Genomic DNA, 70,440 nt, shown 5'->3' on the forward strand with positions numbered 1-70,440 from the left:
ATGGAAATGAAGAATGAGGTATAAACTGAAAGGACCCACCACCCCATAAGAATTCACCTTGTAGCCCCGGCAACGCGTGCTTCCACTCCACGTCCATTTCCCTCCATCTTTTTTATTAATATATATTATTACTTCAACATAGGCCTCACAAGCATGTGTGTGGTCATCTTCAGAAGGACCAGGGTACACATGGATCAACGTTATTACATGGATTAGCGTACATATATACCCGTAACGTATGCACATCCATTTGTAAACAAAAATGTATAAAGTTAGCACAACCATGCATTGAATTAGCAAAACACATACCACCCACATGGCCACTTCACCTCTATAATCATTGCCACGGGTCTTCATGCTCATCAAAATACCATATTGCATCTATTTTTCGCATAGTACAGGTACGAAACATCCATAATTCATCCTTCACTCTTTGCTCGCCCCTTCAATGCCATATAACCAACAAAACCAATTAAGTAAGGGATAAACCCATGATTTTTTGTCCCCTTTGCTTTTTTTAATGACTCTAAACTTAACACCAATGCTTCGATTTGAGATCCTGAGGTCAGTTCCTAGCCTCGACAACTACCAGAGATACCCTTTCATCGTACGGTCAGGATCCAACTGTCGGCGGCACACAAGATGCCACCTTAAGCCCCTTCACAATCACATAGGCACGCTTCAATTATACAATATTAATGCTAACTTACATATACATACATTCATCATACATACATAATACTATAATGTTTGTTTTCAGACAACTATTTTATGATGAAGAAATTTTAGGTGCATGTGATTCACCTCAGCAGGCTATGCTGTTCTGTTCATGATTTGTCTTGAGCAAACCAATGCCTTGTGATCCTCAACAATTATATAGTTTTAAAATACTGCTAATAATACCTGTATTTCTTTATTTCTTCTCCTTTCTTTACTCTTTGTTTAATATATCTGCATTGCTGGACCTGTCTCAGGCATCTCCTCCACAAAACTTCAATCACATTGGTCAAGGCACTGGGATTTCTTTCGCATGCCTCTAACCTCATGCAATAGCACCTTGGTTTCCGTGTCCTCAAGAGAGAATCTTAAATTCCACAACAGTTCTGTTACATTGTAGTGTTCTATTTAATCCCCAACAGTATGCACTGACGACCCTGATGGGGAATGTGAGAGCAGGTTAGCAGAGTCTTCATCAAATTAACACAGGGTTGTGTCTTGTCGCTTAAGTTGGGTTGAAATTGAAAGGAAGAGTGTCTTTCTTTCTTTTCCTTCTGAGATCTCCTTCTGTTCTCTCGTCTTCTTGTTCCGAACATATTTTTGGTGCCCTCGGCTAATAAAATTCTAGCAGGTTAGAAGCTACAATATTCCATTTCTCATCATCTTTTGCGTTGGAAATTCAGTTATTTCTTTTCTGAACATGTGTTTTGTTATAGGAAGGAAGACTCTCAAAACCAAAATCAGTTCAGTATTTATGATAGGCATATTCTTGGTTAAGTTTACAAACTGATTTTTAAACTGTGGCATGCCCCTCTTCTTCCCTTTCTGCAAGCAAATTTTGTGCATATTCTGTTGTTATGTAATTTAGCTGTGGGACTTGGTTTGTATAACTTTAATGAGGGTGCTACGAAGTTTTTCTATTGTCGAGAATTGAAGATGATATATTAGTATGTGTTTAAATTTATAGTGTGTCAATAGTGAAATAATTTAATGTCAGATTGTGATATTATATTGTAGAGAACAAAACAAACAAATGTTGAATCCTGAAGAAATTGAGAGATGAGGAATATGCTTTGCATCTTGGCGGGCCAATGTGGAGAAGTATAGTACATTCTAAAAGATTACACAAACAAAAGCGTAGCCTAAATCATTCACGCCTTTAAATCTCTAGAGTAATAGGGATGGATGGATGTCTGCAGATAGTTTAACAAGGGAAAAAATTAATTATGACAAACAAAATTATGCCATGAATGAGAGAGAGAGAGAAACTAAGGAAGGAAAGTTCAAGGGTTAAAAAACAAGTAAATGGGCTTCCTTATGGCCCTGACTATAATGATATTGCTTCTTCAAGCATTCTTTTTAATCTAGGCATATGAAAAGAAGAGAAAATGTCTCCCTGGTCGTTAATTTAAATATTGCAATAATTGAAAGGATAACATGAATAATGACATCATGCGTGTGTATGTGTGAGAAGTTGTAATTATGGTAGGAAAATTCAACTGATAAAGATGTCGGGAGATATTTTTTTTGCTGGGGTTCAGTCGAATGTGGTCCAAAGTTTTGAAAGGAAGGGAACAGACAAATTATACTAAAAGGAAGTTGATGCTATCATTTTGTATTAGTGTCTCATGGCCACATTGTAACCATGCTTTTGATGAACTATTCTGTTTTCTATATAAAAGCTTTTCATCTATCAACTACATCACTTAAAGCTCATCAGTGATATATAACTTATATGAAGGCATATGAAGCTACAAGTCTAGTACAAATTTTCTACAAAGAAGACTTAACTGTGTAGCACTAGTTCAAAGTTCATTTTCTCAAGAAGCTAAGTAGACCACCGATGGAGAAGCTTGTGAGGTCCTGCGACAAAGAATACATGAGGATGGCAATGTTAAAACACGAAGAAACCTTCAAAGAGCAGGTACTTCTCTTTCTGTTCCTTCAGGATATCTTCTTCAATCATGAATCCTAGAGCCTTAAAATCCCGACAATGTTTTTAACAGGTATATGAACTACATCGTTTGTACCGAATTCAGAAGATACTGATGCAAAATATGGAAGCCAGAAGAGGTGTTGAAGTAAGCCAAGAAGAGTGGTACTTCAAGAATGCGATTAGTTTAACTCATAAAGGAGAACAAGAAAATCCTCAAATGAAATTTGACCTTGAACGGCCAGCAGAAGAGCACATTGCAGAATCAGAAGATGGGGTGCTAGAGGCCATAGATGAGACTGAGATTGAGCTAACATTAGGCCCCTCAAGTTACAACCGTAGGAAGAAAGTTGAGACACCACTAACATCAGATTCAGGACACAGCTTGTCTTCTTCTTCTAGTGGATCAAGCCGTGTAAACAAGACAAGATGTCATGGCAGTCATACCACAAGAGAAGAATCAAGTGGAAGCATAATTCGCCTTGTCCAGATGCCTGGTTCAACCCCAGGGTGCCAAAGTGGAATTAGAAACAGTTTTGATGTAGAAGAACAATTGAGACAAGAGAGATTAAAACAGTCACCTTGGCTTTTTCAAGTGTTGAATCTGAACATGACTTGAAAAGAAAAATCTATGGTCAATGTGATATATTTTATGTTTATGTTTTAAGAGTTGAGACTAACTTTGTGGATGATGTTTGTGTTGAATGTTCAGCCGAATTATTGAGAGTGGTAGGATTTGATGTGTCTATCGTAAGATCATTTTTTTCCCTGATGCCCAAACCCGTTACTATTCACAAGTCACATGCAACCACTCGCATTCCTTCACACTAAACGCCATGAATCATCCTTTCATATATTACGGAGGACAACTATATGAATCAAATACCACTTTCTCAGAAACGCTGAGATATTTCATTTTAATTAGATTCCCACCTCCACATTCAGTCTTTTAACAAAGAACTTTTAGATACCAATTTTCCTTAAAATGACAAAAAACTGTCTATCCTAATAGATCTCTCTCAAGCAACTGAACCCAGTAGTGTTTTACTACAGTATCAGGTTGCTGTAGTTCGTTCCCGCTACCACTCACAATGAAAATGGATGGTTCTTTGCAGCTAGCGCAAACACTGTTCACCACCAATTCTCATGAACAAAATATTCAAACGGAATCTCAAAATAAGTCACTTCGGAAATTGGCCTTGTCAATGTCTCATGGTGTATCTGCAAATGTTCAAATGTTCAAGTGAAGAAAACGAATGGAGGATAGAAGTTAGAAATTAGATAGCAAATACACCAAGCCCTACTAGGCCTATTTATGTCATTTTGGCATTTCCTATACAAGTTTCTCACCAATCTTACAAGAATTGATATCTTTAACCGACTTTTGCCTTTAAGTCAGTGTAATTGTACCGCTAGAAGGTTGTGGTTGCATATCTCAAGTCTTAGTTATTGGATAAGTGAATTGAATTAATTGGCCAAACTACCTCAAACTAGTACTCCAAGGAGGGGTCCAGAACAAAAACAATTCAAGTTTTGGGTAAGAGTAGAAAGCAATTGTTTACTTCCCTCAACGCATTAAGTAGGCAAAATATTTTTTTTCTCTCCCCAGTGTGATTCATTTTCCACTTATCCATCACACACCGCACACAACTTAGAAGCCAACACGAAGTTGGAGATCTAATTCCTGTCTGCCATGGGATGGACATCAGATTCTCCAGCTAATATTTAAACATATATTAACATACTTACGTTAGCTCTGTCCCGAAATATGTATAACTTATAACTATGTTTGATGCCTTTAGAATATGCATGAATCGAACCCAAACCATTATCTTCTTTCTTTACATGATTAGGCTCAGACATCAGCACGGACATTGCTAGGCTGTCACTTGAACCATATTACCAAGTTTTTATCCCAAAGGACTCAATAATTCAAAGACAGACCGACCCCACTAACTGCTGTTACCAGAAGTTGTATTCTTCCAGGGATCTTGAGGTCGTTGGAAAGATGTAGTGTCTATGTCGCTGTACTGTTCCAAGTTGACCCGCCTAATATTCATTTTTCTTTATACCATTAACTCGTTCAGAACTTTTATAAAATTGTACTTTCCTCATGTTTACACCAATAACCCTTTCCTCCATTTTTTTTCCTGGAATGTTGAATTTGTGCCCAAAACAAAGATAATTTCCGTTCCTCCCTTTCTCCTTGATCACAGACACAGAGTTATTAACATTTGGATCTTCAGCAAGAAGCTATGCCCTTTTAAACGGAACAGAACAAATTTACAACTTCGTTTGGCATTTGCGAATGAATAAAAGAATATTTTTTTCTGGGTATTCAACATAATACATCACTCTATGTGAATTGATTCATACAAACTGCAAAAAGTGAACATGATGGTATGTAAGATTTTATATTTGCTAGATTCTCGGGAGGCGAACACTAGATGCGGGGAGATTCAGCATCAATTAGTGATGACATATTAACCTCAATGAACTTGACTGAAGAGACTTTGAATAACTTCAATATTATCTTAATAAACAGATTTCTATCTAAATTAATCTAAAAAAATCAGCTTATAAAGTGTAGATTTAACTCTGTTTATATATTATAATTTGGCCGTGACATCTCCATCATTGTTGATTAGAACAGAGGTTTATTTTTCTGAAAATAACAGATGATAAATTATTGAATTTTTTTTTTTTTTGAATCATAGAGCATTCATGTAGTCACTGGGCTGAAATGCAAGCAATCAATAAGAAATTCTGTATTAGTTTTCACCACCCTTTACAAGTTACACATTAAAGTTCTTGGAAGTAAGGATCGTGAAAATTTAATCTTCACGAGTATGACAGTGAAGTAAAACTAGCCCTGTGTACAATAAGCCTCTGAAAGCAAAGATAGAACTTGTACCCTGCACATTAGGATATAGAATGGCGTCGATTTTTGTCAGGTTTTACGCGACCTTTGACAGGGTTGGTGGCAGCACCGGCACGTGAAAAAGGAGATAGGCGTCCAAGTTTTTTAGAAACTGAGTTCATGAACGATTTCCTAGGGAGAGGAGGCTTATCAGCGGAGGGTGAAGCATATATTACAGGACTGCTTGATGCTGATATAAGGGAAGATCTTTCGATCTCTTTTAGTTTCATTTTCAACTTCACTATCTCTAGTTTCAGCTCTTCGTTTTCTCTTCGTAAGTTGGAGAACTCATTTGACACTGGATTAAGCCCGTTGGGGGATAGATTCGCCTTGTCGCGAAAATTATTAGGAGAATCCCAACCGACACTACCATCCACGGAATCGCGAAGACGTTGTTGTTCATAGTAGAGAACTTGAACCACAGTTTGAACGGGAAGCCTGTCGTTTTGAGCAGCGTGTGCACACGCATCTCGTGATAACTTCTGGCAATCCATCACGCTGCACACTTTCTTTTTCTCCGTGTCGCTTAGAATTGGATGAGCCTGAGATTTGTAAATTTTTTACTTTATCACCAGCAATTTATGATGCTTTTATAAAATTGATAGAACATTAGAGTGAGTGTCGTAAGTTTAATATTGATACGAGGTGACATCAAAATCCAAAGCCAATTCAAATGTGGTAAACCTGAGTGTATGTGCTTTCTAGAAGTGAAATCTGATGTAGGCTTTGCAAAATAGTAGAAGTACAAAAATGTGATCGTGAGTGCGTGTTCTACCAAAAGGAAATGAAGTAACCTGTCTCTGATTTCGATCTCCTTCCATGTCTCTCCCAGTAAAATAACATCATTATGCAAATAAAGTTTTAATAAGAGACCCGAAGAGAGACAGGTAATCTGAGTACAACATAAAAGTTGCATTTGACTCCTTAAACTGAGTAAGAAAAAAACATGTGTTTTTGGAAATACATTTTCTACGTTTAGTTTGTAAGAATTCACGTCATAAGAGACACAAAAGCTACCATAGAGAGCTTTTATCATGACGCAAAAATGTACTAGTTGTTTGATTAAAAAATCATTGTGACCTTAAAGCTACTAAGAGATATGGTGGGAAAACGAAATATCCCCATGGTTTCACTGTGCATCCAGGCATACTATAGATCACTGACTCATGACCAAACACGCACTGAATGATTAATATTTCAACACATCCATGACTTGTTATGTATGTACACTTAAGGAATCCAATTTATATAAGTTATACCAATAGGAGGAAAGAAGTTTCTAATAGCACTGATGACTAATTTAATATACAGTACTAGTTGCAGCCAAAAAGTTACCCCAAAAGAAGTTACAGCCACACGGGTTTAGAAGCTTACCTTAAGATAGATGTCTATGGCCCTATACATCCCATCCTCTGTTGATCTATATAGTTGAGGAATTAGTTCAGCTAGAGTGATGAATTTTGAAACAGGTAAATTTCTGTCGGTGGCTACTTCAGCGAGGTAGTTCTCCATTAGCTTTCCAATCCCATAGATATCACTTTGGGGAGGAGAAAAATATTCATCGTCTGCATTATAGGCTGAATGTTTTTCATTTTCAGATTGTAGGTAATTCATCATGATTCTCTGCACTGTATCTACATCAAACAGTGTGTCCCCAGTGAAGGAATAAGAAGGAATGAGAAGATCATCTAAAACAGCCTGTCCTAGCTGCAGGGCTATCCTCTTTTCCAAATCAAGCCTGCAGGCAACCGTAGTCTCGAGATATATGGCTGCCCGAAGCAACATAGAAAGAAAGCTCACTGACATTGCATTCTTCTCCCTTGGCAGAAGGCTCACTAATGTCTCTAAAACAACCCTCTTCTCGTGTTCCTCTTGTGCCTCAATTTCTATCTTCTTCCTACCCTTTCCGAATATCTCCTGCTCCACAACAAGAATTTTTCATGAATCAGAGTGCATTTTGGTTACTTGTGATAATCAATCACTGTTATTTCTTTTAATCAATCATACAAACTACGTTTTTGCTTTATGTATATCATTTTAGGCTATGCAACATCTAACCTTAGACCATCATATATGGTAATTAGTTGATTCTTATAATAATTACCATAAAGGTCACATCAACACTAATTTCTGATTGTTTGACACTGTAAAATTTTGTATACTGAGCATGCATGAATGTTGAACTCCTTGTACTGTCAATGATATTAATCAATCAGAATTTATTTTAAATGTAACTTTGGAAAATGGTGGTCATAAAATTTAATAAACTTGTTATTAGTGATAATATGTGACTGAATGAAAATTGATTTCGTATTTGAAACAAATATTTATTAGAAGAAATCACAAAATGAATCTTTTCATGGCACACAGTCAATACATAAAACCATGTTTATTTGTATTTCCATGTTTTGGGTAAAGGGTCATAGTCTTACCAAACCTCGTAGAGATTTCTGTGCATACAGCATGATGATGGGACCAAGAGCAAACTGTTTAAACCCTCTTGCCATCATTGCAATGACCACTCTTTGAAAAATGTCAATTCTGAGAACTGTGAAATCTTCAGCCCACCATTGAACTACTGGCCTTTGGTGAGATGCTATGCCATCACTGCTAATGTCACCTCTCATAGATGAAAAAAGTTGGGTCTCCTTTGAGGCTATGAACGCAATAGCATCTATGCATCGACTCACCAATTTTGCTTTTTCTGCAATTGGAAGGAACCGTGCAGACACGTGTAGGATAGAAACAGCCCCTGAAATAGTCTTCAGTGCCATTTCATTCAAGTAAGAATCAGCCCTTCCCACCAAATTTCCAACTGAATAATCCTCTGTCATCTCAAGATACTCTGCCACGCATCGAAGCATAGCAATGTTTTCAACACTAATCTCGAAGTTTACCCCGTAGCAGAATTTTGTTGCCAGTTCGAATGCTTCTGCTCCACCAGGCACATCATAAAGTTCAATGAATGAAACATCTTCGCCACTGGATTCTGAGACCAGTTTCTCTATGTAGCCACACTTGGAAACTAATGGAAACTGCAAATTATATTACAATTCATGAATTCAAACTTAAATATTTTCTTTTGTAAAAGGTTTGTGTTTGAGTTGGTTCACTTACCTTATGTAAGGAAAACGAAACTTCGCCAACTTGTACGGTGACATCACTCGGAATCTCATGAGAAAAAGCCCTGCAATCAAATAGTTCAAGTCAGAGGTTTCAAGTAATTTTCTTTATATCCAAAAAAAAAGGTCAAGGTTAGCAATCAGCAAATGTATGTTACATATGAAAGTAGGGAACGTTTGTTACAAGAGCCAGCAAAGAACGAGTTTTAGAAGATGAGAAACACACCATCCGCTTGTTCTCTTCATGGTGCTAGAAATAAGCTTCTAATTCTGGGAGACAAAATCAGAAGCAGCTAACAGTAGTAGATTTCTCTTGTCACCATCGACCAATGTCAGAGACAGAATTGTAGGTCGTTATGGTTTCTTTACCGTACGGTAGACGATGAAGCAGAAAGAAAAGTAGCAAAAACATGAAGACAGTTGAAAGCTCTTAAACTATATATAATATATAAGATCAGGGAAAAAGGGTAAGGGGGAAAAGAACTTACTTCATATTATATATATCCCTTTGTAATATTACTGAAATGAATGAGAAGCTTGACGGTGAACAAAAGAAGAACAAGTATTGGGCAATAATAAGAGGAGTTAAGTTTTATGAAATCCCAAGGTAGGGTCTTGTTGCATGCAAGAAAATGAAGCTTGTTGAGAGTAAGAAGAGGGGCAAAATATAAGCATGGAGATTGTGATTGTGTTTGTAATGTGTGGTGTGAGCTTTAAGTGAGTTAGAGTGTGAAGGATGAGATAGTTGGATGTTGGTTGGCGTCTTCCGAGGTCAGCACTTTTTCCACATGGAAACTGTCAAGCCACAAACCTTACCTATCAGACCAAACCAACTCATATATTATAGCTCAATCCTTCAAATGTTTACTTCTTCACAGAGATTACTCTTCCTTCAATTCAGGAGATCATACAGGGAAAACTTTATGAACATAAACATATATGTTGATACAAAGTTTTCATAATGGCCAAAGGAGAAAATGGTTGAAGTTGAACCACCACCATGGATAAATCTCACATCCTAGGCCAAAGATTTTTTCTTTTCTATCCGAGGTTGACCAAAAGCATAAAAATTAGAGGTTGAAATAGATAAAAATCCAAATCCATAAAATTATAATACAATAAAAATCCTACTCTTTTGTTATAATTATTAACCTCAGCTCACATATTACACAATTGTAAAAACAATTAATAGGTTTGATCTATTCGATCAACCAATTTCATCCACGTTTTAGACTCGTTAGATTAAGTGTAAAAAAAAAATACTTAAACAAAAATGGGACAAGCCAAGTTGTTAAGTTAGATATCTTTTTTTTTTTTTCAAAAGTTAGGTAAAAGGCAGTAAAATTTAACCCTATGGTTTAAGCTTCCATCTCATTTATTTATTGTGTTGAGAATATTTCTTTAATATTTTTATTTAAATTAGTTTTTTTTTAAATTAAATATTATTTAGATAAAATTAAAATATAATTAATTATTATTTAGATTTAGAAAGTTAAGATTAAAATATTGTTACTATTTTATATTTATTACATTTTTTTTCAATATATAGAGTACATGTACAAAGTAAAGTAAATGAAAACTTCCTCAACCTAAATATATCTCTTATATTTAAAACACAAAATCCAACAATAGGAATCATAGTGACGTGTACAATGGAAAGAGAAAAAATTTCTCACAAGTGATTATTCCTCTCTTCCAAGACGAAAGTTATGATTTGTGGGTGAACTTGCAAACTATCTAGAAGGGCTATATTTATGGGAAGTTCTGGAAGAGCATTATATTGTTAATTCGTTATCTAAAAATCTGATTATAGCTCAAATTGAAATTCAAAAGAAAAGAAAAACAAAAAAAAGGCAAGTAAGGTGTGATCATGTTTGTTAGTTGGTGTTTCATAAATGATTCTTACTAAAATCACGACTTTAACGACATCCAAATAAATTTGAGACAATTTGAAAGTAAAATACAAAGAAAACGAATATTTTTGGCATGAAAATGTTAAATTTGATAAGAAATTTAAATTGCAAAGAATGAAAGAGTTTAAGACAATTAAGGAATATTCAAACAAATTGTTGGGTATTGTTAACAAGATAAAACTAATTGGGTAGGAAGTTTCCTAATTCCAAATTAATTATACAAAATATCAATTATTTTGTTGGAAAATACAAAGGACTTGTCTAAAATTACTTTGAAAAAAATTATATATGTCTTGCAAGTACAAAAGCAAGAGAGATTAGTGAGAGAAGAATGTGTTCTTGGAGGTACTTTATTTCATATTGTTGAAAGTTTTTTCATGTCAAGAACTACAAATACAACCAAAACAATGATATGCATGTTATTTTGTTTTGTCCCTATTGCAAGAAAAAATCATGAACACAACAAGTGTAATGGAAGCCAAATGTCACAAATATGGTCAATTGGGACATGTAGTAAAGATATAAAAATCTCAACATCTCAAGAAGCTATGGAGATTATAAAGTGTGAACACGAGAAGAAAACATAAAAAGGGAGAGTTGAATTGTATTTTTATCAAAATCTTATCCAATTGGAAATACTCAAGCGATATATTAGTTATCAAGTGATCAAACTGTAAGTCTTTCGTCGGATAGATTTGATCATATGTAATCCAGTAACTTATCTTAATTACTTGACTTTAATCATTTTTCTAGTTTATTTCTAACAAATCATCATAGAGTATTTATAGTGTTTTATGGATCATGAAAGTTGTAGTTTAAAATCTTAGCTGAGAATTAAATAAGATTGGTTTCTAAATAACTATTTTTCACAAATTATTATAAATTTTTGCAAATATTGTTAGTATGTAAATATATAGACAATGTCTTCAATTTGATGGGTCTATCAACTAGTGATTTGAGTTTGTTGATTTGAGACAAACACAAGTCCAGAGGTAGAATAATTTGCTAGATTAGGCGAGATTTTAAGGAAAGTTTTCTAATAAAGATTTTTATATACTAAGACACATTTGATTAAGTTCAAAAGACCTAACTCAAACATTTAATAATTTTTTTGGTTAAAGAAATGTATTTTGAAAACAAGTCTTTAACGTAGTTGTTTTGTCTGATAGGTCACATCAGACACAAGTTTATACTTTGCGTCTGATCGTTATAGATGTAGATAGAAAACTCAATTCAAAAGGCTCTTTAGGTAAAATTGTTTTCTTTGCATAATCTCACAAATCTTTCTGATCCTGTCGTCAACTCAAGCATGGAGGAATTGCTTTCTCGCTTCCTTACCCCGCCTATGCAATTGTGCTATCCGCAAGAATGCTCTTAGAACCTTCTCCGGGAACTTCAAACGCAACCTGCAAAACACACAGACGGCGCCTCTAGCGGCCGTTTGCACTCCGACGCTCAAGTTAGGTCACAGAACCACCAACAAAAATGTCACCGAATCTCTCTCTGATTCTCTTTTCTCTCTCTCTCTGTGTCTGTGCCTAACAGAATTCTGTTACGCTATCCTCTGCGTGTGTCAGGATTCTATTACGCTATTGTGCGAAAACGTACCAAAATGAGTAAAAACGTGGGTGTGTACCTTTCACGACACGGAGTGCACTTTTATCTTGGTCGCGCCTCTCTCAGATGGTGACACGTGGAGGCATGCAACTCACATCTAACCGTACACGTGCCACTACCTGAAGGGCTCTAGCGCATCTCTTTGTGCGCCTAAGTTATTCCCTTGCGGAGTAACTTAGCGCGTTTCTTCCATCTGGGTGAATCGCACACTTATAGGAGAACTCCAGGTGTGGCTGGACTAGGCACACTCACCAAGCATTGTTCTCTGCATAAATGATTTCCCCTTCATGATGTCATGCACGTAATGGGTTAAGAGAGTCACCAATCACTGACCGGTTTACTAACTCCCTCAGGCCACTCTCGTGCACGATTCTACCGGCGAGCAGCTCCTCTTTCTCTGAGATATGATCATGCGAGGTCCATGCGTAACGCTCTCGCTGGGAATCTCAGTCCCAGTTTAACTGCGTGTAACACGAAACCCCGATGACCATGCACCCGATGACTGATCGGTGCTCTATTGCTTCTCGCGTTCTCCCCCAGGTGTTTATCTTGGAATTGATCTGTCGGTGGCCACTCGGTTACTACCCACCGATCACCGTTCTGGGTGATCTCCTTCCTGATTTCTCTGCCACCTGATCCACGTGTCACCCTGCGAGTGATCCACGTGGTTATCTGCTGCTGACGTCATCGACTACCGATGACCGACCGGATCACTTTCATTCTTGAGAAATCAGACCATAATAACATATAATGTAAAGAAGATATGGAAGATAAATATGCTCAACAATTTATATTGATTCATCTATCTCAACAAACTACATCCAATTCTCAATTAACTAATTGAGTTACGCTATAGACCGACTATTGTTATGAAATACATTTCAAGTATTATTTAAACTCATAGTCATTCTTAAAATCCCTTAATTATTTTTTTTCAAGACTTCTTGCTCCATCGAATATATTTGTTCCCAAGCCAATATATCAAGTTAATTATCTCTACTCGTCTAGCAAAGTTATCATGATATATTATATAATGTTATTATTAGTATGAAATATTTATTAACTTTATCAATACCTAATATTTATTGAAATTGGTCCTCTGTAGTAGAATTTCTTCTCTTAATTAATTTATAAAAGATCTTAATTATAAAAATCAAATTCAGTAGTAGTGAAAATGCATTAATAATGTATTGAGTGGGTAACGTGCATGTGAAGTGTATGAAAGAAGTGAAGTGAGTTATAGATATATAGTAAAAGAAAATCTAAGCATTGACACCTGGGTGTTGTTGATAAGATATGGTGATGGTGAGGAACAATTGGTGGTAGCTGAAAGATCCTAATATAATGAACACCCAGCACACGTAGCCATCAAGGGCATATTCATGATCTTGCTCCCTCATCATGCATATTAGGTCAATAACGGTCCCTTTTAGAATGCAGACTGATCATGGGACAGAAAGATCATTCATAGAAATCCATGTCAGAATCGAATGAGTTTTTCTCTGGACCTTTTCCTTGGATTATTGCCTATCCAAATAATAATGCTTAATTAAAACATGCCCTACAACACCTCACTATACCATTATTTCCATTTCGATCAATCCATTACCTCTCATACTTCGTTAACCACAAAGCAACAAACCAAAAACGAAAAGCATAAACAACCTGACTGCAATCCCTAAAGTAGCTACCCATGCTTGTCGGGATTCCTTGCATGGAGTACTGTGTCTCTCAGATCCAAGTTAATATATATGCTTCACTCATCTACATACTATCACACAAATCAATAAGCATGTATATACTATTTACCATCATCAAATAACTCCACAAATATCCATGCCAAACTGTACTTTAGTTCCTTTTGCCTCAGTTTTTTTTGTAACAAACACTCTTCTTTCTTACTAGTGTAAACAAGGAAAATTTACTATAAAATGGTGTAATCCATTTTAAAAATTACATAAATGAGAAAATGCAAAAAATTTATAAACATTGACATTTTTTAGTTAAAGTTGGCAACATGAATTAAATCTATTAATCTGTCACTTATTTTAATTTTTTTAATTAAAGTTGTTAACCGGATTGATAACTTCGGTTTAAATAAAATGTTAAAAAATTGTACACTAGATTGACAACTTTAGTATATTTTATCTAAATTGAAGTTCTCAATTCGATTCACAAGTTCAATTGAAATTTTCTTCAAAATGAATGATAATTAATATTTTTTAAAATAAAAATATATATATTTGAATATTTTTATTTTATAGATAATATCAAAAATTTAATTTTGTTTTATTTAAAAAAATCATATATAAAGTTGAAGAATTAAAATTATTTTTTACAATAATTTTAAATAAATTGGGTTAAAAATGATTTGTGTGATTTTTTTTATCAGTAATAAAATAAATAAATAAATAGAAACCACTTCATGGGTGGTCCAACCCTTATAAATAAATACCTGACAATAACTCCTATTAGAACGCCTGCCTACCAGTTTGTCAAATGGGCTACTAGACCAACACTACCCAACATTACATAATCAACCTCATACAATCCAAAGGATTTAAAACCCAACTAGAATACGAGAAATAAGAAAAACGAGATTTTGCATGAATCCAAGACCATACCTTAACGTGCACCGAAGCGAACACCTCAGACACATCTGCCACTCCACTATTAAAGATGACCGAGTTCCTAATATTCCAAATTTCGCTCACAATGCCAACCCAAATTGAACCCCAAACGTCGTTAACCGAAACAGAAGTCTGACTCATCCTGAATTGTGCAAAATTTGACTTAGGGTCCTTGTGAAAAACAAACTACACTCCAAGCCACTCAAAGCACAGACACCAGATACGCCAAGCAAACCTGCAAACAAAGAACAAGTGACACGACTCCTCCTCCTCCTCCCCGCACAAACAACACAAGGAATTTTCCACCGCCACTCCACTCCTTACCAAATTAACCCTTGAGGTAATCCTATTCTCCACCACCCTCCAAGCAGTGAACAAAGCAGAAGGCAAGGCTTTACACCTCCACAACTTACTATGCTTAGGAGAAAATTCCCCTCCTCTACCCCGCCTTACCTGAACATAGGCAGAGTTGACTGAGAAAGTTTGCCTTTCCCCAACCTTCCAAACCCAACAGTTTGCCTCCCCCAAAGTCAACTTCGCCTCTTGCAATAACTGAACTAGTTGTTCCACCAAAGACTTCTCCCAGTCGAAAAAGGATATGCGCCATTCCAGATTCCACACCCGCACACCATTATACCAATATCCAAGCTTAACCACTTTTGCGTCTTTGGCCGAACTTATAGAGAAAAGTCCTGGAAAAACTCCCTTCAAATTACCGCAACCCAACCAATTGTCCTCCCAGAAAGATATCTTCTTACCGTCCCCCACTTTCCACTTAACCCATCTTCAAAACTTCTGCCCCAACCCTATGAATTCCACACCTCCTTCAGATCTTTCCACCAGAGAGAACCCCTATTAGACTTGTTGTCTTCTCTCAGGCTTCTCCAACCTCCGTACTTAGAATCGAGAATCTCTTTCCACAAACCTCCTCTATCTGTCCCCAAATCCACTTTTCTAACAATGCTAAGTTAAAAATCCTAAGATCAATGATTCCATGACCTCCAAAATCCCGAGGCTCACACACCTTATCCCAATAAGAAAAATGATTTGTGTGATAAATTAAAAATATTGACATTTTTTAAATATTGTTAAAGTTAAAAGTATTTTTGTTGTTTTTTTTATAAAAAAAATATGCTTGTGAATTACATTTTAGGGTTGATACAATTATAAAAAAATGGATATGGTTTATGCATAAATTTTTAGATTATATATTATATGAAGTTATAGATTATATAATATGTAAAGAGTAATAATATACATCTATTTATGCTAAAATAAATGTATTTATAAAAAATTAAATTATATAAGTCATTAAAAGAAGATAATATTAAAATATTTTATGAAAACAACATTAAGGATAATTTTATTGTCTAAATGGACAATTTTCTCTGTGGTGACTTTTATTGTGACAGTTAGAACATTTTTTTTTGTGCTTGTTTTAAATTGGTTGATCCATTTCATTACTCAAACGAGTTGTAATTAGTCATCCCGAGTTTTTACATTGCATGTGGGGGTTAGGTATGAAATTTGATCTGGTATAAGTAGACCAGTAATCCTCGTTTTGAACGGGATGAAATTCAACTTGATATGCTTTTTTTAATTTTGTGGAGACAATAAATTGGATCAATAGATGTCGTCATTTGTAAATGTGTGTGTGTCTTGCCTGAATAGGAGGAAACAAGATGGTAGACAAGAATGTTATGAAAAATTTAAATTGCCTTTACGATTTTGTTTGAACTTTACAATAGAAAGAGAAAATAATGTATCTCACAAACCTTCTTCTCAATTTTTTTTTATGTGGATACAACAATTGAGAGATATTGAAGTAAAACAAATGATGGGTACAAGGCTCCATTGCTCTCTTATTATATAACAAAATTGTGTCTGAATTGAATATAACAACATAATTATTTCAAATTTTATTCATTATTAAGTCAAATCCCTCAAACGAATGTGCCATTTTTTTCCAGTGTATAGAAAATTCTCACAAACGGTACACTTTGTTTCATTTATTTTTTCTCAGTTTCATAATAAAGAAGTTGTCTTCACCATTAATAACCTTGCATGGTCACCGAATGAAGAAGTTTCACACACTGTTGTCAACTTCTATTGAAACAGCGTGCACCCCCTTTATTTTCTCACATGACATCCTTTCTCACATCACATGCCTACAACAATTGCTACTTTGCTAAGATTTCTTTTCTCACATGTCTACAACAATTCTTACTTTGGTGATATGGGTACAATAATTGAATAAGAATGCTTTGAGATTCTCTGTCACACTCAATTTGAATTCAAACTTAATATTCATTAGTATGGATGAAGGATGCACATTTAGCATTCACAATGTATTCACAATTCCTATTTAAATGGACTCGTACTCTCCTCACATTCCACTACGCTTAGTTGAAATGTTTCTTAATTGTGTCAATTTTTTTTAAGTGCTTAACTATACCAATTTACCTTCAAAGATCATCTCTCTTTACATATTTAGTATGATATTGTCATTTAACTTTATATTATATTATCTATGAATATATTTTAACATCTTAGGTATATTTTTCTATTATAATTTTTTAGTCTTATAAATATTTTGGTATAATATTATATATGAATATTTTTATATTATATTATTATATATCAATATTTTTTTTCTGTCTTACCAGTATTTTTACATTATACATATTTTTCTATTTTTCTATTGTTATGAATATTTTTTTTTGTTATGAATATTTTGGTATGATATTATATATAAATATTTTTAAAACGTTCTTATTTTCTTTTACTTGTGTGAGTAATCAATAGTTTTTCATTTTATAATCATGTTTTCCATCAAATTCATTACTCCAACTAAACAAACTCACAATTTCCATCACCAACTACAAAATTACAGCAGTATAAAGTTAATCAGAAAATTCAAAATAAAAAAAATAAAAACGGATTTTAAATCTTATCAAATTAAAAATAAAAAATCTAGTTTTAAAAAATAAAGAGAAGAAATATGAATAGAAAAAAAAATACTTATTTTCTTTCTTCCTTATATATAGAAAAAACAATATTTTTAAATAGTTATAGTGAATAAATGTAATAACTAAAATGGACTTGTAATCGTGGAATCCCAAAACCCTGCATCAACCAGAACCCACCCAAAACCCCTTTAATCAACCTTACAATCCATGTTATCGAAACCCACACTTTCACTCTAATGTTCATATCTCACCATCGCCCACCACCGAATTTCATTTCACCACACCAATGGAGCTTTCTTCTTCCTTCACACTCTCCCGCACCTTCTCCTTCACATCTTCACTCAATCCCATTGCCCTGCAAATCCAAATCTTCCCCAAAACCCCCACCCCGCAACCTCTCCCCCTCCGCATTTCGGCGGTTGCCATAGACCCGCCGCAGGAGGAGCTTCCCAAGAACAGTCCCCAGCGCCTTCTCAAAGAGCTCGAGGAGCGCAAGCGACCCTACCGCCGAACCCCACGCGCGCCCCCGCGGGGTCTCATACTCACGCCCCCACTAGACAACAAAAGATTGGCTAACAGGTTCCTCAACAGCCCCCAACTTTCCCTTAAATCCTTCCCCTTGTTGAGCTCGTGCCTACCCTTCACTGAGCTCAACTACGGAGACAGGGCGTGGATGGAGCAGCACCTGCTCGAAGTGAAGCAAGCGCTGGGGTACCCGCTGGAGCCCTCCCACACGCTCGGCGACGATAGCAACCCCGCCAGAGAGCTTGACACGCTTTTGTATCTGGCGTTCCAGCACGAGTCGAGTCAGAGGAGCAAGGCGCGGCACGTGAGGTACGGCCACTCCAGACTCTTCTTTCTGGGGCAGTACGTGCTGGAGCTGGCTTTCGCCGAGTTTTTCTTGCAGAGGTATCCGAGGGAGTCGCCTGCCCCCATGAGGGAGCGTGTTTTTGGGCTGATAGGGAAGGGGAGCATGCCCAAGTGGATTAAAGCTTCGAGCTTGCACAATTTGGTGTTCCCGTATCATGATATGGATAAGTTGGTCCGGAAGGAAAGGGAGGCAACTGTAAAGTAAGAACCTCTTTTTTGTTTTGTTTGTTACTCTTTTACAATCAACGTGCTTCCTTTTTGTGATGATTGTGATGATGCTAGCTGTTTCTGTTTACTGTCGTTTTTCTTGCATCTGAAGTTGCTTCATGGTGTTACATTGGAATGAACATCAATTCGATTTCTCAAGTATATCACTCTCTCTCCTAAATAAACAAAGTTATGAATTATGTAGACAGTGCTTAAAGTATTGAATATCCATCGGTTTGGTTCTTATGTTGACATATTTCACTAATGTTTTAAGGACTAATTTGAAGATTTTTTCATTACTTGAGGACTACTTAACATAATTTCTGATACTTGAGTGATTATCTATATAATTCATTACTTTATTACTAATTACGCATCTTTAATCTCATGATTCGTATGAAAATAGTTTAAATGTCTTAACCTATTATCGAAATTCACCTATTAAACATATTTAATTGTTGCATCTTACTCTTTATGGGTCGGCCAACAGCCTACCAAGAATGTTACTGAGATCGAGTCTAAGGAGATTAGGCCTAGGCCATAACACTACACAACTCCCAACCTCGGGCTTTGAGCTCGAAGGCTAAAAGAAGTGGTAAACCAATCACACATTCCTTTAGCTCGGCTATCTACCAAGAATATTTGTGAGATCGACCCTAAGGAGATTGGACTTGGACCATAACATTACACAGGCCCCCAACCTCGAGCTTTTGTGGTGACCAATACCAAGTGTACAAGCTTTGGCAACGACATCAAGCGAAGATTGCCAAACATAAATAAGCTTTGCTGATGATCTCATGGAAGATTCTCAAGCGTAAATAAGCTTTGGCGACGACCCCTCATTGTCATCACAGGCATTTATTATTTTACTTCCCTTTAAGTTCTTCCTACATCCTTCTTGACTCCTTCGTCCTTTTTTCATTTTGCTTGGGCATCTTTTCCATTACTTTGCCATCATTTTGTAAGGTTTGGGATACCTCCTCTTCCTCCTTTTATGACATAGTCCTTCTTATTGTTCGCATTTTTGAAAATAGCACAAGATTGATTTACTTACCTCAGGGTGAACGCTAAAATGTTCTAGTCAGCATAAAGTATAGAGATCCCAAGCTAAAACATTCAATCTGTCCTTTTTTTCTCTCCTAATTATGTCTCTTTATTCTCATGATTCCTATCAAAATAGTTTAAATGTCTTAACTTAACGGTTTTATCGAAATTCACCTATTAAATATATTTAGTTATCATAATCATATCATACTCTTATGGGTTAGCCAATGACCTACCAGGAATATTACTGAGATCATGTCTAAGAAAATAAAAAATCAGGAATTACTGTGCCATAGCACTACAAAATTGATGGTAGTTGATGTTAGGAATTGTTGCTGTAGCTTCTTTACAATACAATATGCTCACTTTCAAGTAATATTCTTTTTAGAAAATGTAAGGACGACGTCAGAGGTCCGCAATTATGTGTTACTGTTAGGGAAGGTTTTAGAATGCAGTCATGGTTTTCTCTCAATCCTTGTATATTGTGGGAAATTGTGGATAAATACGGCTGATGCACCAGCCGTAGTTGTGATAGTGTTAGGGATGTGGACAGCCGAAAAACCTTGACATCGGGGAGCTGTTGGCATATTCAATATGTTTGGTTGGAGTAACCTGACTGGCCAAACTGGATTTCTTAATTAGATTAACACTGAATTTTCAGTTGTTATTAAGTTTGTAATGCCCCCACCTTTCCCTCTCATAGTATAAAGTTATTATTTGGTTTTTTTAGTTATACAAACTTTCTCATTATTCCATAAGCTAAAAAATTCTTCTTTTAATCCTTATATAATATATATAATTTTTAATCCTTGTCGTAGGGATTAAACTGATACATGCAGAGACTAAAAGGGTCTACAACTCGTATGTGTAAGGACTTGAAGATAATATTTCAACTATAGGTACTATTTGGGGAAATTTTCTGTAATTGTAGTGATCAAATGAGTACTTAAACCTTATTCTTTAAAACAGTAAGAGATTTGGATTTGAAAATTTCGTTGGTGTTATTTTTGCTTCTAACTGAAAACCTGCCTGCAAAATTTGGACAAATATGTTTGTTTCGTGCTCTGTAGCTCAACATTGTGTTTCTCCATCTGCCTAATCCTCATAATATGGGCCATGAGTTTGTGAGATCAATGACCTTTTCTTTTGATGCTAGCTTCCTTTGGAGACCAAGCTGTTAACTCTTAAATTGCTACAATTAAATGAGTTGAATACTATTAAAGGGAAATATATGAAAGAGAAGACAAATTTCATTAGCCTCTCTTGATGATATTTTTGTTGTTGTTGTTTTAATCATTAATTGTAGAATGACCTTGATCAATTAAATGGGTGTCTGCCAATAATCTGTTTCTTGAATGTATGGCTTTTGTTATTTGCTACTATCATTGCAGGTCTGTGTTTTGGGCTTTGTTTGGGGCAATCTATCTCTGTTTTGGTATGCCAGAAGTATATCGTGTTCTTTTTGAAGTCTTTGGAATGGATCCAGATGCTGAGGAATGCCAGCCCAAATTGCGTAGGCAACTTGAAGATATAGATCATGTATCTGCGGAGTTTGAAGGCAAGATAAGCTGGCAAGATATGGTTGCGTACAAGGCATGTTCTACAGTCTTCTGTCTCAGTATTTATTTATTTCGAAAGAGCTACCACATAAAAAACTAAATATTGTGAACTATGGTTGCCAAACCTAATCTTGCTTCATTATAAATTCAAAATTGTTTCTCTGCTCTTTTGTCAGTTGTGCATGCAAAACCCTGATGCTCAATATAATTGGCATATGTTATTATTTGAAGAACAGCAATGATGTTTACTGCTCTGCATTCAGCCTCCTGCAGATGCCTTGTTTGCACATCCACGGCTGTTCAGAGCTTGTGTTCCTCCAGGAATGCATCGGTTTAGAGGAAATGTATGGGATTATGATTGCAAACCTCAGATTATGCGAGTCCTTAGATATCCACTAAAAATGACAGATAGAATTCCAGAAATTACTAAAGCCAGGAACATAGAGCTTGATCTTGGGTTGCAGGTATCTCTATTATTGCCTCTCAGTGTGATTTTCATTTGCCAGATCTGACTATTACATACACTTTGACTTGACTTCTGAGGGTTGGGGATATCTTTTGATGCACCTCTGAATAAATATATAACCATGCATGCTTCCATTGTCCCATCCTTGGGTTCAATATTCATGCTACATTGGCCAGGTTTAATGACAAATGAAGTTGTCTGGGGTGGTGGGGGCTCTTCTTTAACCTGTCTTCCTAGGAAAATGTGATCAGCTTGAAGGTTCCCCAACTACCGTTAATACTGTTGAATTTCTTGTTGAATCACAGCTATGTTTCTTGCACCCATCAAAGTACAAATTCGATCATCCTCGATTTTGCTACGAGCGATTAGAATACCTTGGCCAAAAGATTCAGGTACTAATCTTTCTGTTCACTGTATTAATATTTGATTGAAAAGAAACTCTTTATATCATACACTAAAATTTTCTCGTGTCTTTGCACTGCATACCATATAATTTGTCTTTTTGGCATTTTTACAGGATTTGGTAATGGCTGAAAGATTGTTGATCAAGCATTTAGATGCTCCAGGGTCCTGGTTACAAAATAGACACCGCAGGTTTCTTATGAACAAGTATTGTGGAAGATATTTGAGGAACAAAAATCTCCACCACTTTATTATATATTCCGAAGAGGTTCAAGACGCATATCAGCGCAGCTATAAACTGAAGTACCCAGTCAATACGGCTGTTCAACAGGCCCTTCACGGGCTTTCATATGCTGTTTATGGTAAACGTGATGTGAGACGTCTGATGTTTGAGGTTTTTGACTTTGAGCAAATCCAGTCTGAGGCAATGTAAATATGAAGAGACAGAACAATAGTGACAAGGATAGAAGAATTACATATTATGATTTGGTCCACCTTGCTTTAATTGATTTGCAAATTCTTTTGAAGTTGCCCTTGTATATATATTCACTGTATTCTATTAATTTTGAAGACTGAGCTCTACATTCTTAAAATTGCATGGAGATGAGGATGCGTTATGTGGATGTGTCTGGCTATCTGTTCTTCTCCAATCACCATAGCCAGACTTTGTTGGTCAAGTAGGTGATTTTAGGATGAATATTACCTCATACTTGTCCATTGTAACAAAATTATGGGGCTAAATTTTGAATCTAACTAATGATTATGAACTACCCTCCCCCAAAAAAATCTCTTGAAAGATGTAGTTATAGAATAATTATGTCATAGTCTTGTACTCTTCGCATAGTGATCGTCCTGCTACAATTTCATCTCATGGTTTGAGAAACAGTGGTCTTTTTCAAAATTTTCTGTTTGGACAAAACTCTGCAGGTTGCTTTGGTTGGTTGAAAAGGTTGCCCTTTTTTCCAATGATGAAATCTGGTGCACCTTCGGTTGACTTATGCATGTATGTATCCATTTACTACAGGATTTCCATAAGCTGAGTACTCTACTTTCCAAATTTTCTTATTCGTGTCACTTTTGTAATATACAATTCGTATTGTTACAATCCCTAGCATGCACCGAAAGAATGTCGTGGTGCTGGAAGAACCTGCTTCGGCCAGGCTGGAACGTAGTGAATGCCATTCATTGAATGGCAAATGCTTTTGGAGTCCAAAAATTTTCCTAGTCAAGTTTTGAGGAAGGGTTAAAATCCCAAACTGGCATGCAGAACTGCTATATATCCTCTCCCCCTTGTATAGGCAGATCCATCTGGCTCAGTCTTTCATCTCTAAATAAGTTTTTATCGTGCTTGTGAAGCTACTAACAATGTTTATTTGTTCATTCATACCAAATGGTAATAACTAGTTCAATCATTTTCTTGAACGTCTAGCAAAATCTTAATTCCTACATCAGTTATAAGATTGAAACTTTTTTTAATTGTAGATTTACTAAGACATTTAGAAAACACATAGTGATTGGAGTGCAGGTATAATATTTTGTGAGAAAAACCGGAGTTTAGTGTTATTTTAAAGGATGGAGCTATGATTTGAAAGTTAGAAGTCTGTCTATTCTATTCAAAATGAATGGACGGTTTGGAGGTTATATTCATAATGGGGCACCAACTTGTTATATGAGAATTACTTTTGAGAGTTCCCATTTTTCAATTTCTATTCAGCACCTGCTACCATGGGCTCATATGAAAACACGTTAAGGTTACTATCAATTTGGGCATTCTAAATATCTTATGCCCATTTCTTTTTAACTTTTTAATACAAGAATGTCAAATGAATATGATCTGATTTACATAACTTGGGCATTCTGGGAAACTACTAATTTTAGCTACCACATTTTTATATATTAAAATTTGTCAAAATTACAAAATATACGACTCTTATTTTACAGAGAGTATGAGAAAGTAACATATACATTTAAAAAATGTTCTGATCGTTGTGGTGCATGCTGCATAACTTAAGTTTGTATTCAAAACTTCTGATCGTTGAATTCTCACTGTGATCTTAAGAAACATTAGTCTGAGTTTGGGGAGAAGACTCGTTAAGTTATTTTGCAATCATATTTGAGCTTTCATTTGAATGATATAGAAAATATTTAATAAGAGTCTAAATATGATTAGAAGAGTGTAGCTAGAGTGCCTATTTTTCTGCATGAGTTTGGTTGAAGCATCACCTCACACCAGTTTGGTAATTGAAATAAATTTATTTTAAGGACCTAAAACGGCATGAAGTTGAAGGAGGCCGTAGTGTACCAGCTTTATTGAGTAAGGGAAATGATCCTCAAAACTCAAACCTCATACCTCAAACCATTCCAAAAAAAGTTACTCCAAAAGCGGAGGGGGTATTATTCGTTTGACACTTTTACATATAAAAAAAATATTAGAGAATGTAAAAAGTATGTGTAATTATCCTTACACACGCATTAAATATGCGCACGAACCACCAGCAATACTTCTCCGCTTCTTGCTAGTGTGCACCCTTGTCGCCTTGCGTGCGCCGGTTGCGCAACCCCCTAACGTGCGCATCCCCACCCACCTCATCGAAACTAAGACCACCACAATCCTTCATCAGCGCAACAGAACCCAGATCTCGGGTTCCAATCCCCAACCCATGTCGAAGGCGCGTGTCTACACCGATGTCAACGTTATTCGCCCCAAAGAGTACTGGGATTATGAATCTCTCACCGTTCAATGGGGGTAATATTCCCATCTCTAACATATTTCTCATCCTTTTGCTGATTTCTTATCTAATTTTGTTTTCTAAGCTTTTTGTAGCGCCTTAATTAGCCCCAATTCTCAATTAATGGATATTTTTCCTTTTAGGTTATAAGCCTCAGGTGTTGTTTTTGTAGTTTTTGTTACTTGTCCTCCATTTCAAATACCTAAACCTTCAACAATTTTATGTCACATTCTTTTCAAATTTCGATGTCCGACGGGGATGCTGAATGATACCGCTTGTGTTATGATTATATCCTTTTGATTGGATCTGTTGGCCCTCTTACGTTCGGTGTGTGGTATGAACTCAGAAGCTGATTAACCATGACGAATCAACTTGTCTGATGTAATTTGGTTGGTTGATGTAATTGTTATATGTTGTCTAAAATGAAATACTTGAAGTATTGTTGATTCTTTGAGCAAGGTTCATCGGCAGGAGGTCTAATTCTTTTGGGGCTTTACGTTTTCCATTCCAATTATTTTATTTATGAATTTTCTGTGTGCTCTTTTCAGCGATCAGGATGATTATGAGGTTGTGCGAAAAGTGGGAAGGGGGAAGTATAGTGAGGTTTTTGAAGGCGTAAATGTTAATAGCAACGACCGCTGTATAATCAAGATTCTCAAGCCTGTTAAGAAAAAAAAGGTGAGAGATTTTGTTTTTACATTGATCTTGTTTTTTACCTTTGGGACCTGGAGACTACGAGTAAAAGTCGAGTAGGGGTGCTTCATGAGAATTGTTCTCCTAAAATTTAGGCACAAGTTTCACGCATATACTCTTTCACTTTTTCTTGTGAGCTGTTGGATAACATCTGGCACTACTCTGCACAATCTCCTAACACAGTTGTGCAATAATTATTTCCAATAAAAAACATAAAATAAAAGACATAATATTTGACCTTTGGAAGTTATGCTTTGAATGGAGACTAGTAGCTTCAAAGTTTGAACTAGTTCTCCTTAGCTGAAAAAATGTGTAATTCTGTGTCACCCTAAATATTGGTGAGCTTCAAGGATTATTAACTATTAGAGGTTGTTTACATGGATCACATGACACTTTTTTGTTTAGTTAAATACTGAGTTTCAACAGTGTTATTTACCATGAAATCCCTGTTGACTACTTCCTTCAATCCATATTGGCCTCCCTCTCCTCCTCTTCATAGAAACCAAAACCATATAATATATTATTCCTCCTGTTCTCCCTTGGTCTTCTTTATACATGTTCAAATCAAACCACTTTTATCGATTTCCGTTATCTTTTTCTCAATCGGTGCATCTCTCCTCTTGTACTATCATTCCGTACTTTGTTTTTTCTTGTATGACCACACATCCATCTTTGCTTTCTCGTTTATGCTATTCCAACATTTTTTCCTTGCTGTCCTTTTAAAAGGCCCAACATCACTACAATAAAATATTTTGAGTGTGTAGCAGTAGGATAACACTGGCCTTTGAATTTGGTTGGCGCTTTGCGAACATAAATAGCCCCCAATATCTTTCTACATTTGTGTAGCATCCTCATTAGTTTTTCTATCATTTTTTATTATTTGTTCTAGATTTTTTAAACTTAGAAATATGTAGTATGACATCTTTTCTCAGTTTTTCTTCTGTGTCACGTTCTTGTCTCTTGCTGAAGTTACATTGCATTTACTTTGTCTTACTTCTGCTCTAGTGTAGGCCCTTTGTTTTCAAAGTTTTGTCTCCAAAGTTTGAGTTGAGAGAGTTAACTGCTTCCCTAGGTTTCTTAGCCAACTTTATGTCATCTTCAAAATACATGCAATAAGGGAGAGACTTTTTTTGTATATCCCTAGTATGCATATCCATGATTGGATTAAAGAAGGACTTTAGCCTTATGTGGGGCATCCTCTTTTTGAAACAAAATGCTGGAAAGGAGATGGTGGAATGTGTGATTCCACAGCGAGGGCAGGACGTAGAGTTGTTCTGCTTCATTGCAGAAACCTGCTCCTGCAAGTTGTATTTTTTAAATTGTTAGCAGAGTTGGTAGCCAAACCTTGATTCCAACTGGTGATGTGAATGATTTAGGGCATGAAGAAATACAACTTCACTTCCAATTTTTAGAGTAGAACCACAAAGTGGTCCTCACATTTTATGGACTTAGTATATATCTTCTACTTTTTTAAAAACATTTTTTATTATATAGTGTTTCATGTAATGAAACATTCAGTTTTTATGAGATTTTTATGTTACCTTCTGAGATATTTAACCTCTTTTTGCAGATTAAAAGAGAGATAAAAATACTTCAGAACCTTTGTGGGGGCCCAAATATTGTCAAGCTTCTTGATATTGTCAGAGATCAACACTCTAAAACTCCTAGCTTAATATTTGAGTATGTCAACAGTACAGATTTTAAAGTTTTGTATCCAACCTTGACTGACTATGACATACGCTATTATATATACGAGCTTCTCAAGGTAACATGATTTTTCAATCTCTTATGGTATACCTCGACTGGTGTTCTGTGTCCTCTCCTTTATATATTTTTCCTTAAAAGTAATTTTAGTATCTTTGTTTTGGACAAGGTTCAAATCAATTTTGCATCTGATTATATGTGTATAGGCTTTTGAGTATGCATCATGTAAAATATTATTACTTTACATTTGCAGAAATATGCCTCAAGGACCTTCTCTTGTTAAATGGAAGCTTTATTTGTGAATTGCAGGCCTTAGATTACTGTCATTCTCAAGGCATAATGCATAGAGATGTCAAGCCTCATAATGTTATGATAGATCATGAATTACGGAAACTTCGCTTGATCGATTGGGGTCTTGCTGAATTTTATCACCCTGGAAAGGAATACAATGTTCGTGTGGCTTCAAGGTAATGTTCTGGCCAATTGACTATGCTCACAACTCAATTTCTGAAGTAAAATAATAAAATATTTATACAATGGATGAACCTGAGTATATCAGCATATAATATATATCAAAAGCAGTAAGGTATAGTTAGCTCATTTAAGTATGAATTTTTAATACAAATGGATTAGTGGAATTATTGCTTCCCAAGTAGTGGTACATCTGCTAAACATCATTCAGAAGATGTGGAAACATGATCAAACAGTGCATGTAGTGGTATATCTGCTAACATCATTCGGAAGATGTGGAAACTTGATCAAACAGTGCATCAATAATACAAAATTTTGCTCTAAAATAATTTTCACGTCTGAAGTACAGGTGTAGAAGTGATATGTTCTTGGTCAATTAAAATGCGTGTGCTTCAGTCTAATCTATTGCTACTGAACACAGTGACTATTAGGACTTGCACAAAGTTTATTATAAATTACAGTGGAAATCAATGATTGTGGCTGCAGCAGTGAGAGTATGGCAGTGAATGCTGAATGACTAGTGATTGCAGCCGCAATGCAACCATGGTTGTGATACTGCTGCTAACATGAGTTATGGCTGGTGTTGGTTGCAGTGGCCTACAACGTGGTGGTATTAGGTTGGGAGGAGTAGCACTGCTGCTGTACAATATCCAAAGGTGGGTGGCAATGATGGTGGTGGTAGCATAGCAACTAATGGTGATGGCGGTTATGGATGGAGACGGTGAGCAGTGAGGAGGGAAACTATCAGTGCTAGTGGTCGTAACAATAGCAGTAATATTGAGTGTCAATGGTTGCAGTAACAATAGTCGGGGAGAATATGAAAGACCAAAAGGCTACCAATAATGATGTCTGTGGTGGCTGTGGCAGCACCTACGAGAGTGGTAGTTGTTGGTAGTTGTGATGATAATTGTAATGACAACGGTAGTGGTTGGACTATTGGAGATGACAGTAATAGTGGGTAATGCCAGAGGGATGGGGATTGAATAAGTGGGTTTATGATTGAAATCCAAAAATCAAAATAACTTTTTAATTTTAAAAATTGAGTTCAAAGTGTTTCAAAATTGAGTAAAAAGATAATTGAGCTCCTCTCTAGCTAAACATGTTTAAAAGTTGGATTTGAAAACCAAACTTTAAAACCATGCTGCCACCTCAAACTGGTCCTTTCCTAGAATGTTTAAAGTGTTTCAAAATTGAGTAAAAAAATAATTGAGCTCCTCTCTAGCTAAACATGTTGTTTAAAAGTTGGATTTGAAAAACAAACTTTAAAACCATGCTGCCACCTCAAACTGGTCCTTTCCTAAAATGTTTGTCAACCAATTGTGTTTTCTATGGTAATCAAACTCAAGTTATAACTCGCAAAAACGTAGTAGTTTACAAACACACATCCCTTGTTCGAGTTAACTCGTAGAATTGTTTTTGAGTAGGCTTGAGGTAAACTCAGGTGAACTTGGCCAAAATCATGAGGTCACTTCCCAGTTGGCGAGTTCAGATGTTATTATTTGTTTAATTGAAAATGATGCCACTTTATGTCATTTTGCTTGAAAAGACCCAGGATTAGGGTTATCCGCAATCCCATTTCTTTTGTCTTTTCTCTTTGTTCCTGCTAGTGGAAATTGGTGACAGAGCTGCTGCTCTCATCACGCGCCAAAGTTACTTTACTTTTAAGACTTGTTAAATAAACCCATTTCCTCATTTAATCCTACTGAGCAATAATTTAGGGAGGTTGAGTGTATCAGGTATAGCTGAGGATATTTAAAACACCACCAGTCATTTGTCGCCATATGTGAGGGCTTTTTGGCATAAGGGAAAGGGATACCCAAGAAGGAATGGGGTTCGAAGAACTATTGTTCCGGGTTCCAAGAACTATTGTTATTTTCGGCCTAAACATACCCTAGTTCACTTGTCTGGTTATGTAAATCTCTGTCCAACTCATTATTAGTAAAGCATATTCAGCTCCCTAATCTTCCACTTGTTTTATAATCATGTAGACATTCTCATCTTCCTTCTAGGTACCCGCATTAATTCACTATTGGAGTTCCCTTTTTAATGTTTGTAATTTGCTTATATTTGTTAGTTAGATATAAGATTGACCAGGTAAAAATTATTGTTTAAATTTTGTCAGACTTGTACGATATTGCTATCTAAGTTTTGAAAAAGTTTATGAATGACACGCCAAAAAAATGTCATGTGTTGTGCTTTTATTTCTCAGATACTTTAAGGGGCCTGAACTTCTAGTTGATTTGCAAGATTATGACTACTCATTAGACATGTGGAGTCTTGGCTGCATGTTTGCTGGAATGGTGAGAATAATATAACTGTAGTCTACAACTCAGACCCTTGCTTCTGTTTAATATGAAGTCTAATTTTGAATCTACTAGTGTAAGAGGGTGTAATTGTGGGTTATGATCATTTTAATTCATGTAGATATTTCGCAAGGAGCCTTTCTTTTATGGTCACGACAACCATGATCAACTTGTCAAAATAGCTAAGGTAACATTTATGGTGGTTCAGTAGTGTATAAAATTGCAAAATCAACATGTTGACACTCTGCAAGTTAATGTGTTTAAGTTTCAGATTAAAATATCTTATCTTTTGTTTTATGGGGATCTTAAGTATGCCTGAATTATTTCCTGTTGTTTTTTCATGCTAAAAGACAGAATTCTAGACGACTTTTCCCCTCCTATTGATCATTTAAGGATATATTTTTCTTTCCAGATCTGAAGGTTTTCATTTTCATTTTCTTTTCTTTTTTGTGATCCCCAGGTGCTTGGGACTGATGAACTGAATGCATATCTGAATAAGTATCATCTGGAGCTTGATCCTCAACTTGATGCACTAGTGGGAAGGTATCATATTCTAATTTCATCTTTTGCGTATTTCAAACCAGTTTTAATATAGCGAATTCACATCGTTTTGTCACTATTTCATGCCTATGCAGTAGAATCCGAGTTCTCTTCTTGGAAGTTTACTACTTTTCTTTTGACTTTCTCTTTTCCTTATATATATATATACACACACACACACACACGCAATATTACTATTTTTACCCATTTTTGTGTTGCGCTATTACCTCTGCAGGCACAGTCGCAAACCTTGGTCTAAATTTATTAATGCTGATAATCAACATCTCGTGTCTCCTGAGGTAATTTAACCCGTGTTCCATTATGGCATTGGGACTAACCAATTACTTTACACTGTAATTAACAATTCTTTATAACGGGTCTTTAATTGATTCAAAATATCCGATATTCAGGCAATTGATTTTCTTGATAAGCTCCTTCGATACGATCACCAAGACAGGCTTACAGCAAGAGAAGCAATGGTAATAATAAAGAGCTCATTAATTTAGTGTAACATGGTTATATTGTTGTGAGTAGCTTAATTTTCACAATACTGTGATGTTTTGATTTAACATTTGTTTCCTTGATGTATTTCCGTAGGCACATCCATATTTCTCTCAAGTAAGGGCAGCTGAAAGCAGCAGAATGAGGACACAATAACTTGATTAGTGATAAACGTGAGTTAATGTATGTGGGATTGTTTTATAATATACCCCAAACATGTGGTGGCATCGTTGCCTTCTGTTAATTATAGTTTGTTAGATTTGTTGTGGAATGTAACAATATCATATCTTGTTCCAGTGGAATAATTTGTTAATCTGTTGAAAAATTAAATTTTATCTTAAAAGAGTTTATTATAAACTCCCGAGAACTTCAAGCCAGTGTTTACTTTTTTTATTAATGTCAGATAAAAAAAAATCACTATTTTTCTATAGTATAATTTTTGTTACATGTATGGATTGAATCTGGTGAAAACAAATTTCTTCTTATATTTTGAATTGAGTTTCAATGTAATTAGACTTTATTAAACAAGGTACAGTTTCATTTTTTGAACTATTGTTACAAATTTTCCATCTGAAAGTCCAAGCCTACTCATTTAATTTATTCTCTAAATTTGTCTGTAATCTACTTTACAGAAGGGTCAAGTACATGTTTGCCATCTTTAGCTTCACAGTATACACTGTTAACTGATACCTCCTGAACAGGCATAACTGCCAAATCCGTATAGAATAATAGAAGTGTGCAATGCATAGTTGCAGGGAAAACCTTGAGAGTTTAATATGATTTGTTTGGATTGAAGTGAGGTGAAAAAAAAACGGAAAATAAAATTGTTTGGAAGGTTGAAATTAAAGAAAAATTATTTCAAATTTTGAAAAAAATAATTGATTAATATAATAGAATAAAAAAGTTAATTGATATATTTTAAAAAAATAACTTAAATATTCTTATTAACAAATTTTGATTGAATATTAAAAAAATATTCTAATAATTCATATTCAGGTGAAGTCCATCCTCTTATAAGATACTACATCTTTATAAAATAATTCTCTACCATTATGTAAAAATTTTATTTTAAAACTATTTTGAATTTTATATATATATATATATATATATATATATTATAGAATTGTTAAGATTGGATTATAAAAGTTTTATATTTTCTGAGAAATTAATTGAAAAGTATTTACAATACAGGTAAGTAATAAAAAATAATCAAGAAAATTATTTCTTTCCAGTAACTCATGATACTATAAAATATAGTATTTTGAGATTTTCAATTTATTCAAATTATTTTTTTTAAAGATATTCATAATATATGAAGAAGATATTCGCAATACTTATTCAGTAAAATTATTTAGGAAAGATGAATTTTAAAATATATAAAAAAAAACATGGATAGAGAGAGTTAATGTGCAAATTCAAATCCTATCATTTTTGGAAAAAAAATCTCTTTAATTAAACATTTTTTTATTATATATATATGAGACAAGTTTAGTTTAAGTAAAAGTTATTACTCGTTTAACAAGTTTAGGATTTAGGATTTAAATAATTTATCTAACATGAACAAACATGTAGACATTTGAATAATCTACTTTATATTACAATAGTAAGAATCATTATTCGAACAAAGTAATATATTCAGTATAAATTTTGTTATGCATTTAACAAGTCTTATCCGTATGACTAACAAATATGTTATACGAGTTAGAAATGTCCATAAGACCATCTATCATGAACTTATGTTGTAAATATATAATATTGTCTAATGGACAATACAATTGAAACATTATTTAGATCTTATAATATACATGTACGTCATCCACTCAACTTTTGTTATCATCAAAACATAAACAGAATATACATTAAATTGTTTAGTGTCTCAACAAACCGTCTAGAGATTCAACCTATAATGTAATAATTTTTATGTATAAATTTGACATTTATTTATTTATATTTGTATTTTTTAAAATTGTAACCGGCTATTATTTTTAAAAATAAATACTTAGGATAGAAAATTTAAGAAAAGCAATAGTAGGAGTTAAAACTTCTCTTAATATTCAATCTAAGGTACTTTGGTCATTTTTTAAATATATTAATTATTTTTTTATTTTACCACTTCAATCAAATTATTCTAAATTTTTACTTTTTTTTTGTACTCTTTTTTCTTTAATTTAAACACTTTACTTTTTTCTTTTTTTTCCTTTTTTAGTTTTCTTTTGTTTTCTTTCTTTATTCATTTTTTTTATTACTTTCTATTGTCTTTTTTTCTTCTTTTCTATTTGACTTTTCTCTTTCTTTTTCTTCTCTGTGTCCTTCTTCATTTATAGTTAAATCTAAACAAAGCATTAATTTTGTACAGGGTTTTATACCCACCTCCATCATCTTATTATCACTGCAGTATTAATTTTGTACAAAAACTCTAAATTCACTCGTTCTCAATTTTTAATAAAATGTTAATATTTTTTTATTTACTTCCAAATCAAGTATACTATTAATGTTAAATATATAATAGATAAAAGAGTTATATTTATTGAAAAAAATTAATTATTTAAGTAAAATTATTTTAGCCATCTTTATAAAAAGAACTTTAAATTACAATGTTTCAGAGCGTAGAAGTATCATAATTTGTTACTGGGCCCCGGATAGGAGATAGATAGGTGTGATTAACGTGGAAGAAAATAAGGCAGGTTAATTGTTTGTTAGGTACAGAAATAAAATTGAATGAAAGAAAATAAGTGTAAAATAAAATAAAAGTTAATAATATTTTATTAAAAACTTAGAGAAAAGATAAAAATAAGATAAAAAAAATGAATAAAAATATATGAAAAATAATATTATATATAAGAAAATTTTAAATTACTTTTCTTCTATCTGACACCAACCAACTTCCTTACATTAGTTTCCCAATTTCTTGTTCTCTCAACTAATACTACCATAAATGCTGATTTGCCAAAGTCGTCGTTTAATATTCTGAAGTCAATTTACTCAAATTTTATGAGATTAATTTATATTTAAATTTACTATTTACTTTGATAATTGAATTAATTTTATGAAATTAAGTTGAATTAAGAAGGAGTGAAACAGTTCTGCTATGATTCTCTAATTCACTTAATATTGGCGATCATTCACAAGTTACAATTGCACAACTAAAAAAGAAGATGAACACAGTTTTTCACACTTAAACAATGGAAAAACGTACTAATCATCCCCTCTCGTTTCTCACTACCCCCAAGACACAGAACACACAGACACATTCCATATAAAAGAAATTGAAGATCTATGTCTCAACATGCACTCCTTCACTTTTTAAGATGAGGAAAACAAGCATAGAGATCAGATTTGGGGTGTTTGGCTTCAGCATGCTCCCTGCACTTCACTTCTGATGTGGTGCACATAAATGTTTGCATGCACACCTTACACTGCAATCATCAATTACAACATTATAGTCACTAAAGGGCTCCATTGTTATGCCGAGTCACTACAGTAAGCAATAAGAACGAAAGAGATCACCCTTGTAGCATAACAGAAACCATACAATCAATCGATTCAAATATCACACATCTATTAATAAAGTCTTTAAATGTTCAATGTGACATTTTTGTGATAGAATATCATACACAATATATATATATATATATATATATATATATATATATATATATATATATATATATATATATATATACTCTTCAGTCCAGCAAAGAATCAATCACCCATGTCTCGTTTAGATAAACTTTCTAAAACCTATGTCTTCTTTAGATAAACTTTCCGACAAGCACAATTAGGAGAAAAAAATTTATACAAAATAATCTTTTTCTAAAAGTTAAAATTAGTTTATTCATAATTTAATTATTTAAGCTCTCTCATTAACTTTTTCAAAAGTGCATTTATACATAACCTAATTTTAACTCACCTAAAAATATTAAAATCTTGTGTGGATAAACTTGTCCAAGATAACTTGGAGAAGAAGCAAACAAAGAAAATTGAAATAAGTTTCTTAAATAAACCAAATTTTAGCTTTATGCTCAAGTTAAAATGAGTTTTCTCGAAAAAATTTAATAAAGCGAAAGATAAAGTTTTTTTTTAAAGAAAATTATTTCATTTTTGTCTTATTTATTTTCTTGTCTTATTAATACTAATTAAAAAAAACTTATCCAAACATGGTCGAATACATTTTAGCTTCTTCTTGAAAAGTTTTACCGTCTGGGTGAAAAGCATTTATTAGCAACCAAACAGAACGTCTTTGATGAATTTCAGAAATACACCAATAGCTAAATAATTAATTAAATATTGGGATGAAAGATTAGAAGGTGACTCTGTTGGAGAGATTTCTTTGATGAAGGGAAGGAATAAAAGCCAGTTTGCATACAAAGCAAGAAGAGCTTTTCTATGGAATTTCCATTACAGAAGCTCTGCAAGCTTGTGTCGAAACAGAACCTTATGCGTTAAGGTTACCCTCACATGAAGCCTTACAAAATTTTCAAAGCTTCTAATTACATGTCATCATATTATTATATAGCCCTCTAATTTTAAAACCTTTGAAAAAAAACAGAGGAATTCTACCTGAATGTTCATGGCTTTCTTGTTTGAGTCCAACTGGCTTCCTGCAAAGGATTGTTGAAATCAAGAACTGCATCAGATCTAACACATGTCCCGATTGTTTTCAAGAGAAATCTTTTTCATCAAACAATTTTTGTTTACTCCTAAAACGTACGAACTTCGAAAAATAAAACAAGAAAGAGAAAGATTACCCTTAGCCGCAGCCCTCTGCTTCTCAGTGTTCTTCTCGCGAGCCATCTTAGACTTTTGCCCATTGCCTCCTCCCATGGAAACGGGAAACGAACCAAAACACAAAACCCTAACTCTTCTTACAGAGGATTTAGGTGCTGAGTCTGGGAGCAAGAGAGAATGAGTTACTGTATTTTTATATGAGAATACGAAAGTGATTCTCACACGCTATTTTTAGGTTCATTAATTTCGCGTTTGGATTCGATTGAACTCCTGTTGCAACCAGATTCTAATAGTCAAATTCAGCTAAAGCAATTCCGTTATTCAATTTTTGTACGTGATTATAAGGGACAATTATGTTGGTATCCAAACAAGTGCTAGTTGTGAAATTTAGTGCGCTTTTAAAGTAGTAGCATTTTCTACACCACCTGGCATGTTGGTATCCCTTGTTAATTAATTATGTTGCTAATTTTTATTACTATTTATGTATTTTCATTATAATAAAATAAATAGTTAAAATAAAAACGTTATCAATATTTCATAGTATAATAGTATTATGAGTGGAATGTTCCAGCTGGATGTCAATTATAATGCACTCATGACTCGTGCCTATCCACCCATTGTCCTTCTTTTCCTCTTTCTTTTTCAATACTAATATTTCTTTTATAGCTTTAAATAAGTTTATATTTTCAATAAATATGATTAGAATTTATGAGTGAAAAATAAGCCATGCTATTTAACCGTATCTAGGTTTAATCTACATTAAGTCAGATCAGATTTTTTAATGAATAAATTATATAAGTTTTTTTTATTAAATTATATTATGACTCATTTTTAAAAGGTCTTTTAAACTTAATGGGTTGATCAATTTAAATAATATGTGAATAAACATTTACTATTATTTTTATATTAAATTTGTTATAATGTATTAATTTGTTACCTTGAATCATTTTTTAATATTAAATATGTTTAACTAAGTAAAGAGTTCATGTTATGAAGATTTATACTTGTGTCATAAAATTTCAACACCTAATTGAATTTATCCTTGATCATTAATCCCACAATACCAAAATGAAGTGAGTGGAAGATGACAACCTTACTTGAGAGACAATTGCTACCATCTATGTTAGAATTCCAATTTCACCACTCACTTAACTTACTTTGCTAATGCAATATCCTATTTTTTAAGAAACTAGTTTACTTAATATCTTATATTATTGTTATTATTATTGCTTGTTATTTGAATTATATTACTATTATATTTGTGCTACAAGAGTCGTAAAAGTTAGCTCAAAATATATTAATAATTTATTTAGGACAATTTTTTTTGAAGTTTTACATATTATTAGGAGATTTAATAAAAAATAGATTATTGTAAGTATACAAATGACGTACTGCGATTCAAGTGAATAATTAGTTGACAGTTAATTAATTAGTGATTGTAACAGTAGATTAATTAAATAGAAAATTGGAGGAAGGTTAAACTAAATAATTAACCGAGTGCAAAATTTAGTTTACTATTTTGATTAGAATTAGATAAATTGAATTTTCTTTCTCTTATACGGGGCTTCTAAATTCATAGGCCCATATCTGTTTAGTTTAGTGTTGTAATTTTGTTGATATTTCTTGGCAAATTCCTCCTGCCCTTTTATCATTTTCCGAACACTTTGATATCTTTTTTTAATTCCATTTTTTTTTTAATATGGTATTTTCTTCTTTATTTCTAAGTGGTAATGATTATTTGTGGTAGTTGTTTATGGTGGTTGTTTGGAGTGGCTGATAAACGTTGGTAGTTGAGATAAGTTTTGTGATATTTTATATTGTTGGTAGCTAAGTTTTCGTTCGTTTATTTTTTTATCATTTTTTAGGAAGCCAAAGATCCAGAAAAATATCGTAAAGTACAAAAATGGAATACAAAACTCAAAAAAGAAATATTTTCACACTAGAGAACATAGTTTAAAATGTTCAAATGATGAAACTGTTTTAGAAGAGGTTACAATCAACATTTTACAATTAATATGGAGGTGCTAGGAGGAGGTATGAAAATGGAGGGAGAATTTGTCTATTTCTTTTACCACATCCATCATAAATGTACAAAAAAAAACCCAAAATATCAACAGTTTGAAAATATTTTGGATTACACATTCTGAAAATATCCAAAAATATTGTTTAGATTGTGCGATTTGAAACTCAAATATATATTTTGGATTACACAATTCGCAAAATACATTACAAAATATACAATCTTTAATATAATTTTAAATTCCAAAAATACATTTTATATTTTTTAATTTAAAATATATTCTAAATTACTTAATCTAAAAATCTAAAAATGTATTCTATATTGTGTTATCTATAAATGAATTATAGATTATATAATTCAGACTTTATTTTTAAATTACATAATTCAAAAATCTGAATTTTTTTTTGAATTATGCAATTCAATGTATTTCTATATTTGACTATATATTATGAATTCCAAGATTTGTTTCTGAATTCCACAATCCAAGCATGAATTTTACTCATAAAAAATATATTTAATTTTATAGTGTTTTTATATATTACTTTATAATATTTTTATATAATATAAAATTGTTTTTATTAACGAATGTTAAACTCTATGTTAAAAAATGTATGTGTTGCACGGGTTCAAAGAGTAGTGTTATACATTTCCAACAATCCATGCAGGTGCAGGAAGAAATCATGAGTGCAAAAAATATAATTGCCAATTTCTTTCATTTATTTTATGTTGGGCCTTAGAACCTTGGTGAGTCCAAAAGCTAAGCGAAATTAGGTGTAGATTAAGTTTGCAAGGGAAGCTTCCTCTCCTCACATTTAACCTAACATTGGGTGATGATATTTTATAACCTGTTTCCAGTTTAAGTCCACAATAAAATATTAATATTTATAATAATAAAAATTTTAAAAATTAAAAAAAAGTCTTTAATAAAAATATAAAAAAATATAAAATGTTAAAATAATTTTTAAAATTAAAAAAATTAAAAATAATTGAAATATTAATATTTAGTAGGGTGTAGGGTGGAATAATGGATGTCAAACAATCATTTTAATGTCATGTTTAGCGATCTAAAGTGAAAAATTTAATGTCACAAAAACTAAAGTGAATGCCGGTTGATATCCTCTTTAACTTAATCTTCTATTTTTGTTAGTTACAAAATTATTTATTAATGTTTTATAATTAAATAATTCTAATATTAAGAAATATTTAATTTTTTTATAATGATTTTATGTTTTTTCCCCATAACCAACTTTTGTCTGCTTCTTCATTCATATTTACTCTCATTCTTCTAAATTATTGGAAGACTAACATGTTGTCTATATGCTTCGTCAACAGTTCACATTTGTTAGCAATATATTTTACAGTGTTAATCTCATTGGTTATCGTCTTGTGGTCATATGATGAATTCTATGATTGACTCTGCACCATCAAGAATTTATCGGTTTAGAAGTCATCCTATAATTAAGGGCAAGTTTCTTGGAAGCTTCCTACTCAAAGACAATACTGATTGTGGGAATCTAAGGGGCAGAGCTGACTTTGGTGCTGTTTTATTCATGTTAATTCTACCTTTGTGGAAGCTTTTGCTCTTAACATTGAGGTTCATTTCATATAACTTTTTTATGAAAAGGTAGTGACTATTAGTATTGTCATTGAAAAAGTTGTCGCTAAAAACTGGTTTTTCCTATGGCTCGTAACAAATTTTGAGTTTCTCATTTCAGTTTTAAACTGTCCAAACTATATAAACACTTTCAACTTTCTTTCAATTTTAGACTTAAATTTATGCAGAGATAGTTCCTTCGAAGACAAGCTAACGACTTTTTGAGCACGTAATCTAGAATTTTCTTAGTGGATTCTTAGCGCATCTTGCATTTCAAATGTCTCTTTTTCTTCATTGAAATGTGATTATCTCGCCTTCCAAGTTGTGTTCATCTTTGTCCTCTTATGTCAATACTTTTTTTTCAAGTTAGGGCGGCCTAGAATCAATTTGAATGCCATGCTAACGTTGTTAATTAGGATGAGAAAGTGTGATGCTAAGGGACTCTTCTTTTCTGAAAAAAAAACTTCTGTTAAAGTTTCTCTCAAAACACTCATTAATAATCAGATCAGATCAACATAAATATTAAATTTAATTGTGATTTACGTAGAAGTTTGGACACACAGCTAAAAAGGGGTATGCAAAGTAAATGACATGATCGAAATAGAAGACTATGAAACACTCCTACCGTTCAAGTTCATTATAATTTCGAAATACAGAATATATGTTGACGGTGTCGTTGTAGTCAGTTGCAGAAAAATAACACAGCAATTAAGTAGCTCGTAATTACGGAAATTTATGAAAAAACTCGCAATATTCAAGTGGTATATGGATCATCAATGCAATATATTATAACTAATTAAGACGAAAAGCTGCACCGTTCATATATCATTTTAAAAAACTAATTACATTATGAGCCTTAATTATTATTAAAGTGAAGAAAGATAGTTTGATATGGTATCTATCTCACTATAAAACTCACGATGGTAGCATCACAATCAGACAATAAGTAACATGATATAACAAGTATTTCTAACTTGTAACTTGTAACTTGTTGTTAGCGTGTAACTCGAGGGATGGTATATTCAGAAAACGCGTCATGAAGCGGTGAACATGACACTCCACCCACTCAATTGCAGCAGAAGACGCTTCATTGTCTCTGTCTACGCACAAACGGAGCACTCTTGGCAGCTTTTCCGGCGAATTCATGCTTTCTACAAACTATTTTATCATTATGTTTTGAAAAATGTCGCTGCATCATACTATTATCTACCGTGCCATTGGAGAGAGTAAAAAGTGACTTAAGTGTACGTAATGGTCACTCTGTTAATGGCTTTTATGACTTTGATATTTAGGAGCTTATTCATAAGAAAAAACAATCATGTTACTATTAAATATATTCATATTTTTATTTTATAGTTTAAAATATTAATATGTTTATTATATTATTAAATTGTATTTTTTAAATGAGTGTTTTTTAGAGGGTATCAAAATATAGTTTTCATATTTTTAATTACAGTGAAATTAGGTCTTATTTAGGCAGAAGTGTGTATTATAATGTGGGTTGAGTTTGACGACAACTCAAACATGTACAAAATGTAAATGTAAATTTGCTGTTGTTATTAGGTAAAAAATAATTTTGGTTTAATTTTTTTTTACCATGTTTGAATGTTTCAGTGAACTCTAAGTAAAATAAGGAAAAACTACACCTACATGCTTTTATAACGATTTTTAGGCAATTCTCAAATATATGTAGATTTTTAGGCAATTCTCAAATATTATTTGGTCAAAATTCCGTGAATCACGCGCATGATCAACTCGCGAGTAAAAGTTTGATTTTTTTTATATTTGTTTTTTTTTTCCTATTAACTCATATATTAAACGAGATTTACTTGTGAGCAATTTATACCATCAAGTATAATTCAACACAAAATTTATTTTTTTATTAATTGTATAATATTTAATAAATTAATATTAAAAAATTTAATGTATACTTAACCCATTTAATCTGAATTTTGTAGGACTTATAGAAATAAAAATCATTTAAAATGTGAGGTATACACAATTCTTTTACTGTATAAATCTATGCAGATATAGATTTGGATGCACGACACCTCTAATCCCAACATAAATTATTTACTTAAAAGTTGATTTTATTTAAAGTCAACTTTACCAACAATGTTTAAATACATACCAAGTATAATAAATCATACGATATTTGAACTGATAAAAAAAGGCAAGGAAATAATAAGTTGATCAAGTGTTTATAGTGCATACAATTTTTGTTTTTTTTTTTAAAAAAAAAAGTAGTGTTTATAGTGCATACAATTTTCTCCTTTTTTTTATTTTTTATTTTAAAAAATTTAATTGATAACTTAGTAATCGCATTATTAATCTAATAAGTTGTTAAATGATCAAGAAATCTAATGCAATAATATTATATTTTTAAATAACATTTAATTTCCCATCCATAGTTGTTATAAGATTTTAGTATATTAATAGTTTTACGTATTTTAACAAAAGTAAAGATTAATAATATAAATTATTAAAAAAAAATGCATACTTGTTAGAAGATAATAGTTACATTATCACTTAATATTTTTAATAACAAGAATTTAAACTAGAGAAAAAATATAAGAAAAAAGTGCTAAAAGGTTGTTTAAAGATTAAAACCAAAAATTTGAAAAAAAATCCGGAATAAAAAATATATTAAGTTGTATTAGAATTTTTTTTTTAAATGTGTAGTTTATTAGATTGTCTGAATCTAATAAAACACTGACAATTCAAAAAAAAATTAAAATTCATTAAAGTGTTTGAAATTTCCAAATAAATTTTTTTCACGCTTAAAAAATGTGAATATAAGTCCCTAATCACGTACTTTAGAAATTATATCATTGAGTATTAACTGCTAATTTTTTTACTTTCAGACAATGATTTAAGTCTTGCTAACAAATATTTGAATTCATCAAATAATAAATATTTGAATTCATCAATAATAAAATCATACAAAAAAGTAAAATTGGATGATTTGGGTTAAAAAAAAGTTAAAATCATGTTAACTTATATACACACAAAAAATATTGCTACTAGTAAGACAAAAATAAGAATAATTCTTTAACTTCATATGTTCACTGATTTTCATACTAATGAAATTAAGCTTTATTTTGTAATTTAACAAAGGTATATACACATTTTAGTTGAAGGCCATGTTATTGATTATAAATATTTTGATAGCAAAACATGAAAAGTTGAATTGATTGAGAATGTAATTCAAAGGTCATTTCAATGAGGGTAATCTGTCTTTGAAGACCATTAACATGTTTGGTCATGATTATGAACATGATTTATGACCTTAAAGTATAAGGTACTATTTTCAGCTTTTGACTCCCCGTGTGTTTGATTTAAAAAAATGAAAATAGAAAAAATAGATAAGAAATTAAGTAAAATTTGTCACATCTATCTAGTGAAATTTAAAGATCTTTAATGGTATGTTTAATTTGAGGGAGAAGGTAGAAAGTAGAAGGAAAGAAATAAATTAAAAAATAACTTTTGTAGGTTGTTTGATAGAAAAAGAAAAGAAATAAATATGTATAGAAAATAATATGAATATGCTTGTAAAAAAAAAAGTTATACAAAAATAAGGTTATTTTAGTTATTTTAGATTTAAAAAAACATGTATCTCTGTCTTTTACTATCCATTTTGAAAGAAAAATAAAACATCAGAGTTTCATGAACCAGGTAACTAAACAAGGGAAAACGTATAATTTTCCTATCTTTTATTTTATTCTCAGGTATATCAAACAAAGAATAAAAATCGTGTGTAAGACATAAAACTCTCCCGTAAACAATTTTTGTAACTTCTCAATGTAATGAAATGTATTTTTCTCAGCGAATTTTTTCATTTATTTAAGTAACGTTAATGAAGTTAATTATATCATACCATATTTAAAAAAGTTATTCTATTAACTATTTTTTTAATAAATGAAATTTTAGATGTAGCAGTCCAACCATAACAGTAGATATGTTGGTTTGAGATTTGAATAAAGCTTAAAAACATTTTTTGAACGTTGTCTCGAAACAATACTAAATGGTTTTGGAGTGATTTCTCTCACTTGACTAATTTTTTTTACAAATAGTTTCTCAATGTTAAAGTTAATACAATGTGTCTCTTGTTATTTAAAAAAAAAATCTATGTAATTGATAAGAGCAAATGTATAAAAAAAAAAATCTATGTAATTGATAAGAGTAAATGTATAAAAAAAAAACTATGTAATTGATAAGAGCAAATGTATAGTATTTATAATTGCAAAATTGAATACTTTGGAACTTAATTATTCTATAATGTTAGAAAATTACTCTAATACGAGAATTGTTGAATCTGATTATACATTTTGAATCAAGAAACAAATGAATAAATTTAATATAATATTTTTTTGTGTAAATTGCATATGAATATGATGCATGGAAATAAAGCAAAAACTTAATTGGATCACAAGAAGATTTAGCTCAAGCTAAAATTATCCAAATTTGATTAATGGTGCAGTACTAATCTAGCTCTAGCTAAAAAAAACCGAAATCTAACTTAACCTAAATTGGCTCACTTGAGCTAAAGTTCATTAAATAAATTTTGAAACACAGCTAAAATAGGGACGATGAAAAAAGAAGTGATTTTTATAGAGAGAGGTTAGTAAGAGAAGAGGAAGAGAACTTTATTATAGGAGAAAAATTTGCTTAGATAAGCCCTTCTTATGCAAATTAGATCAAGAACGAAGATTGGATGAGCTCTCATAAGTAGCTAAGTGTTTTCTAATTTGGGATTGAATGTAATTTACTATATTCAAATGTATTATTGGTGATATCCGGAGAGTTTCTTCGTATGATATCTGACATATATTTTTCAATCTACCTTTAATCAGTCAGTCCAACGTGACCTGTTAGGTTAGTAACCAAATTTAATCTTTTTGTTGAGGTCTTTAATTTGATCTACTAAAACATTCTGCATAAAGACCATTAATATGTTTGGTTATGATTATGAACTTGATCTATGATGATAAAGTATAAGCTACTATTTTCAACTTTTGACTTTGTATGCATTTGATTTGAAAAAAAAAAAGTAATTATTTAATATAGTAAAAAAAGTGATATGATTAATTAATTTGATAAATATTAAGAAAATAAATATAAAATAGTAAACAGAATCGTGCAGTTTTTTAAAATTATTTTTCACCCATTGCGCTTCAATTAAACGAACAAAATAATTATTTTTAATCCCCTCTCTTCCTCTCTCCCAAACATTGGGGTAGTGTAACCTTTTAACATGTTGGATGAAGCAATAATTGACGCAACCAAATAAATTAAATCGAATAATGTAATTATTAGGCGGCCAGCAGAAATAAAATAATTAATAAGAGTTTATTTTTGTTTTTTGATAGTTTTTTATCTTTAAGAATTTTATTATTTTACTGTTTTTGCATATGATCTTATCTGCCAACTCACTAAAAAAAGATATACTTTTTCATCCAATGAGTAGCGGTGCTTGAAGATTATATTCATTTCATTTTGTAATATTTAATTATATTTTCTCTTTCCATGTTAATTAAATTAAAGATATAATTAAAAGAAATGATGTTATCTCGAAATTTAAAATTGATAAATAAAAAATATTTTAAAAAATGGACAATTAAAAATGAAGAAAGAAAGTTATAGGTGGTTGTAAGTAACTGGCAGTGAGGACCAACACTTTTCTTGTCATTAAATGTGACTTTGATTTTATTTGTAATGAATAAGAAAAATAAAAAGAAACATATTACTAAAGTCAAATTAGTCCAAGAGCATGGTACATTGACGTCACCGAAGTTATCGGAGTATAAACAAATGGCAAAGATCTCAACAACACTTATTAAAAACTATAAGATATTTATTCAGAAAAGGAGCAAAGTTATCTGAAGACACAAGTGGTGTGCTGTTTGTTGTCAATTCATGTAAATTCCCAGCACAGAAGAAAGCCCGTGAGTGAAATTTCTTGGTTTTGGTAATCCGTGAACCAGTTTATTAACAGAGGAGGAAATGTATAGAAAAGGAAAAGGAAAAGAAAAAGGAAAATTTGGTTGAGTAGGATAGAGTAAGAGACGCTAAGGTCCAAGGCATACCTAATTAAAATATCTCGATTTAATAAAGTTGAAGTGGAATCTGTGTAAGTGTACACTACAAATAAATACCCGTGATCGAAAAACTAGTAATTTACAATATATTAAGCTTCACCTTATCTTCAACTTCTCTAGCGTGTAGCACGGTATGCATGTAGCAATGGTGTAAATAGAAATGGTATATAAAAATATGGGTAAAGGAATGCCGTTGAAGGTTAGTAGGTAAAGGATTGGTGTATGAAGTAACGTTTGGGGAACGTGGTAGTGTGGCAGACGTGTGAAGGGCCCTGTTAAAAAGCTAAAGCATAATCAAGTTTTTATCTGCGAGAAGAGGTACAGGTAGAAAAAGCAAAAGAAAATAATAATAGTAATAATAATAAGTGAACGAACGGTCATAAACGCACATGTGAACTAAATGAAAGGTCTTTAATGAGCTAATTGAGATGTATAGTATCTTAGTTCACTCTTTCTCCTCCTTTTGTCACAGCGCAATTATTTGAGAAGCAGACAACCACCCACCGCTTCCTTACTTTTTTTTCACAACAATGCTAAACTGGGACACTCCCATAAAGTGTGCATTAAAAACACCACTCCTTAAAGCCACTACATCCATTTTCATTTCCCTCTACCCTGCTCCCTCACTCTCTCCAATGGCTTCAATTCCCTGTACTTTGCCTCTGCTTCTACTTCTTCTCTTTCTGGGTCGCTACCCTGCGGCTCAGGCTTCAGAACCGGAGAGGGCCACCTACATTGTACACGTTGCAAAATCGGAAATGCCCCAAAGCTTTGACCACCATGCCATGTGGTATGAATCGTCGCTCAAATCAGTGTCTAACTCAGCCCAAATGATTTACACCTACGATAACGCCATCCACGGATACGCTACTAGGTTAACCCCGGAGGAAGCGCGTTTGCTCGAAAGCCAGACTGGGATTCTGGCGGTGTTGCCGGAGATGAGGTATGAGCTTCACACAACGAGGACGCCGCAGTTCCTGGGTCTCGACAAGAGCGCGGACATGTTCCCCGAGTCGAACTCCGCGAGTGACGTCGTCGTCGGAGTCCTGGACACTGGCGTTTGGCCCGAGAGCAAGAGCTTCGATGACACCGGGCTTGGACCTGTTCCTAGTAGCTGGAAAGGCGAGTGCGAAACGGGAACAAACTTCAGCACTTCCAACTGCAACAGAAAGTTGATCGGAGCCAGGTTCTTTGCGAAGGGTTGCGAGGCCATGCTGGGTCCCATCAACGAGACGGAGGAGTCTAGATCCCCTCGCGACGACGACGGTCACGGCACCCACACAGCCAGCACAGCCGCGGGGTCGGTGGTTTCCGGTGCAAGTCTTTTCGGTTACGCCTCCGGGACGGCGCGTGGAATGGCGACGCGCGCGAGAATCGCTGCTTACAAGGTCTGTTGGAAGGGAGGGTGTTTCAGTTCCGATATTCTTGCGGCGATTGAGAGCGCGATACAAGACAACGTTAATGTGTTGTCATTGTCGCTCGGTGGGGGAATGGCTGATTATTACAGAGACAGTGTTGCTATTGGAGCTTTTTCCGCGATGGAGAAAGGGATTTTAGTTTCTTGCTCTGCTGGTAACGCGGGTCCTAGTCCTTACAGTCTCTCAAACGTGGCACCTTGGATTACTACCGTGGGTGCTGGCACTCTGGATCGTGACTTCCCGGCTTATGTTTCTCTAGGGAACGGGCTTAACTTCTCCGGCGTGTCGCTCTACCGAGGTAACGCTTTACCCGATTCCCCGCTACCGTTTGTTTACGCAGGGAATGCAAGCAACGCCACGAACGGGAACCTGTGCGTCACGGGAACCTTGTCTCCGGAGAAAGTAGCCGGAAAGATTGTGTTATGCGACCGTGGATTAACTGCTAGAGTACAAAAAGGTTCAGTGGTGAAATCCGCCGGAGCTTTGGGCATGGTGTTGAGCAACACCGCTGCCAACGGTGAGGAGCTGGTGGCCGATGCGCACCTCTTGCCAGCGTCGGCGGTGGGGGAGAAAGCCGGCGACGCCATCAAGAAGTATTTGTTTACCGAGGCGAAACCGACTGTGAGTATTTTGTTTGAGGGAACGAAGGTGGGGATTCAGCCATCACCGGTGGTTGCGGCGTTTAGCTCAAGAGGTCCTAACTCGATCACGCCTCAGATCCTGAAACCAGATCTGATCGCGCCAGGTGTCAACATCTTGGCGGGGTGGTCGAAGGCCGTGGGTCCCACGGGTTTGCCCGTTGATAACAGGCGCGTAGATTTCAACATAATCTCTGGCACCTCCATGTCTTGTCCTCACGTGAGCGGTTTAGCAGCTTTGATAAAGTCGGTTCACCCTGAGTGGAGCCCAGCAGCGGTTCGATCGGCTCTCATGACAACGGCTTACACCGTTTACAAAACCGGTGCGAAGTTGCAAGACAGTGCAACAGGAAAACCCTCGACGCCGTTCGATCACGGAGCGGGACACGTGGACCCGGTGACTGCCCTTAACCCAGGGCTGGTGTATGATCTAACGGTGGATGATTATCTTGGTTTTCTCTGCGCGTTAAACTACTCTGCCTCTGAAATCAACACCCTGGCTAAGAGAAAATTCGAGTGCAACGCGGGCAAGCAGTACAGTGTGAACGACCTGAACTACCCGTCGTTTGCGGTGTTGTTTGAATCAGGGAGTGGGTCTGGGGTGGTTAAGCACAGTCGGACCCTCACTAACGTGGGGCCCGCGGGAACATACAAGGCTTCAGTGACGTCAGACACAGCGTCGGTGAAAATCTCTGTTGATCCGCAAGTGGTGACTTTGAAGGAGAATGAGAAGAAATCTTTTGTGGTCACTTTTTCTTCCTCGGCTTCCGCACAAGACAAAGTTAATGCGTTTGGACGCTTAGAATGGTCTGATGGGAAGCACGTGGTTGCCACCCCAATTTCAATTAACTGGGCTTGATGCTAACACCTGGCACTTAAGGTTCATCTCACTCGAAGACGGGTGTGCTTGATTGGCTACTCATTTTACTCTATAGTATTATTATATTTAACTTTTCCAAAAAACAGAAGTCTTCAAAGTTGGTTTATCCACCTGCAAATTCATCATAGGTTGGAGTTGGTCTGTTTGCTCCCTGGCATGGAGAATTGTTGCAAATTAAAATTGGCTCATTTTTCTTCCACTCTACACCCTCTCCTAATCATTCATTCATCAATATTTCTTCCACCCATTTACCACATTCATTACCAACTTTCTATTTTCACACGCCACCAAGCTCATCACCATTAATGCTATTCAAACTAGCCCTTTTAATTCCGTCAAACTTCACTGCCTTTCTATCACATCATAAAATAAAATAAAAAGTATCTCTTTAAAGAAAATAATAAAATTAACTTAAATATTTTACTTTTTTATTAATATTATTTTTAATCTATTTAGTTTATTATGACATTAGACGGTAATGACTACAAAATTTAAAATATTTGATAACAATTGTATTTCTAGAAACTAAAGTAGGTAGGTTTAAGTACAGAGATAAAATAAGTATAATTTGGATCATTATAAGGGCTAATGAAATGTCTAAACATTTGGTTTTGTGCTCCTATGTAAAGAGCTAGAAGTTTAATTTTGTTTAAGAAGTGAATGCATAAAGTTCAACACAATTCTCGCGAAAACAACACTAAAGAAGTACTGGCAATATTTTTACACATACTTATGACTTAGGTTTGAGGACAAGGTTTTTTTTACCTTTGTTTCTTCTCTTCTAACCCTTTACATTTTTCTTATATATGTTTTTCCCTCTTGGAATACATGCCAAAACATATTTTTGAGGAGTTATTAGATGTCCCATAAAATCAATTTTAGAATACATTAAATACATTTTGAAAATATGGTTTACGTTTGGGACATCTGCACTTGTTAGAAAATATCGGAGGGAATGAGTGCGACAATGGCAAAAAGAATGGTTGAAACATTGGTGAAGAAAAGCGAATGAGAGACTGTGCAAGAAATGGAAAGATGTTGAAATGAAGGGTGTGAATGGAATTAGACGAATTATTTAACATTAATTTCAAAGACGTTGGTAGATTTTTATCGTTATCCTAGATTATTTGTCATTAATTATACAATTATTTTGCAACACTTTTTTGTATCCCCAATCCCATATCGTGGTCCATTATACAGTGGTAAATCATACTCATAATTCAGTTTTCAAATTAGTATTTTTACTTTTTAAAATAGGAAACAATTTCGAAAATTTAGATCAACAATCAATTTAATTTTTAAAATTATCATAGACTATAAAATATATTTTATTTTGATTGTAAAAAAGAGAAAAAAATTACAGTTACCTTTTATGAGTTCATACTAAAGATACTCACAAACCCTCTAATTTTAAAATACACATTTACTTCTAACAAAACAACACTGTCTTTTTTTCCTTTTTAAAATAAACACTCATCTCCTTTATGTTTTTATTAAATAACATTTATATTTATATTTTTTTAATGTAATGATTAAAAAATATATAAAATATAAGAATTAAGAAAATAAATATTTTTTTATAAAAAAAACTTTAATGACTTAATTATATAGTGTCTTCTAATATTTTCTTATATGACATTGAAAGCACTATAGTTTTAAAATAAATATTTATCACTCTCGTAATTATTAATAATATAACACTTGATGTAACATCTCACTAACTACTAAATCAATATTCATAAGATACATAAATATTAGATATTTATGTTACGTTTTTAAGTTTTTTTTTTTAAAATAAAATAAAGTTCCCTAAAAAAGAAAATAGTTTCCTATATATACACACATAAATATATATTTCTCTCAACTTATCTTTGATGAAAATTTCTGCTTACAAGATCACATGCTTTTAGTGTAATACGATCATCATGGATTAAACAAAAAAAAACACAAACACACAAAACATGATAAATTAGTGTCTTAAAATTTAGCATAGATGCCAACATTAAATAATATACTTCAAAATTTCTAATTTATGCATGTTATTCAAACTTCATAAGATTATATTATAAGGTAAAATTTGAAAACAAGAGGGTATATTTATTCATTGCCTTTTTCATTTCATTAATTAATTAACATATATTTAAATTCTTTTTATATGAAATTAGTCTTTATATAAGTTCATACTTTATATAAAGGTTTATAAGCCTGTGGCAGGCTTAAAAAATACATAAGAGACGAATAAGTTGGAATTAAATAGCTGGATTGTAAAATAGAATAAAGAACTTAGGGTGTAATATTTTGAAAATTGGAAATCTGTTCATAATGTTTATCTATTCATAGGATTCCTTCTACATTGAAAAGAAGAAACCTATGCGCAGTGCAAGAGCCGCTATCACTGTCTAGTGGCCAGTGGATTTCAACAACTCTGAGAGGTTATGAATATACATACAGTATACGTAACTTTGTCATTTATAAATGATTATAGCGATCTATCGTGTCGTGTTTTCAGATCGGTGTAACTTTCAGACCTGCTTAATGTGGTGTGACTCTTCAAAATTTTGCCAATGTGACATTGACACTTACTAGACTGGTCCCCTTTTTTTCTGATCTAGTGTTTCAACTATTATGAATTGTTGCAAGCACTTCTAAAAGAATAAATATTGAAATAGCCACTCTAATATTGATTCTAATGTGTTTTCATAATAGCTATAAAATACTAAATTTGGGTTTGTGTTTTCATATACTTAAGTGCAGATGAGAATTGGCCATGGCCATCGTGTGACGAATAATGGGTGGTTGAAACAGGTGAGTATTTTAGGAAAAAGTTCTCAGAAAAGTCTGTTAAATCCCAATGCATAGGCTTATATATGGTGAATGCTGCATTCACTAGTTCCTTACAACATGATAAAAGTAGCCAAATTTGTTAAATTAATTTATATTTAATAAAGGGTGGAATAATGTAATATAAAGTATAAAAAATAGAGTTTTTACATAATGGGGAACGAAACTCCAAAGTACACGTGGGGTGGAGAAGCATCTGGAGAAAGAGGTTGTTGTCCATGGATTATTTTAGAAACAGGAAGGTGGTGGTAAAGCTGCCACGTTAGTGTGAGATTTGTGGGGATGAGGACGTGTGTTAGAGTGAGGGAAGGTGCAGAGGAGGTGGAAAATAGAAGTATGCTATATAAAGAAAGGTTGAAACTGGGGAAGTAAGTAAGAGAAAGATGGAGAAGGAGAAAAAGACAGAGAGTGAACAAGGGAAAGTAAACCTTGAAGGGCTTCCAACAGAGGACAGTCCCTATGTGAAATACAAGGATTTGGAGGATTATAAGCAACAGGGTTATGGCACACAGGGCCATCAGGAACCAAAGACTGGTCGAGGTGCTGGAGCTACTGAAGCACCAACTCTCTCTGGGGCTGCATTTTCCTCTAAGTCCCAAGCCACTGGAACTGGTGCCACTAATCACAAGTGACTCCCTGAATTTACACCACCTCCTACACTGCCCTAATAAAATCTATTATTACATGTTTTAAATTTCCATGTACTCTATTCTGCTTTTCTTTTCGATCATGACATGTTGGCTAAATCCTTTTTTTGTTGTTGCAAATTTAGATATGATGTTGTAGTGCTGATACAATGGATCCAAATCATACTTTTTCTCTTGTTACAGCTTTCTTTCTGCTCTTAATTTGTTATGTTAATTACGTCTTTACAAATATGGAAGCTAGTTTGGTGATTTGATCTCTATTTTTTTGGGGTCAATTTTCACTTTCATGATAACATGCATACAAATTTATCCATGTGCAGCGAGTGGATCTTGATCTTCCTTTATTATTCATTCTTCTTTTTTAAGCAGTGTTACCGCCGTGTGAATATAGGGTTTTGGATTTGGGTATTTGCTTATGAACACAAAATTTCACTGGAAGAGTTAATAGCGTCTCTTTTTTACCTTTTTAATCACTAACAGTGGATCTTTTTGTTGGAAGAACACTCTGTCTGAGAAAACACGTTTGTAGAGATGAAAAGAAAAAGGAATATATAGTTTTACAACCTTGGAGTTGCAATGATGGAATGAGTTTGGAAATAAATATTTATAATGAAAGATAAATTCAATGAAAAAAACTTTAAAGTTACTAAACTTTATTTTTGTTTATAATTAACAACTTCAAATTTAAATTTTGTTTTAATTATCAAATTTTATCTATAAAGAAAGACATTAAACTTTAATTTTGTTTTAACTGATCTTAACCATTTTTCTGAAATAGGCACCTGGAATATTAATTTTATTCTAATTGTGTTTTAAAATTTATTAATTTCTTAAATATAATTCTTTTATCAACTTAGATTTAAATAATATTCATTAAAGATCGGTAATTCAATAAACCGTTTCTATTTATTCATTTTTTACGTAGTAACGTGTAATAAAAATAAGATTTTAGAAATATAGAAACTAACAAAAACTAGTTCATGTAATTTATTTGCTTATTTATGTTCTTTAAGAAAAAATAAATTAAATTTCAATGTGTCTACTTTTAGGATAAACTTTTAGATCAATTAAGAAAATAATTTTTTAAATAAATGCCGACTCCATATCTGGAATTGACGTTTCCAGCTGTATTGGGCCTGTTTCCAGGAAGGGCGGGCCTTCTTAATTGTGCATACGAGACGATGTTATTCACAATAATTTTTGGGCAATTTCTTACTGCACCTCCATTCTTTCCTACTCCATGTGAAATGACAACTTTCCTCCTACATTTTGAATTCTAAAGTTTGAAATATATTAAAAAGTTTTAATATTTTAGTTGGAAATATATTTTTGAAAAAAAAAAAAATTTTAAATTTTAGAATTCAAAATTCTCAGGGGATTATACAATTTGAAAACGGAAACAAAATTATACACTTTTTGCTTTGAGATAATTTTTGAATTGAAAATAAATTTTAGAGTTCGGTTCTGTGGATTATATAATTTAAAAATGAAAAAAAAATTCTACACCTTTTGCTTTGGGATAATTTTGATTTATGAAGGTGAGAAAGAAAATATAGGATAGTTTTAAAATTGAATGATTTATGGAGATAGAGGAAGAAAATACGGAAGTATAGAGGAAGAAATTGCTATTTTTTTGTTTCGTTTTATCTATTTTTTTCAGATGATGAATTCTGAATATCAAATCAAGATAAAAATCTCAAAATTTCTTCTCAGAACCCTAACTTTAAATCTTACAAAATATTTCAAATTTTATTAATTTCTTACCAAGGTTTTTTCTTCTAAAATTTTAAAATTATTTAATAACTCATTTTCATCCTAATTTAATAAATGTTCGATGAAAGATGAAAAATGAGAACATGAACAATGAGAACTTAATATGTTAAGACCATTACTACAAAATTATTAAATAAAATTAAGTTTAAAGATAAAAAATTATTAATTAATAATTAGATATAAATTTAAAATTATTTATCAATAATAAAAAAAGATAATGGGAATAACCAAAATAACAATAAAATGATAAAAAAATTCTTATTATATATTTTTAAAATAAAATATTACTATAAAGATAAAATGAAAAAATAAACGTGTATAAAAAAAAGTTATGAGGAGAATCCTCTGTATAGATAACATAAAATTTCAAAATTGTCTCATTAATTTAAAATTTCATATTATTATAGATTTTGATATATTTTGAAAACTACAATTTTTCAGTTCAAAAATATCTTGTTACTTTTTATTCCCTCATTGGGCCTTACTATGTATTTTTGAATTAAAAAAAGTTCTATTTCACTACTCGGCAAGTGGCCCAGTATATAATTTTTTAAGTTGTTATAGAAAAATGTTACTTTTTGAAAAGGGTAGTAAAAGACACGGTCTACAAAATTTCTTCTTTCTTTATTTTTTCATATGAATCTATATTTCAATAAAAAAAAATTGTTCTTCTTATACTTCTTCTAGCAATTTCATGAGTCCACATTTCACTAAAATTTAATTCTTCTTCAACTTCTAATAATTACAATATGAACAATTCATTGTCAACATATCCATAGTCATTATTATAAGTGGTTGTATCAAGACGAGGGATGTGAAAATGTTATTAGTCTTTCTTAAACGAGGTATAAGTTGTGAAATCTATAATATTTTTTTTCTGCCACTATGTATTTTTCTTTGATGAGTGTACCCTCATGGTTTTAAGACATTGCAGTACTGGCTTCATGTTTGAACTGGGTGTAAAATTGAATTTGAAATTATAAGGCAGGGTCCGTAGTGGTCCTCACCCGCACTTGGACTAAAACAATATTATTCAGTCAGGCTAACCCCTGCTGGACACTACACACTAGACACATAGATAGAGAGGTCCTCTTTCTACTAATGCAATTTGGCAGGCCCAAAAAGTCACACTTCCTTTCCTCACCCCAACTAAATTAACACACTAAACACGATGAAGCTGTTCAAAACCAACAACAAAAGTTAAATTAGGGTTTATTACAACAATTGGCAAACCTATTCAAAAACAGGAACAACATTAAAACTTCACAAAACCTATTTTCTTGAATCATCACCTTATTTCATAATTGAGAAATATCCATCAGGAGCTCACCTCGTACAAAACTATATATGTGGAAGATTAGGTATCTATGTAGAACTCATCTACAACACGTTTTACTCCCGCGAGCCAAAAGCTGCAAAGGCATAAGCCTAAACATCATGTATATATCAGCACCACCAAAATGTTTCTAATTTACACTGCATTAAGAAACTGGTTTAATTAATATGATTTTATTGAGGATTATTACATGATATTTTTTTAATGATGTATGAGCAGCTTATTGGGTGTGTCTTTTTGGGGCATGTGTCCAAACCAAAGAAGTGTTTCTCCTATTTTCTCGGGTCGCTTACGTGATGGCTACAATGCCTCCATTTGATTTCTTACTTTTGTGCTGGGCACCACACTCCTTTACCTCTTTTTATATTCCAAATGCCTGTGTCACTCTGTCACCCACACCCTCCTCACCCTGTTCAAAAACCTTAACCCCATTTAATTCATCCTTCCCCAACTCCCCCGACACCTACCAGCTTTCCAACCACACCTGTTCCTTCCTAAATGGCCACCTCAAACATCGTCCAAGCAAAATGGAACCCTACCCAAGAAGAGGAAGTTCACGAAGAGGAAGATCAAGATCAAGATCAAGAAGAAGAAGAAGAAGCATTGTCACTTTGCGATCTTCCCATCAACCTCAACGACCAACCGAGAAACCAAGAACAACATTCTGCTGCCAACGAAGCAACGCAAGAGGAGTTCAATTTCCGCTCCTGGGGTGCTCCCTTTTCCAAACAACCCGAAATGTGTGTGGCGGATGAAGTTTTCTTCAAAGGCCAAATCCTCCCATTCCGTGTCTCGTTCAGCTCCGAGGCTGGCTTATTAGCCACACTCTCTCAATCTAAACCACATTATGGTAAGCAATTTATCAACGAATCCTTGGATTTTCCAAGTAACAGTAGCAGTAGAAGCAGTAGTCTTAGAAGCCAAAACTCATCAACTAGCACCTCTAGCTCCACTACCATCACCACCACAAAAACAATTGCTACAGTACCTCTGAGAACAAAGCCCAGAATTCGAAACCAGTTTCATATGCACCCAAGTCCAAAACCTCAGTTAAGAGCACCCACTCCAACACAATTATCAAGCTTGGGTAACCCAGTTAGAAAATCAACGTCAGCATGGGGAATTTTCCGTTTGGGTGTGGTCCCTGCTCCCGAGATAGGATTGCAAGACCTCAAGGTTCGGAACAGAACAAACTGTGTCAGTCGCAACAGTAGTAGCAACAGCAGCAGCAACAACAGTGCGAAAAGTGTGAAAACGAGTAACAGGAACAAGGGCAATGATGGTGTTTTGAAACAGTTAATTGGCAAAGGCGGTGGTCTATTGAGTGGTTGTGATTGTTCTTTCGAAACAGTGCAATCGAACAACATGATCATGATAAAAGGTGGTAACGGTGGTGGTAAAAGTAGCAACAAGACAGAAAGTACAAGGCACGCCCCGAAAGAAAAAGTGGTGGAGTCGAAGAAGCAGAGGCAAAAGCAGGGAAAGAAGGTTACGTCACGTCGTCGAACGTTTGAATGGCTAAAGGAACTTCATGCAAGTCACCCTGATGATGATGATGACGATGACGACGAAGAGGCTTTGCTATCAAAAGCATGATGCTTGGATTTTACTTCTAAGATTAGATTAGGTTATATTGCAGTGCCTTTCTTTACTTGCTTTAATTTGAATTAAATAAATTATAATATTGTGGTGCAGGCGTTGTAATCAAAAGTTCTTGCTTTCTAACAAGAACGAGCAGGGCTGTAATCAAAATTGTTTTTTTTTTTCAAGAAAGAAAAAACCCTTTGGTGTTAATTTGGGCGTGTAATTAATAATTGAATTGGGTTTGTTGAGAAGTTATGTGGGCATGCATGATGAGCCTTAAATGATAAGGGCGAACATGGGTGAATTGGTGTTTATGGCTGTCATGATTGAAGTGTGAATTTCGATGTTTTGTGTGTTGGTTGGGTGGAGGATGTGAAATAGGATTAGGGGACTGCACCAAGTCACGCGAGCCACAGAGTTGGAGAGAGAAAAAAGATGGGAAAGCCGTGAAAGAAAGAAATCAACAAAAGAAAGAAAACATTAAAGGTTTTTTCCTTCATTCTTGTCTTTTTTATTTCGTACTATCGTTAAAGATGGAGTTTTTTAACACAAGAATGGTTTTGTCTCTGGTCAATGCCATTATCAAGAAAACAGTTATTGGTTTTGTCATCTGGGTCAAAAAGATAGACCCAATGCTATATATCTGTGGAAGTATAAATTAATCCAATTTTATTTTATTCATACTTCTTAGAAATTTAATAAAAACATATATCAAATGAAATAAGAAACATTTTTTTTTTCACAAAGAATAAATCAATGTTGACGTTATTCTTTTGGTGTATATGTATGAGACTGGATATTAAGTTTGAAATATTTTGTAGAGGGGTCCATTTTACACGACCAAAATTTCAACATGAGAAGGAATTCATGTTACAATTCAATTAAGAGTAGGAGACAAAATTTTCAGTGGAAGAGGCCCAGATAATAAGACGAAAGTGTTTAATATTTACACTTTGAAGATTTTTTTAATGTACTTTTATTTATTAGGTGTGATAGGTATAATATTTTGTTAGCAGTAGTGTGGTGTCCTTCGTTTAGCATAAATAAAGCAGCGATGGTGGATGAAGATATAAGTTTTAAGATTGTTATATATTTAGTTATTTTTTATTCTTTTTGTAAGTTTCACATTCACTTTCTCATCCTTTCTAATTAAAGGGTTTAACAATATTAAGCAGTTTAATGGCACATTGATTGGGTTCATTTGGTCCACCTTTTTTATTTGTAAATTGTAATGCCATACAGGTGGTTTTAGTTGGTGCAAATTATTACCTTAAGGTTTTACTTGCTCTTTCTTGTTATTCACCAATATAACTACTTTCTTAAATAAATTAATTACCACTCTTTTAATTTAAAATCTTAAAGAATATGGTTGAAAAAGTATATTTACTTTTAAATTAAATTTAAAAATAAGAACTTTACAAAAGGAGAACTAATTTCAAAATAATTTTTTTTATTGCTTCTTGTACTGGTACGAGCGGACGACACACTGAGTCGAACAACACTCGAACCAAGTCACCGTCTAAGCAATGTCGATGTGGCCACGTGACGACAGGTGGCCAATCGACCCTTAACTTTTAGTTAAGGGTTGACCAAGTGCAGGTTTAATCTGTGGTTAAGGGTTGTTAGTGCAATCCTAAACACGAACCAAATCTCTAATCCGGTTCATCAATGAATGCTCATTATAAGTTAATATAAATAGCACACATTTCAAGGAGATAGGTATGTCATTATCTACAGTACTCTGACATCCGAGTGCTAACACCCCGACTGACTTGAACGTTGAAGTGACTTATGCAGGTACCATCCCCGCCTGTGGAACCAGACGACCGAGAGAAGGAAGGTGTAACATAGCTTTGAGAATTGTAGACCGACCAAAGGTGAAAGAGGGAACAATCGTTCTCTAGGTCCCAAACCCGTTCGAGAATACTTCTTAAAAATAATTAATGATCTTGTCTGATGAAAATTAATCCAATTTACATAGATCATTTTAATAATAATAAAAAAATACCATGGAGAGAAAATATTTTTAAACAGTAAAAAACTTACATTAATCAATAAAAGTTCGTTGTGGTGATTATTTGAAAATACTATATATATACACACTAAGTTAAGAAATTTTAATTAATAATTACAAATTATGAAATATTGATATTATTATAAGTTTGTTTCAATAGTAATTTTAAAGAAATAAATGAAGATTATTTAGACAATAATATAAAATAATATCAAATTTCATTAAAAAGTATTTAATAAGAAATGTACAATGCCGAACACGTTAATAGGTTATATTTCTTGGTGTAATTGTAACTATTTTCATATTTTAATTAAATAATCTTACCTTTTAATAAATAAACAAATTCAACAATCACTCTCTACTGAAAAATAACTATATACTTTTTTTTCTTTCAAAAATAACCACCATATATATTGTTTTTACAAAATTTATCATTTTAATGTTTTTAATATTATTCTTACAAATTTTTAAATTTGTATTATTTCAATGTGATAAAAATCTAGATCACATATACTCGTGCCCATGTATTTTTACTAGTAGGGAATGGGATTCCTAAACTCCAAGGGTATATACATAGTTTTTTTTTTAAGGTTCTTGCTTTTCATAAAAAAATTGGACATATTTCATTAATTTCAAAATATATTTTTAAGATGTAAAAATATATTTTAGAAAGTACCTTTTAAAATTAATGAGAAGTATTAAAATATTTTACAAAATTCTAGAAAGAGAAATAAATAAAAGGAATCGAGTGGAGAAAAATATATAAAAGGAAAGGAAGAGTGGAAGAGAAAGAGTAACAACATATTCTCAAACTATAATATTTGGTTGAGTGTTTCCTTTTCATCATTTATATTAAAGATATTCAACAAGCAAACATCAATTAATGTCTTTATGTAGATTCGTATTAAGTAGGCTCTACCAGATATTAACATCTAGTCCAATACCCAAGACTTAGATACAAGCAAATTAAGAGAAAGGAACAATGTAAGTTCAAGATATCTAATATCGTGTGTCTATAGGGGTTATAGTGTGTAATAAATTTTCTTATCAGTTTCTCACCATCTAATATCTTTGTGTATGTGACTTATGTAATCAGTGAAACTAAAGAATCTCTTTTAAAATATAGGTGTCAATACTTAATAGACAAATTGACGGGAAACCATTCAACCACAACATCAACAAAATAAGGAAGATGAGTGCGTGTAGTTTTGTTCAAGAACTTCTTTGCATATTTGGGTCTAATATGATTTTTGTTTATCTTTTGTAGGTCCAATAAAGAGGACAACTTTAGGATGAAAGATTGAGCATCCCACAAAACCTTCATACCATGAAAAAATACTAGAGTTTTGGTCAAAAACTACAAAGAAGACTAGAACTAGCTGGCTTCAACAAAGACAAATCATCATCATTTTGGACGAGACTTTAGTTCAAGATAAATGTATAAAATAGTTTAGGATTTCATATACCATGTATTGAGCCTAGTAGCATAAAATAATTAGGTAATGTATTTGGATACAGTATAATACGTTTTTCTAAAACCTAGTTAGGGTTTCAATTGGGTCTCTAATGACCCAAGAGAAATCCTAAGAAGGATATGCAAGGGAAGTGACACCAATCTTGAGCTCCAAAGTTAGGGTTAAAACTTTGTTGTCTAAGATTCACTCAAACTGGGGTTCCAAACTACAGTTAGAGGCTTTTTTGACACTCTTTCTCCTCATTTTGATGATCAAGCCACCTAAAAATAGGAATGATAATATCTTGTAATTTTGAACATGGAATTAATCATGAAATACTAGCCATTTTTGGTCATTCTACTCGTTTATAAGTTCTTCCTGTTGATTTTGGCTTAATCCCAAGTCCCACATCGGTGGGTTCATTGTTTGGGAAGGAAGTTTGAGGGTTATAAATTAAACTCTCCTCCTTCACTGTTATCCCAATTTGTAATATCTTATCTCATAATAATAAAAGTGAGCTGTTTTTTGCTGTGCTCGGAGAGTAGGCTAAATTGGCTGAACTCCGTTTACAATTTTCTGGTGTGTTTTTTCCTCTTTATCTCTTTTATTATTCTGCTTTGTTTATTCAATATTATTTGTCGGGTAGCTCTGTTAGGGTTCTGTTTTAGTGGGAAAATTACCCGTTTTTCCCAACAAGTGGTATCAGAGCCGAAGGTTCGCCCTTGGGTTGTTTGAAATTATTTGTAATATTGAATATTATATTTTGAGTTTGTAATGGCAAATCAAGAAGAAGAAAAGGATGTATCCAGAGTGTCAGGCTCCTCGTCATCATGGTCGAGGTTCCCAGTGTCCACCTTGAAATTGGCGGTGGAAATATTTGATGGCACTGGACATTTTGGCATGTGGCAAGGAAAGGTCTTGGACTCTCTTTTCCAGCAGGGTCTTGATATTGCTATTGAAGGAGAGAAACCAAAAGAGGTAGAGGAGAAAGATTGGAGCATCATCAACCGATTGACATGCGAAACTATTCGATCCTGCCTGTCCAGAGAGCAGAAGTATGCTGTAAAAAACGAGACTTCTGCACACAAACTGTGGAAGGCATTGGAGGACAAGTTTTTGAAGAAGAGTGGTCAGAATAAGCTCCAGATGAAAAAAAGGTTGTTCCAATTTGACTATTAACAAGGTACTACTATGAATGCACACATCACTATGTTTAATCAATTACTAGCAGATCTATTGAATTTAGATGTGAAGTTTGAGGATGAGGATTTGGCTTTGATGTTGTTATCATCTCTTCCTGATGAATTTGAACATTTGGAGACTACGCTCCTTCACGGGAAGGAGAATGTGTCATTAGATGCTGTTTGTTCTGCTTTATATAGTCATGAATTGAGAAAGCAGGATAAGATGAAAACCAAATCAATGACATCAGAAGAAGCATTGGTGGTAAGAGGTCGTTAGCAAAGCCAAACAAAGGGGAGAAGAGGGAGGTCTAAGTCTAAAGGTCGAGTCGTTGCCAAAGATGAGTGTGCTTTCTTTCATGAGAAAAGACACTGGAAGAAAGACTGTCCAAAACTGCAGAAGAAAGGGAAGGCTCCACAAGATGCAAATGTTGCAGAATGCAAAAGTGATGTGGAATCAGATATCTCTTTAATTGTCTCGCTTTCAGCATCATCGTATCCAGATGAGTGGATATTGGACTCAGGTTGTACCTATCATATGTGTCCCATTCGGGAATGTTTTTTGAATTTCAAGAACTTGATGGCGGGGTTGTTTACATGGGTAATGATAATCCATGTAAAACAGCTGGGATAGGTTCAATCAAGCTGCGGAATCATGATGGATCCACCAGAATTTTGCGGGATGTACGGTACGTGCCAAAGTTAAAGAAGAATCTCATCTCATTGGGGGCTTTAGAATCTAAAGGCCTAGTTGTGACGATGCGAGATGGAATTCTTAAAGCAACTTCAGGAGCACTGGTGATGTTGAAAGGCGTGAGGAAGAACAATTTGTATTACTACCAAGGTAGTACAGTGGTGGGGACAGTAGCGGTAGCAACTTCTAGCTCTAAGAAGGATGCAGAGGCAACGAAGTTGTGACATATGAGATTGGGACATGCTGGAGAGAAATCCTTACAAATTCTTACCAAGCAGATATTGTTGAAAGGTACAAAGGCTTGCAAACTTGAATTTTGTGAGCACTATGTTCTGGGAAAACAACGAAGAGTGAAGTTTGGCACTGCAATTCACAATACCAAGGGTATTATGGATTATGTGCATTCAGATGTGTGGGGACCTGCCAAGACTCCGTCAATCGGAGGTAGGCATTATTTTGTCACTTTTGTTGATGATTTTTCCAAGAGAGTTTGGGTGTTTACTATGAAGAACAAAAATGATGTGCTTGAAATTTTCCTTAAGTGGAAAGCTCAAGTTGAAAACCAGACAGGAAGGAAGATTAAGGTTCTCCGAACAGACAATGGAGGAGAATACAAAAGTGATCTGTTCCTGAAGGTATGCCAAGATTGTGGCATAGTTCGACACTTCACTGTTAGAAAAAAACTACAACATAATGGGGTTTCGGAGCGTATGAACAAGACACTTGTGGAGAAAGTTCGTTGTATGTTGTCTAATGCTAAGTTAGGCAGAGAGTTTTGGGCTGAGGCTGTGACATATGCTCAACGTCTCGTTAATCGTTTGCCATCATCTGCTATAGATGGAAAAACCCCGTTAGAGGTATGGTCTGGAAAACCTGCAACTGATTATGATTCTTTGCATGTTTTTGGTTCTATTGCATATTATCATGTGATTGAATCAAAGTTGGATCCACGGGCAAAGAAGATTCTTTTCATGGGCTTTAGTCCTGGAGTAAAGGGATACCGTTTGTGGTGTCTAGAGGCAAAAAAGACGATTATCAGCAGGGATGTTACCTTTGATGAATCTTCCATGTTAAAGAAGGTAAATCAAGAAGGAGCTGATAGTACTCCACAATAGATGGAGTGTGCCGGGAAGCAGGTGGAGTTTGAGCCGACAGTGGTGATCCCGACACGAAATACCACAAGTGACTCTCCTATGGCAGAAGAAGAGTCAGATGAGGAAGAGGTTTCTATCCAAGAATCTCAACAACAATCAGCGCCAATTGCAGTTAGAAGACAAAAACGAGATATTTAGAAGCCTGCTCGTTTCATGGATATGGTTGCCTATGCACTTCCAGTTGTTGATGACATTCCATCCACTTACCAGAAGCCATTCTGAGTTCAGAGAGTGGTAATTGGGCAGGTGCGATGGAAGAGGAGATGCAGTCTTTGAAGAAGAACAAGACGTGGGAGCTGGCATAATTACCAAAAGGTAAGAAGGCAATTGGGTGCAAATGAGTATTTGCAAAGAAAGAAGGATTTCCTAATAAAGAAGATGTTCGCTACAAGGCAAGGTTGGTTGCTAAAGGCTTTGCTCAGAGGGAGGGAATTGATTATAATGAGGTATTTTCTCCAGTTGTTAAACATTCCTCCATTCGAATTTTGTTGGCCTTGGTAGCATAGTTGAATTTGGAGCTTGCTCAACTTGATGTAAAGACCGCGTTCTTACACGGTGATTTGAAGGAGGAAATCTATATGACTCAACCAGAAGGATACAAGGTTGATGGTAAAGAAGATTGGGTTTGTAAACTTAGCAAATCGTTGTACGGACTGAAACAATCTCCAAGACAGTGGTACAAACGATTTGATAAGTTCATGAAGGATCAGAAGTACAAGAGAAGCAAATATGATCACTGTGTGTATTTGCGCAGACTTGAAGATGGTTCCTACATTTACTTACTCTTATATGTTGATGATATGCTGATTGCAGCAAAGAGTCAAGTTGGGATTGACAGGTTAAAGGCTCAGTTGAGTAAAGAGTTCGAGATGAAGGATTTGGGGGAAGCCAAGAAGATTCTCGGCATGGAGATAAACAGGGACAGGGAGAGGGGAAAACTTTGGCTGTCACAGAAGCAGTATTTGCAGAAGGTACTACAACGTTTTGGTATACACGAAGATACAAAACCTGTAAGTACCCCACTTGCTCCTCATTTGAAATTGAGTAGCCCTTTATCTCTGACGACTGATGAAGAACGAGAATATATGGCAAAAGTCCCATATGCAAATGCAGTTGGAAGCTTGATGTATGCAATGGTGTGTACAAGACCAGATATTTCACAGGCTGTGAGTGTTGTTAGCAGGTACATGCATAATCCGGGCAAGGGACATTGGCAAGCTGTGAGATGGATTCTACGGTACCTCCAAAATACCTTAGATTTTGGATTGACATTTGAGCAAGATGAATCACTTGGTCAATGCATAGTTGGATATTGTGATTCTGATAATGCAGGTGATTTGGATAAGCGACGGTCTACAACTGGCTATTTGTTCACTTTAGCAAAAGCGCCAGTTAGTTGGAAGTCTACCTTGCAGTCTACGGTGGATTTGTCTACGACAGAGGCAGAGTATAAGGCGATTACAGAGGTTGTGAAGGAAGCAATTTGGCTTCATGGGTTGCTTAAAGACTTGGGAGTTGGTCAGAAACAACTTGAGTTATATTCTGACAGTCAGAGTGCTATTCATTTAGCAAAGAATCAAGTCTTTCATGCACGGACGAAGCACATTGATGTTCGTTATCACTTTGTGCGTGAGATTCTCGAAGAAGAGGAGATTGTTCTCTAGAAGATTCACACTACGGAGAATCCTGCAGATATGCTCACCAAGGTGGTTACAAGGACCAAGTTTGAACACTGTTTAGACTTGGTTAATATCTTGCACATTTGAAGTTGGCGCCCTGAGGCGCAAATTTGAAGCAATGCAAAGTTTGTTTTTGTTATGTTTTGAGAAGATTTGTTTTAGGTGGGACTTGAAATTAAGCCAAGGTGGAGATTTGTTGATTTTGGCTTAATCCCAAGTCCCACATCAGTGGGTTCATTGTTTGGGAAGGAGGTTTGAGGGTTATAAATCAAACTCTCCTCCTTCACTGTTATATATCCCAATTTGTAATATCTTCTCTCATAATAATAAAAGTGAGCTGTTTTTGCTGTGCTCAGAGAGTAGGCTAATTTGGCCGAACTCCGTTAACAATTTTCTGGTATGTTTTTCCCTCTTTATCTCTTTTATTATTCCGCTCTGTTTATTCAATATTATTTGTCGGGTAGCTCTGTTAGGTTTCTGTTTTAGTGGGAAAATTACCCGTTTTTCCCAACACTTCCTAGGTTAGTCTTCTTCTAGACTTAATCTGGACTCTTCCTTGGTGAGTTGAACCCACATCTCACTTTCACAAATTTCTTATCTCCACTTCAATCAATCGAGACTCCTCTTCAGTTTTAAGAATGTTTTCGCTCTTCAACTATCAATTAGCTTCCATCCAAAGACCTCAATTTCATACAAATTCCATATTATTTGAAAATTTCACAAATCAATTAAATATACAGAATAATATTCACTTTACTTTGTAGATAAAACATTCATACATAATCCAAATCATTAAAAAGACGAGAAGAAATGAAAAGAAGAAAAAAAGTTTTTTTAGTTTAAGTGATAATAATTTAGCTTGAGCGAGAACGAGCTCGTTTGAGCAAAAAATCCTTCCCTTGATCAAGAACAAGCTTAAGTGCATGATTATTTTCGCTTGAACCCAAATATTAAAAAAAAAAACCTTAAAATCAAATATTTTTTTCAAATATTTTTTTAAAATTATTTCAATAATACAATTTCTAAACAGTACAAAATAATCAATTTAAATTCAATCATCATCCTTACCTTCGATTATTTCAATCCAATCCAAATCAATCTTCAAAACATACTTATTGTTGTAATTAGAATCTTGATTGTGTGTGTTGCACAGAAGTAGGGATGGGCATCTGGCGGTTCTTTAAAAAATCTTGACTTCAATACTCCTTTAAGAAACCTATTGAGACAACAAATTGCATAGAAGATAACAAAGAGGTTATTCAAAAGTTAAGAGAGTACTATAAGCAACACCTACAAACATTAGGTCTTGTACACCACATAATTTTTACACGAGATCTTTGTGAGATCCATATTTTTTATCAAAAGATTTATCATGAAGCTATCATTCTATATCACTAATTCAAGAAACTCACATCACAAATGCCAGAGTTTATCAACCACATAAAACACAAGAGGCTAAAAATGGAACAATTTCCTCTCACATTATTACTTATTATATTATCTATTTTTCTTTTTTTGATATTACTTGGTGTCATATTTCATTTTAGAGAACTGTTACAAAAATATCAGATCATTTTTAAAGATTTGTACAGAAAATAGAGAAGACGAAAGAATTGCTTTTAGTATTTCACGTTAGAAATCTTTAAAGGCATTAAAAAGATGGACTGTTTTGTAATTAAAAATTATAAAAAGAATATAATCTTTATTAGGTGTTGAAAAATCTGAAACTTTTCCGTGTCACGTGGCAAAATTTGGCCCTCCCAGAAAAAGAAGTTTATGCAAGGTGGGGTTTGCATCATCTGCAGAATGTCAACCAGCATAAATTCGACCCCACTCTCTTGAATTTCCCAGCCATGGTGGATATGAAAGGAATACTTAGAGAGCAAACCCAAGTATCACAATCCCAAAACCAAAAACGAAAAAAATATCAATCCTTCAAAAGCAAAAGCGACAAAAATGGGTATCGTGGAAGAGGCTCACAACGTGAGAATAGTTGGGAAGGGGAATGAAATCGTGATTTTGGCTCATGGCTTTGGAACAGACCAATCTGTGTGGAAGCACCTCGTACCGCATCTGGTTGATGATTACCGTGTGATTCTATACGACAACATGGGAGCTGGTACCACAAATCCAGAATACTTCGACTTTAACCGATATTACACAATTGATGGGTTTGTGTATGATTTACTGGCCATTTTGGAAGAGCTTCAGGTCAAATCTTGCATCTTCGTTGGTCACTCTCTTTCCGCTATGGTGGGCCTCCTCGCTTCCATCTCCCACCCTCATCTCTTCACTAAGCTCATCCTCGTCTCTGCCTCTCCAAGGTAAACCATAAACCATATACAAAAAAAAAAATGACAGTTGCTATATATATATATAGTACCCGAAAAAGGAGAAACGTATAAATCATAGTAATACCAAAATCGAAGAATTTTGGAATAATAAGTTAGGATACACTAAAGAGAGAAAGGAAAACAGAAACATTTTCAAGAACAATACTGAAATCTTTAAATTTCGAAAGATGTTATAGAATTTCTCAAAAAAAAAAAGTAGGTGGAGCGGGAGCATATGGTAAACAAAAAACTCATGTAATTATGAATAATATATGGTGAGGATTTGATTTCCATTTTTCATGATATATAAAAACTAGAATTCAACATTTTGAAAGATTATTTATGACAGCAGGAATATCCTCATTTCCACCCAAAAAGTAAAATAAATTTCCACATTCTACCTGTAAATTTGTTTTTCTTTCCTGTGCATAGGTTTCTGAATGATTCGGAATACTTTGGAGGGTTTCAGCAAGAAGATCTGACGCAGCTCTACGATGGTATCCGATCGAATTACAAAGCGTGGTGTTCGGGGTTCGCTCCTCTGGTGATAGGCGGCGACATGGACTCGGTGTCGGTGCAAGAGTTCAGCCGAACGCTATTCAACATGCGACCTGACATAGCCCTGAGTTTGGCGCAGACCATATTCCAGTTTGACATGAGGCCAGTCCTGGGCCTCGTCTCGGTGCCCTGCCACATCATTCAGAGCACCAAGGACTTGGCGGCGCCCGTTGTGGTGGCCGAATATCTACAGCTGAATCTCGGCGGAAAGACCATCGTGGAGGTCATGCCAACGGAGGGTCACTTGCCGCAGCTGAGCGCCCCGGATGTGGTGATTCCGGTGCTTCTCAACCATATCCGCCACGATTTGACGGAGGCGAAATGAGGGACAACAAAGTCCCACATAGTACGTCCTGCTGTTAGTTTCTTCATGCCCATGGCTATTGTTTTTTTGTTTTTACCTTTTTACTACTGTCTTCTGTGTTGCCAAGTTATTACTGAGAAGTATGTGATGTACTATTATCCTACACGCATCAATTATTTGGCCCCTCCTACCTATCCTATAATAATATCCAAAATTATTACCACCCAAATCTAACATACTCAAAGATATTGATTGATTCTAATGATTTTACTTCATTGACTTGAAATCGAAATATTGATTTCTGATGAAAAAACTTACACTGAAACAATACACATAATCACAAATCAACGACAGAAAATAAACAGCACAAGATTTAACGTTGTTCCGTCGTCAACTGCAACCTACATCACACGAACAACTATTAGATTTTATTCTAGTACGTACAAAATTACAAATTTTTTAAATAGAGATAATAAAGGGACACAATGATTAAGTTCACCCACTAAACATGGTGTATAGTCAGCCCAACCCAATTGGTCTTGACTTCATACCCAACAGTTTTGTCAGTATAAATCAAACTCATACGTGGGTTGTGGAAAAGAATTTCGAGGTGTAAAAGATTTTTTTTGGGACCAAACTTTATTGTTTTCACGTGAATAAAAATGTTTGAAGTATAAAGAGTATAATATATAATTAAGTGATTATTTCCTATTTATAGATTTTTATTGTGTAAAGGGGTTCACAAAGCATTTAAAGGGTTATTATTATGATTATGTGACAGTTTGATCCTATAAAGTGATTTTAGTAATTACTAAAGAATGGCTATAGTATATATAGATAGATATAGAGTGAGAAAGAAAGTTAAAACTAGATTATTATGTGATATATTACTAGTTTTTTTCCTATGTAAAGTCACTTTGGTAATGTATTTCTTTTCCTGGGAAAAAATAATAATGGGAGGGATTGTACATTTTTTTTACAATAAAGACATCAAAATTAGAATTTATGATGTTGTATAATACTACATAGTTTCCTTTGAAATACAGTAGTACATTGTTGATGTCTGAAAAATTAGGAGAAACTGGGCGCTCTCAAAGAAGATGACAAATTTATATTCTAAAAAGTTATTTTCTTCAGGCGTGAACTCGTGAATAGACAAGAAGAAAGTGACTAATATGTAGACCAGGCAAAAGTTTGGCACACAAAAATTCAGATAAAGTATTTTTTAATTATAAACATTTTACTATTCATTTAATCAATGTGGGATTTGTCCCCTTTACAAACATTTAAATATTTCTAAAATATTTAACAATTCTCTACATGTTTTAAAAAATATTTGAGATTTTTTTATAAAATTTCTTTAGGTTGTTAACTGGATGAATGTAAGTGCATTGAATTTTCTGTCTCTCCTAGATTATAACCAAAAACAAGATTTATTGTATGGTTGCCATCATTTTATGATAATGAACCATACATGAGCACGTACTTCCCGAGTCTCCCACAAATTAATTCTTAATCCCATAAAAGTCACTACACTTTACTTTCATAAAACACTATTCCATTTCTTATTTTACAGATAAACCGATTTATTTAGTGCGTATATATAAGATCAAATTATATCAATATGATATTTATTAACGTTACACTATCAGTTGTTTTATATAAAAATAAATTTTATAAATTTCACTGCTAAATTATAATTTCATGTAGCATTATGGATTCATCTCGATAATAGGAGATAACATTTATTATTAAATTAGAATAATAACAAAGTCAGATACATACAAGATAAAATGTGAATTATAGTATATATCAAATAATACACAAGAAATAAAGACAGATTACACCGTAACTAAAAGTTCACGTATCATTAACTACACTAAATATTCTAAATCTAAGATCGTCAATATTTACCTAGAACAATATCATTATAATTTTTAAAATATATATATATATATATATATATATATATATTACAACTGATATATCCTTTACATTTATATGAAAAATATTGAAAATTTTTAGCTTACTTTTGAATAAATGCAGTTTAGGATGTCTCACATATTTGTTCCGTTATCTTTATAGTTTCACATCATTAAGGAGTGAAGATCAAAGGCCGTTTACATATATCTTTCTTCCTTAATTTATTGAGGTGTCTTTTAAGTACAAAATTATGATGGAGTTCTAAGCTCCAAAGTAAAC

General features: G+C 33.7%; 9 protein-coding genes across 17 annotated transcripts; 7 read left to right on the forward strand and 2 right to left on the reverse strand.

Annotated features, from left to right (window-relative positions):
• The first annotated feature begins 742 nt into the window (after positions 1–742).
• LOC137808239 (uncharacterized) lies at positions 743–3,385 on the forward strand. 2 transcript variants are annotated; one of them, XM_068609261.2, is made up of 3 exons: positions 743–1,348; positions 2,459–2,641; positions 2,724–3,385. In XM_068609261.2, the coding sequence occupies exons 2-3, from the start codon at positions 2,561–2,563 to the stop codon at positions 3,267–3,269; spliced, it is 627 nt and encodes a 208-aa protein (XP_068465362.1). In that variant the 5' UTR covers positions 743–1,348; positions 2,459–2,560; the 3' UTR covers positions 3,270–3,385. The 2 variants fall into 2 exon arrangements, with proteins under 2 accessions (XP_068465362.1, XP_090155802.1); XM_090299676.1 differs by lacking the exon at positions 743–1,348 and having other exon boundaries at positions 1,387–2,641.
• A 2,009-nt stretch (positions 3,386–5,394) lies between these two features.
• On the reverse strand, positions 5,395–9,705 carry LOC137808238 (BTB/POZ domain-containing protein SR1IP1). 3 transcript variants are annotated; one of them, XM_068609258.1, is made up of 6 exons: positions 9,181–9,705; positions 8,919–9,055; positions 8,688–8,757; positions 8,003–8,605; positions 6,945–7,487; positions 5,395–6,112 (listed from the first exon to the last, which is right to left on the reverse strand). In XM_068609258.1, exons 2-6 carry the CDS (start codon positions 8,936–8,938, stop codon positions 5,573–5,575), a joined length of 1,776 nt encoding a protein of 591 aa, XP_068465359.1. In that variant the 5' UTR covers positions 8,939–9,055; positions 9,181–9,705; the 3' UTR covers positions 5,395–5,572. The 3 variants fall into 3 exon arrangements, with proteins under 3 accessions (XP_068465359.1, XP_068465361.1, XP_068465360.1); XM_068609260.1 differs by lacking the exon at positions 8,919–9,055 and having other exon boundaries at positions 9,181–9,407; XM_068609259.2 differs by lacking the exon at positions 9,181–9,705 and having other exon boundaries at positions 8,919–9,075.
• Positions 9,706–17,945: 8,240 nt separating this feature from the next.
• Positions 17,946–22,962, forward strand: LOC137808240 (ribonuclease III domain-containing protein RNC1, chloroplastic). 5 transcript variants are annotated; one of them, XM_068609263.2, is made up of 6 exons: positions 17,981–18,892; positions 20,761–20,841; positions 21,334–21,535; positions 21,765–21,965; positions 22,273–22,359; positions 22,485–22,962. In XM_068609263.2, the coding sequence occupies exons 3-6, from the start codon at positions 21,380–21,382 to the stop codon at positions 22,800–22,802; spliced, it is 762 nt and encodes a 253-aa protein (XP_068465364.1). In that variant the 5' UTR covers positions 17,981–18,892; positions 20,761–20,841; positions 21,334–21,379; the 3' UTR covers positions 22,803–22,962. The 5 variants fall into 5 exon arrangements, 2 of the variants coding, with proteins under 2 accessions (XP_068465363.1, XP_068465364.1); XM_068609262.1 differs by lacking the exon at positions 20,761–20,841 and having other exon boundaries at positions 17,946–18,892; XR_016519240.1 differs by lacking the exon at positions 20,761–20,841 and having other exon boundaries at positions 17,964–18,892; positions 21,678–21,965.
• A 1,469-nt stretch (positions 22,963–24,431) lies between these two features.
• On the forward strand, positions 24,432–31,667 carry LOC137808241 (casein kinase II subunit alpha-2). Of its 2 annotated transcripts, XM_068609268.1 has the most exons (10): positions 24,432–25,115; positions 25,647–25,776; positions 27,362–27,556; positions 27,805–27,962; positions 30,176–30,266; positions 30,391–30,456; positions 30,730–30,812; positions 31,045–31,108; positions 31,220–31,288; positions 31,407–31,667. In XM_068609268.1, the coding sequence occupies exons 1-10, from the start codon at positions 24,817–24,819 to the stop codon at positions 31,464–31,466; spliced, it is 1,215 nt and encodes a 404-aa protein (XP_068465369.1). In that variant the 5' UTR covers positions 24,432–24,816; the 3' UTR covers positions 31,467–31,667. The 2 variants fall into 2 exon arrangements, with proteins under 2 accessions (XP_068465369.1, XP_090155803.1); XM_090299677.1 differs by lacking the exons at positions 30,176–30,266; positions 30,391–30,456; positions 30,730–30,812; ... (1 more) ...; positions 31,220–31,288; positions 31,407–31,667 and adding an exon at positions 28,560–29,005.
• A 2,729-nt stretch (positions 31,668–34,396) lies between these two features.
• On the reverse strand, positions 34,397–36,154 carry LOC137808243 (uncharacterized protein At2g23090). The gene is made up of 3 exons (XM_068609270.2): positions 36,059–36,154; positions 35,871–35,911; positions 34,397–34,726 (listed from the first exon to the last, which is right to left on the reverse strand). Exons 1-3 carry the CDS (start codon positions 36,132–36,134, stop codon positions 34,607–34,609), a joined length of 237 nt encoding a protein of 78 aa, XP_068465371.1. The 5' UTR covers positions 36,135–36,154; the 3' UTR covers positions 34,397–34,606.
• A 9,588-nt stretch (positions 36,155–45,742) lies between these two features.
• LOC137808244 (subtilisin-like protease SBT1.7) lies at positions 45,743–48,885 on the forward strand. The gene has a single exon (XM_068609271.2). The coding sequence runs from the start codon at positions 46,281–46,283 to the stop codon at positions 48,663–48,665; it is 2,385 nt and encodes a 794-aa protein (XP_068465372.1). The 5' UTR covers positions 45,743–46,280; the 3' UTR covers positions 48,666–48,885.
• A 2,989-nt stretch (positions 48,886–51,874) lies between these two features.
• On the forward strand, positions 51,875–52,356 carry LOC137808242 (uncharacterized). Its single transcript, XM_068609269.2, has one exon. It carries the CDS (start codon positions 51,911–51,913, stop codon positions 52,157–52,159), a length of 249 nt encoding a protein of 82 aa, XP_068465370.1. The 5' UTR covers positions 51,875–51,910; the 3' UTR covers positions 52,160–52,356.
• Positions 52,357–55,330: 2,974 nt separating this feature from the next.
• LOC137808245 (uncharacterized) lies at positions 55,331–57,077 on the forward strand. Its single transcript, XM_068609272.2, has one exon. The coding sequence runs from the start codon at positions 55,782–55,784 to the stop codon at positions 56,877–56,879; it is 1,098 nt and encodes a 365-aa protein (XP_068465373.1). The 5' UTR covers positions 55,331–55,781; the 3' UTR covers positions 56,880–57,077.
• A 9,519-nt stretch (positions 57,078–66,596) lies between these two features.
• On the forward strand, positions 66,597–68,467 carry LOC137808246 (karrikin insensitive 2 receptor CA). Its single transcript, XM_068609273.2, has 2 exons — positions 66,597–67,367; positions 67,809–68,467. The coding sequence occupies exons 1-2, from the start codon at positions 67,000–67,002 to the stop codon at positions 68,257–68,259; spliced, it is 819 nt and encodes a 272-aa protein (XP_068465374.1). The 5' UTR covers positions 66,597–66,999; the 3' UTR covers positions 68,260–68,467.
• Positions 68,468–70,440: the final 1,973 nt, after the last annotated feature.

The sequence above is a fragment of the Phaseolus vulgaris genome, chromosome 3 (assembly GCF_051622355.1).
Source record: "Phaseolus vulgaris cultivar YP4 chromosome 3, ASM5162235v1, whole genome shotgun sequence".
In the NCBI taxonomy this organism is placed as follows: Eukaryota; Viridiplantae; Streptophyta; class Magnoliopsida; order Fabales; family Fabaceae; genus Phaseolus; species Phaseolus vulgaris.

Bases quoted from the DNA above. Each gene is read 5' to 3' on its own strand.
- LOC137808241 (XM_068609268.1), top strand. From the start codon at position 24,817: ATGTGTAATTATCCTTACACACGCATTAAATATGCGCACGAACCACCA. The intron at 27,963-30,175 runs GTAATGTTCTGG...TTTATTTCTCAG, and splicing joins AATGTTCGTGTGGCTTCAAG to ATACTTTAAGGGGCCTGAAC. The intron at 30,267-30,390 runs GTGAGAATAATA...TAATTCATGTAG, and splicing joins GCTGCATGTTTGCTGGAATG to ATATTTCGCAAGGAGCCTTT.
- LOC137808243 (XM_068609270.2), bottom strand. From the start codon at position 36,134: ATGGGAGGAGGCAATGGGCAAAAGTCTAAGATGGCTCGCGAGAAGAAC. The intron at 35,912-36,058 runs GTAATCTTTCTC...AATCCTTTGCAG, and splicing joins GCAGAGGGCTGCGGCTAAGG to GAAGCCAGTTGGACTCAAAC. The intron at 34,727-35,870 runs GTAGAATTCCTC...TGATGATTGCAG, and splicing joins AGAAAGCCATGAACATTCAG to TGTAAGGTGTGCATGCAAAC.
- LOC137808244 (XM_068609271.2), top strand. From the start codon at position 46,281: ATGCTAAACTGGGACACTCCCATAAAGTGTGCATTAAAAACACCACTC.
- LOC137808245 (XM_068609272.2), top strand. From the start codon at position 55,782: ATGGCCACCTCAAACATCGTCCAAGCAAAATGGAACCCTACCCAAGAA.
- LOC137808242 (XM_068609269.2), top strand. From the start codon at position 51,911: ATGGAGAAGGAGAAAAAGACAGAGAGTGAACAAGGGAAAGTAAACCTT.
- LOC137808238 (XM_068609258.1), bottom strand. From the start codon at position 8,938: ATGAAGAGAACAAGCGGATG. The intron at 8,758-8,918 runs GTGTGTTTCTCA...ATTTGATTGCAG, and splicing joins ATGAAGAGAACAAGCGGATG to GGCTTTTTCTCATGAGATTC. The intron at 6,113-6,944 runs GTAAGCTTCTAA...TACAAATCTCAG, and splicing joins CCATAGACATCTATCTTAAG to GCTCATCCAATTCTAAGCGA.
- LOC137808246 (XM_068609273.2), top strand. From the start codon at position 67,000: ATGGGTATCGTGGAAGAGGCTCACAACGTGAGAATAGTTGGGAAGGGG. The intron at 67,368-67,808 runs GTAAACCATAAA...TCCTGTGCATAG, and splicing joins CTCGTCTCTGCCTCTCCAAG to GTTTCTGAATGATTCGGAAT.
- LOC137808239 (XM_068609261.2), top strand. From the start codon at position 2,561: ATGGAGAAGCTTGTGAGGTCCTGCGACAAAGAATACATGAGGATGGCA. The intron at 2,642-2,723 runs GTACTTCTCTTT...TGTTTTTAACAG, and splicing joins AAGAAACCTTCAAAGAGCAG to GTATATGAACTACATCGTTT.
- LOC137808240 (XM_068609262.1), top strand. From the start codon at position 18,108: ATGGAGCTTTCTTCTTCCTTCACACTCTCCCGCACCTTCTCCTTCACA. The intron at 21,966-22,272 runs GTATCTCTATTA...GTTGAATCACAG, and splicing joins AGCTTGATCTTGGGTTGCAG to CTATGTTTCTTGCACCCATC. The intron at 22,360-22,484 runs GTACTAATCTTT...GCATTTTTACAG, and splicing joins ACCTTGGCCAAAAGATTCAG to GATTTGGTAATGGCTGAAAG.